Here is a 71,281-nt window from a genome sequence, read left to right as displayed (position 1 = left end):
AAAATCTTTTCTATTTAACCTCACAAGTATCATCTTGAAGTAAGAATTATGATGCATTTAAAAGAAATTCTGCCCTCAATGGGTGTTTTTAAGTAAGATGATGGGTGTGTTTTCCATGTCCACACTGTTGACTCTAACCATATTTTACACTGGTCTGTTCTGATCCACTTCATTTCTCTTTGTATTTTTATAACAGCATTGTCCAGAAGACATATAAAGGTGGTTTTGAGGCTACCTGCATTTGTCCGATTTACTATCTCGTACCCAACTAAACATGAGAGTGCTGGTGCAAGCTCATTATCATTGTGGATCTTTCTATTCACACTCTATCTTATCCATCTCTAGCCCTCTGCTCTACTACATATCCAGCAATCCTTGCAAGCGCTAGATCAAAGTTTCCTAATGCTTTACCCATAGCATTTTCTCCATTCTAGCTTTGTTCAGGCTACCCTTAGTCTTCATTCTAATTTTGGAAATAATGCCCAGGCCTCTTAAGTATCTGGCTTTATAACCCTTTGACTTGAAAATTATGGACTAGAAATTGCCTCCTGTGATTTGCTCTGCTACTTAGAAGCTGAGAGCATTATTGTGAAAGATCAAGGAGAAGTAATTTCGACTGTGTCACAGTTTGGGTCGTCTTGTGGTATGAGGTGGGTGGAAGACTTGTGGATTTGTATGGTCCTTGGCTGGCTACATGCCATGTTGTAGTTCCCTAAAGCCTAGATGAAATAACTGTTCTGCAGCAAAAAGCAAGCGTAGTCAGGCAAATTGCTATAGTCCTGTAGCTATCCACTGATGTCTCTGGATTGTGATTTGAACATGGACCCAGCTGTAATATTGCCACTTCTTACCAGATAGATTGGGCGATGCCTTCTGTAACTGAAAAGCTTTGTTCCAAAAGCAACAGTTAACTTTTGCTGATGTATCTGTTGATTAAACTATTGCAGTCATTTTATTTAGTCTTTATCCTGGCTATGACTTGAATCGCTCTACCCTCTTTCTTTAAAAGTAACCTCTGAAGCAAAGCTGGGGAAGAATTCTCTGGAATCTGCTAAAGAGCAGATTGGTGAGTCAGCCAAAAGGAATACTTACCCAAAAAATACTGCCCCATACCATTTGCACTTAAATGAGGTGATGCCAATATTAGCTTACTGTCCTAGTGGCAAAGAAGATTGGAAATAGCAGAATTGAGGCAAGGGGGCAACTTTTTTTTAAAGCCAGTAAATCAATACAGAAATATTGTATTTGTTCTTCCAACCTTGGAGCTGTTTCATTGATTAACTGATGGTAATGCAAACTATTCCCTCCCTGCAGACACATCTGGGCCCCTCTTATAGTATCGCCAGACATATCCACTCCAGTTCTCAGCTCCATAGTGTGCCATGGCAGGCAGGTGTTTTGTTGTGTTGTCAAGTGTGTTTCTATGTTGTTTTGCATGAATGAATAAATGTTTCCTTTGTTAGCTCTTCTGGGAGAAGAAACTAAGTGGACTGAATGCCTTTGACATTGCAGAAGAGCTGGTGAAAACAATGGACCTTCCAAAGGGTTTACAAGGTAATTAGATCAAGCTTTTAACTATAGGCCTAGCACTGTTGTATTAGCTATATTTTGAAGATAATGTGGGCTTAATCCACTTGCTGTCAGGTGTTTAGCACTCTGTGGGCAAGTCCCAACTTCAGAAAGAACTGGCTATGACTGGGGTCAGGCTTAAATTCAGTGTACTTAGCCCTGAGGGGCATTGAGGGACAGTAGGAGAAAGTGACATGTCACTCAACAGCATCTCTTGTACTCAAGTTAATTAAGGAACTCTTTTGATAGGTCCCGAAGGAAGTTTCAGCCAGCCATCCTTGTGGGAGGATAGCTGTAATGGAGTGACAGTCCTCAAGGCTTAGACTGGGATGCGTAGGACACCTGGGAAAAAGAAGAAAATGAGTGTACCATTTTAAAATATAAAGGAATTGCTATGCCATTGCGTCAGCAGGATCTGTTTAATGTGGGATGCGTAGAACAAATGTGCTGACTTTTATTAAAGTATCAGTGCACAGCTCTGCCACTTATAAAATAAAGAATGCAGCAGCCTGTATTATTTTTAGTTATTGCTGTTAAGTTGGTAGAAATTACAGAATTTTTCTCGCTTTAGGGGTTGGACCTGGTTGCACAGATGAAACTCTCCTGTCTGCTATAGCTAGTGCCTTGCACACTAGCACTATGCCCATCACTGGACAGCTCTCTGCAGCTGTGGAGAAGAACCCCGGAGTTTGGCTAAACACCTCGCAGCCGCTCTGCAAAGCATTTATGGTGACGGATGAAGATATTAGGTATTAACAAGAAATGTCACTGGTTCTTTGCTTTCGGAATGGTTTTTGGGCGTACAACAGTTAATGCCCTTTTTATCAAAGCTAAGCTTATACCTGATAGAAGAGTATGGCTCAATGGGTTTATTTGATAACTTGACACACTAGTTTAAAGCAATTAACTTGATTTCACAGGAAACGAAAGAAAAGAACATTAGCTCTGGCTATTGTGTTTGGACTAGGTTAATTTTACCTCTTCCATCTTTTGAGGAAAGAAATACTTGGTCACCCTGGTAGAGGATGACATTGCAGATTTCTGCTCTTCTCTAGGCACCTATTACTTTTAATCGCCAAAGAACAGGCCCAAGGGAGCTTCGAGCAGAGCCATCAGTTCTACTAAATTTCATGCTCCCAGATAATCATGCTGTGTGAAAGTGGTGTGTGCTATATTAAGTCATGACCAAAACATTGACTCTGAACTCCAGCTACACACTACTCAGAAAAAATGCTTCCCTGTTTGCATGGCAGTAGCAATCCTTACTGCAGTACTGTAGATTTATAGCAGATCTTCCAAGGCAGCAGCTGCCTCTGGTGGGGAAGGGTGTGCATGTGTGCAAATTACCCTTTTTGTATTTCTGCAGAACAATATTTTCATTGGAGTAAGATTTTTCTCAAAATTTTAAAAACCGGCAGTTGCTTACTTTCTCTTTCTTTTCTTGACCTTTTGTATAAATGTAACAGTGTCCCCGAAGAAGTCATCTTCAGTTATTGAAGGGACCTCTGATTCTAAAAGCTTTGACTGCTTGAGCTAAAGGACCAGGTCCATTAGCTCAAAAATAGTAGACACATAAACTGTTGTTGTTGTTTAGCTACTAGAGGGGGATAAAGAGCCCCATTAGCATGTTAATATGGGTTACACAAGCCCTGGTAAGATGAATTTGGATCTTTTCCCATTGGATCAGAGAGAAGTGTGATTCGCTCCAGAACTCCTTCAAATGCAGATCTTTCAGCTTTGGAAACTGAAAGCCTGTATTAAAGAAGGAAACAGTTCAAATTAATATAGAGCTAGGTGCAATCCCATTTGCCTGAAAATACCATCTCTCAGGGTTCTCACTCAAAGGCCTAGCTCCTTAGTATGAGACTGATAATAACTAGCAGGACTTTCCTAGCCCTTAAGATGACCCTTCTGTGCAGCAGTAGTAGAGTAGAAGGTGATGCAGGCCCCCTGGTGGTGAGAATTATCTGTGCTGGGGATTCCCATCCAATAGGGCAGAGGTGGGCAAACTATGGCCCGTGGGCCACATCCAGCCCGCGGGACCCTCCTGGCCTGGGAGGCTAGCCCCTGGCCCCTCCCCTGCTGTTCTCCCTCCCCCACAGCCTCAGCTCACTGCGCTGCTGGCGCAATGCTCTGGGCGGCGGGCTGCGAGCTCCTGGGGCAGCACAGCTGCAGAGCCCGGCCTGACCCGGTGCTCTGTGCTGCGTGGTGGCGACGGCATGGCTGGCTCCAGCCGGGCAGCGCAGCTGTAGCACCGCCAGCCACCGGTGCTCCAGAGAGCGCGGTAAGGGGGCAGGGAGCGGGGGGGGGGTTTGGATAGAGGGCAGGGGAGTTTGGGGTGCTGGTCGGGGCGGGGAACGGGGGTTGAATGGGGGCAGGGGTCCCTGGGGGGCAATCAGGAATGAGAGGAGGGGTTGGATGGGGTGGCAGGGGGCAGTCAAGGGCAGGGGATTCCGGGGGCAGTCGGGGGACAGGGAGAAGGAGTGGTTGGATGGGGCAGGAGTCCGGGAGGAGGGGGGGGGCGTGGCGGATAGGGGATGCGGACCGGGCCACAACCCCCTCCCCTAACCGGCCCTCCATACAATTTCCAAAACCCGATGCGGCCCTCGGGCCAAAAAATTTGCCCGCCCCTGCAGTAGGGAATGGCTCTGTTTTGAACCAGCTGAAGGAAAAAGGTGTGGGAAACTCCTTGCACATCAGCTCAGTCTCAAAGGCAGAAAAAAAAATTACATCCTCTCAGAGCAGAGGTCCCCAAAATGTGGGGCATGCCCTAGGGGGGCATGGAGGAATGTTTGGAGGGAGGCACAGCTGGGGGCCCAGGCCGGGGCCCAGTCCAGTCCCCATGGGGGCGAGGAGGGAGTGCCACCCAGCTCCGTTCCTGGCCCTGGCCCCCCCTGTGCCTGGGGGCAGGCGCAAACAGGGATAAAGGGGGGCATGAGGTAAGAAGTTTGGGGACTACTGTCCCAGAGGAATGTTTCTGGCTGAGTCTTCCACCCTCTCCATGGAAGATTGGTGTTGGAAGAGGGCCATGTCCAGTAGGAAGCTTCTCTTTACCTATAATGCTGCACCCCAGATTCCTGAGCTACAGCATTGAAATTCATTTGGACGGAGGCTACAGCCCTTTGCATTGTGGACTACCAGGCTTTCATGGCAAAAACTCAGGTGGAGCTGTGGAAGAACACCTCCACTCTGGGCAGTTTTCTTACTCAAGAAAAATGCCATGAGATAAAAAGCTAGTTCATAAGGGTGTAGAACTGACCTGACATCATGTTTGACTGACTTTGGGGAAGGGTCTTTGGAGTGGGCTGCTGCCTCAGAATATGGGATGACTGTATGCTTGCTCGGTTGTGGATAACCGGTTTCTATAGAAGGTCCTTTGAAAGTTTGAAAACCTGACCTACACAAGAGAATAACTTGTTTGGTGAGCAGATGGAGGCTTCTTTGCAGAGGGCAAAGAGGACAAGGACCACTTGATATTCTCTTGGGCCTGTCTCACACCCTAGGTCCTTTATAGCAGGGGGTTGGGACCCCTCAGGGGGTCATGAGGTTATTACGTGGGGGGTCGTGAACTGTCAGCCTTCACCCCCAAACCCCGCTTTGCCTCCAGCATTTATAATGGTGTTAAATTAAAAACACTTTTTTATATATTTATTAGGGGGGTCGCACTCAGAGGCTTGCTGTGTGAAAAGGGTCACCAGGACAAAAGTTTGAGAACCACTGCTTTATAGGAAAGAATGGAAAGACTCCTACCTCAAAAACCATCTTTCACAGAAGTTCAATGGAATAGCCCTCTTCCTCAGTATCAGAAGTTGAAGGGTCTTCAGTCCCCTTTTAGTGCGCTCTAAAAACTGAAAGATTTTTGCAAGGGTTCAGAGTGTTTAGCAAGCCTGCTATTGACAGTAGACTGCCAGGAATTCGCTGCCAGAGGCAGCGTGGGAGCTATTTTACCATCTAGGGTCATTAGTCACTTTAGGTGTACAGGTCCTGAACATTGTTGCTGGGGGCCACGAGATCAGGTTTTCAGAAAACTCCATTGCCCATTACAAAAATTGTCTCAGGCTGTTCAATATTTGGAAGAGGTGCTGTAGGAAAGCCAATTCCTCTTGGCAGAGGGTCATCGAGCCTATTCCAGTAGACAAAAGAGAGAGAAGGATATATTCTAGATGTTGATAGTCAAAAAGGTAGTCCTGGGCTCAGTCCTATCCTATATCTTGGGGACCTGAATCAATAACTGGTCAAAGAAAAGTTGTAGAAGGTTACTCAGGGAGCCATTATGCCTCTTCTAGAGGGAGTTGAGGGTGGTCCTCTAGCACTAAGGACCATCCGAGATTTGAGATATAAATAAAAAGCGATTTTGGTGCAATCAGGCTACCATGTTTTACATCCACCAGCAGGGAAGTGCTGGGTCGTGCCTCCTCTGTCAGTAAGTTCTTCATGTGAGAGAGTAGGTTGTATTCCACAAGATGTTCCTAGTTATGTACTTGATAAGGAAGGAGAACATAATTGCAGGCTAATTGATTCCTGGTATTTTCCTCCAGTGGAACACTGAAGCTGGATCTCTTTGCCACTTAGATAAAAAGCCTTCTCTGTATGGCACTAAGAGAAAATTACATCAGCAAGGGATGATTTCTCCAACCACTGAGGAAGGGAAACCTGTTCCCTTTGGCTGGACAATAGAACAACAATGTATTACTCTAGCATATCAGGGAGAGAGCACCTAGCTTGGGATAGAGAGAGGTCCCATCTTGTACATTTGCAGAGCTGCCAGCTGGTCTTTGGTGCACACTTTTTCCCAGCACTATGCTCTTGTGCATGCTTCTAGAGCTAACGTAGCCTTTAGTGATGCTTTTCTATGGTCCCTATTGAATTCTTCTCCTCAGCATCCTCCTCATTCATTGGGGTACTGCTCAGGAACTTCCTGTCATGGAACATCCACAGGGACAATAACTCAAATGAGAGGTTACTCATCTTGTACAGTAACTGGAGTTTTTGAGGTGTTTTGTCCCGATGGATGCTCTGCAATCTGCCATCCTTCCCCTCTGCTCCAGAGTCATTCTCTCTCGACTTCATGGTTGAGAAGGAACTGGAACAGCGACAGGTCTGACCTTCCCTATGTACCCTTCTGCTGGAGCACAAGGATGTGTAGGGTGTAACCATGGACTTACAAATACTGCTGACAGAATCTCCGATCCGGCGCGCACAGGCGCATGCACATCCTGATATGGAGCACCCATAGGAGAAAAACATCTCCAAATTCTCCAGTTACTGTACAAGGTAAGTTAACCTCTCCTTTCTATACTGTTGGCATTGGCTTTGCTATTTCTACTTGTTGCAACTTTGCAGTCCTTTTTTTCTTTTGGGGACATGTCTCAAGCTTCTTGCTCTCTAAGAGGTGAGACTGCTGCATAGAATGGTATCTGCAGAAAAGAGAAAATTACTTGCCTTGTAATTCTGCTTCATTGATGATATCGTATAGGATTCTCATTCATCTGCCTATCTCCTCAGAATGTGGAGGTTACTTTTCTTTTGAGGTGCCTTTTTCTGGAGTGCATTTTTATCTGATGTTTTCTTGCTCATTCCAATGAACTGACTGGAACATTCTGAAGGCAGCATTTGTACTCTGAAGGGCTGGAGCATGCTGACTAGTAGGGATGGCTTTGTACTATTCTGATGCCTTAGAGTCAAAAATCTTTAATAGGGAAGTTCTGCCAGGTTCAGGCCTAAGGGACTAAAAACTAGGAGTGAGAGATCCTACAAGATCTTTATAGAAGAAGAATTGTAAGATAAATAGTTAGCCTTTGTTTGGCAGCCATGGACAGTGACAGATGTGGTTTAAGTGAGTGAAATGTAATTCTTCTCCACAACTCAAGCTTCTGACCTGTACTTAAATACTGGCTGCAGTGACTGACTAGTATGTCTGACTGGCCTCTTGTTTCCTTGTAAGTTACACTGAAAAGCAGAAGAAATTGCTTTTTCCTCTCTATGCCCTGCTGTTATTAAATTCCTCTTCTGGCCATCCTCGGCTGTTCACTCCATGCACTTTGGTTTGTACTCATGTCCATTATATGTATGGCTACAAAAATAGTGGGACAAGCACCTTTTTTATTCAACAAGTTTGAGGATTAAATTGTCCTTGTCTAAGACACTTTTAAAATTGTCCCTAGGCTGGCTGATGTGCTTCTCTTGCCCAGTAGAGGAAAGTTAAACTCGTGCAAGCCTGTCGTGTGCTGAAAAGTCAAGGAAACATTAGATTCTGGGTCTGACTTCCATTTGCAAAAATACCTCAGATTCATTATGCTGAGCTCTGGCATTGTCCTGCTGCCTCTTCTCTGATGTTTGTGGATAATGAGTACATATCCTTTCTGAGGAATGGCTCTGGATCTGGATTCAGTTTTTTGTGTACAAGGGGATGTGTGTCAAGTTATGTTGTCTTAGGTCTGATGAGCCAAAGAGTTAAAATCCTTTGGGTGTTTACTTCATTGTTTGCTGTATTGTAAAATGAAGATGCCAAATACCTCAGTTGTTGGATTTTTGCAAAATAAGGCAGTTACAGAATGTAAATTGTGATAAGACTCTTTATACCTGGAATATAATCAATCCATTCCTCTTCTTTCAAAAGTCACTGTCAGTTATTACTGCTTCTTCCCCTATCTCACATTTCTCCTCAGAGGGCCTTAACATCCTTTTCTGTCTGGTAAACGTCTGTGCTTCTCTTCATCTCATACATGCAGGGAAGTAATTAACGTGGCCCATCCAGTTCACATTTTGTGCACCTGCGTCCTCCCTTGGCACAGGGTTGGGAATAGTTAACTGCTGGTGCACCACACAAATAGAAAGTTTATTGACCCATTGTTTGATATCTGCAATGAACTAAATTGGGTGACGTTCTCCAGCAAACATTTTAAGGTAGGTCTGATTTCTGCCTTTAATCTGTTTAGTGTCCTAATTGTATTCCAACCTCTAACTTGAGAAGTTCAGCTGCCAAGTGATTAATGCAGCAGACATGCACACTAAGTAGCATAAAGAATTAAAGAAATAATTGACGTGGCTCCTGGATAAATCTGTGCAGATTTACAAGAGAATATTTGTGTGTGTGTGTGTGCGCGCGCAAAATTAGCAAATGCCAGAATTAAGGTTACCTTTGAAACCTTAATTGAACCTCTTGTGCATATGGATTGTGCTGAGGCAGACACTTGGTATGCCAAATTTCAGCCCAAATGTTTGCCAACTGAAAACAGGGTCATATTATGGGAAGTGTTCGACAAATTTGGTGTTGCTACCAGCTCCACCTAAAATATATGTAAACATGATGTGATATTTTAAAATACTCTGTTTTTGTAGCATCCTACATCACCCTTCTGCAGCCTCACAGCTGAGGGATTTGCACTCCTTCCCTTGAATTTGGCAGCTGTGAAAAGTAATACAAGTATTCATTCTTTCCTGGTAGGAAGCAGGAGGAGCTTGTGCAGCAGGTGCGGAAGAGGCTGGAGGAAGCACTGATGGCTGACATGCTCGCCCATGTGGAGGAAATAGCAAGGGATGGGGAAGCTCCTTCAGAGAAGGAAGGGGGTGATGAAGAAGGGGAGGAGGAAGAGGAGGAACAAGACCATGACCAGGAGATGGAGAATGTATAGTCCAGGTAATGGTAACTCTGACTCTTACCTCCTTTCTCACCTTTCAGCTTGAACTGAATAGAACTGTAGTGAGGAAGAAAATGTATCCAAAGGGAATCTTAAAATTGGCACTAAATTCTTCTCCAGTATGCACACTAAAGGGGGGTAGGAGCTTCTTTTAACATACGTAGGTTTAGTTTGGATCTTTGAGCTGTTGTTTAGTTTTTAAACCTTATCTCACAGGCTCAATTCTACACGCATGGTGATGGTGACCTGGAAGTTGTGGCAGGGAGGGGTGGGATTGATGTTAATGTTAATGTTAATGTGAAAGTAATTTGGGGGGCTTAATTCTAAATTGACAGGAGTCTCTGTCAAAACACCATCACAACTGAGATTAATCCCCTTTGGATGTTCTTAGCAGAGAAGCTAGGTGGTCCCTCTAGGCCAGGAGTGAGATACTTTGGTGGAGACATATATGGAGTGAGCTTGCATTGTTACTGACTATTCTGTACCTATTCTTTGGATCAAATAGAGGATTTTGTTCTCCCAGATTGTCACTTGGTACTTATAACACGGCTGCTACTCTGAAACCAAGATATGTGGGTGCATTTTGAAGGAATACTATTTATTCCATAATCAGCTGTTTTAACTAATATTAATTTTTTAAAAATCAAGCAGTGGTTTTATCTTCAACTCTTAATGTGGTGTCAACCCAAGATACTTCATGGATCTTCATTTAGTGTATGATATGCACTGCAATACCCAAACACAATAAGCCATGTTATGGAAAGAAAGCTGACATTATTTGTGTTCTCTTGATGTATTGCTTTGTTACAAGCCTAGCCAGGAGCCATATGTTAAATTTATGCACTGAGACAAAAACAGCACTCAATGACTATTTAATGTTTGATCATTTTAAGTTATATCCCAGGAAAAGCAACCAGTAATCTGTCATTGAAATGAGATAGCCAGTATCCTTGCGGCTTTGTTACTTAGACTGTCGACTTGTGGGCTTCTTAGGCAAGAAATAAAAACTTAGAGGAAGACGAGCCTTAAAATGAACAAGAGAAAAAAAGAAAAAGCCCCCCTTGGAGGCAGTGACAGTTGCATTTGAGTGCCATGTAGGATCAGGAGTGACCCTTTGTTTTTCCATACTTGGGAGGCTAATCATTATGATGGGACTTGTGTGGCCTATGGAAGATGCTGTCTTATATTTGGGCTCCCTCCTCTTCCTTGTGTTGCCACTTGGATTAACTGTAGCCTTATTTGAGCACTCCATACCTTTCGGTCCTTTCTGGTGAAACACTCCAGCAACAGCAGCCAGCCAGATAAGATAACAGACTACCATGGTGAAAAGCTGGGGCCAAAGAGGCAGTCGTGTTGAAGATCTAGATGAGACCTCGCCCTGATCCTTAAAGAGACCACTTACTACAAAAATGTAAAAGTCCCTGATGATTTACCAAGTGTTTCTCTCTGCTTCTTTCTTCCAGGGAGTTCCATCTAAGAATTCCTAGTCTAAACCCTATCAGCAGGGTCAGCACAACTATTTACAAAGCCAAGAGTGTCTGCAGACTAAATTGCACCAACCATCCAACTGTACCTTTGAGCATGTTTGATGTCCACTTCAGGAAAAAGTTGAGAAGCTGATTGCTCATTAATTGCTGGGTATTTTTGAAGATGAACTTAACTAAACTACACTTCCCCCTTCTTTTCTAAAGGGCCAGGGGAATACAAAAGTGTGAAGGGGAATAAAGGAATGCAAAAGTGGGGGGAGAGCTAAAACTTGAAACCAAATTCCCTCTTATTCATGGGTCAATGATACAATGGGGTCAAATTTTTCCAGACTTTTCTATCTTAGTACTTTTTAACAGTGACCTAGAGAAACAATTTTTTTCTCTCACCTGACACACACGGAGGGCAAGAGAGATGCTCTTTCACTCCTTGGCCACTTTGCTGTAGGCTACCAGTTTGTACCAGACTGTATGTTGTAGATTGTCATTCCGTATGTAAATTCAGGTCACTGAATTTCATTTTCCTCTTAAGACCAGATAGGACTTGATGAGTAGTCCTAAGAGATGAAAAGTTGGTGCCTCTTCCACTTCAGGCTGCGATGAGCTTGGAAAGTTACACTCTATGAATCAGTTTTGTATCAGTGACAACCTGTTTCTATAATTAGTTCCAACACCACATTGAATGCTTTAGTTGCCAATACTTGGCATGGAAGCCTGTGTGTGTCCAAACATAGCTCATTAAGAGTTTCAGAGCTAAGTATATCAGTGTGTAGTATGAATATTCAACTTTTGGTGTAAGTCTGGTTGGAGACACCTTCGCAGCTAAAAATAGAAGGTACAGTATGACTCATTTCTGGCCAACAATGAGGAAAATTTCCTCCTCTTTTCTGGTGCCAAGCACTCCAATCTCTGTTTTAGTATGTGTGGAGTGAAGGGAGTCCATTTCCATAGATTTGTCTATACATCTGCACGTGAAAGCAGTAATGTTCTGACCTCTTTTAAAACAAGAAAGGCAAAAGTTTTTGACTTTTCTATAATTAATATCTAAAAATGAACCTAATGCTTTTTATTGAGCATTGACTCTTTCTTACTTGCATGTGCAGTGGAGTGACCAGCATTCTTTGTCCAACAGTGAAATGATGTGAAACCTGCCTTAATGTGTTCATAAGTTTTTTGGCTTCACCGTGGGTACCTTGAATTATTCCTCAGTCTCTTCTTGTGCAAGTAGTGAGGGAAACTAGTGATGGGTGAAAATTAATCATCCGGGAAGGGTGGAGTGAGGAGATAGCGAAGATCTGAGTTTATAGATTGAAGAAAATATCCATTTGATTGCAAATTCTTTTTGTCTTAGGGTATCCATGCATAATTTATGCCTGGAAGTGTCCGCTGAGAATATATAAAAGATGGATTCAAATATTGCACCTCTAACCAGTTGTATGAGTTGCTGGTATCCCAAAATTTGGGACAGAAGTAGCTCCCCAGAGCCTCTGTCGAATAGGAATGTTTAGCAATAACAGTGAAGACCCAGGGGCATTTCCTGGAAAGTAATGACCACCTTTGGGAGTAGTTCTACTCAAGCCACTGGGTTGGTTGAGAAATATCCCATGTCAAAGTGACTGATGCTATATTAACCCTTTCCTTTAAAAAATTCCACAGGATTGTTGCTCATTTGGAGTACTACAAGAAGGCTGGATTTGTATTTTACTGCTGCTGTACTAGGCATTGCTTTGGCAATGGTACAGCTGCCAGTTAGAATTGTTTTCATTTTTAAACAGTCTGTTATGGTTATTATTCTGTAAACCTGTCCTCCTGTAACTCATTGTGTTCAATTAAATGTTTCTTGCAGAAAGAAGAACTTTTCTAGTCTGTGTCAGCCCCTGATTTAAATATCTGTGCTATGCCATTGCAAGCTGTCCTTAAGCTTTGCATTGCATTTTGAGATCTTTTTTTTTTTTTTTTTTTGGAATCTGAAGGAGGGAAATGCCATGTAAAAGATGTAAAAAACTGATCCTTATTGCAGTGTACTCCCATGCCTTCACTGTGGATGAGAGACTAGCAAGGTGTCCTAAGAACTTCATTATGTGGACTGCATCCACACTATATATATGTACTACCTATATGGCCCTGAGGATGCCACATGGGCCGCAGCTCTGTGCTGATTGGGCAGCAAGCGGGCCGCAGGTTGAGAACCACTGCTGTAACCTATAGTAGATTCTTGTTCCTTTAGACCTCATTACTCTTGTTCTGCATTGCATGTAAGGAGGGCAGGTAGGAAGTTGCCGTGAAAATACTTAATTTTCTTGAAATTCTGGTACCATGTAGTGATTACCATATTCTTCTCTGTAGCATGAATATAAAGTTTTTCCTTACATGTATATGGTGTGAGGGTTGGGAGGAGATTCAAGAAAGCAATCTAAATATCCCAGATCATTTGAAAGTCAAGTGAAACCACTGGGAGGACCATTTCTTTTCTCTCCCCCATATGACCCATCTCCCATTGGTATTCTGTTCTTTCCCTTCAGTTTTTTATAAATGTATTTAATTTGGTGGTCATGAATCTTCTGTTTTAAAAGCACCAAAAGTGGCCAAAGATCCTCATCACTCTCCAACAAACGTAAATAATTTTACTTTTTTACCAACACAGGTAGGTAAATAAGACTATTTTAAAATGAACCTACTTTTTCTACTATATCCATGCAGCGATATCTGGATTAATTTTTCCTATCACAGTTCTCCACTGTGGAAATGATTGGTGTGTACCCACTGGGTCTCCATTTGCAGGACGGGGAAAGTTGCCGATGCTTCATTGGTGTTTGTTAATTGTTAATTGGCAGAATTGGTAAAGTAAATAACAGATGAATGAAATCATGGCAAAATTCATTAACCTTTGCTAGTGCTTGGCAGTACCTGTGTGGTACAACACCATTGGCAAGAACATGCTCTGATCTGGGAGCAAGTTCAACCTCTTTGGGGAAGAATCACAGATGAAGGTGTATGTCTCTTTAAATTAGAAAACTTAGTATAGCTTCCACGGGCACCAAGCATTCTTTTAAAAAAACAAGAAATCCCACAAATTCCAGGGCCAAGTAGCCTTAAGTATACGCTACACTCAGATTTTGTACTGGTAGAACAATTTTGTTTAGGTGTGTAGTGGGTTTTTTTTGTGGTTGTGTTTTGTTTTGTTTTAAACTAGAATAATTATACCAGTACAACCCTCATATCAGTATAGCTTATTCCACCTCCCGTACAGCTATACCAATAGAAGCACTTCTATACTGGTATTACTGCATCCTCTGTAGGGGAGTTGTGCCACTTTAACAATATCATTGTAGTTAAAGTGGTAAAGTCCTGTGTGCAGACAAGGGCTAAAACGTCTATTGTTACTATATTGCTTTCAAGTGACTTCGCTTGACTTCATAAAAATAGTCTTAATACCCTTAAAGCTATAACTTCAGAGTAGTTCATATTGTGCTGGGAAAACTAGTAAAGTGAACTGCTTGGGCGCTATACTACTTTCAGAACAAGAGTTCTCAAAGTGCAGGAAAGCCCAGTGGGGTGGGGACGAATTAACGTCTATGAATGTGGTTTACAAAAAAAAAAAAATCCAGATAATTGTATTAAAACATTTACAGCTGTGTATTTTTACATAGCAGCCATCTCTTTAAAGTTATGTTTGATAAGACTACTGACCTCCTAGACATACATGGTCCACTTATGCAGTATGAAGCCAGTGGTTGGCTGATGCTGAAATGGACTGCTATATTGCATCATGCGCTATCAGTTTATTTAGAAAAAACAAAACACAAAAAATGACAGCCTGCTAATCATGTAAGGCCCTGATTGGATGAAAGGGAAAAAGGATGAGAAGTGTTAGTGCTGGAATGTCTTAGACCTGTATCAAGTATCAGAGGGGGTAGCCGTGTTAGTCTGGATCTGTAAAAAGCAACAGAGTCCTGTGGCACCTTTAAGACTAACAGATGTATTGGAGCATAAGCTTTCGTGGGTCAATACCCACTTCGTCAGACGCATGTAATGGCAGGTATGTTAGCAACAAGAAGAAGGTCAGGGAAAGTGTGGGGGAGGCAACCTAGTGACATGATGTGGAAAAAGCTGAAGTACTCAATGCTTTTTTTGCCTCGGTCTTCACAGACAAGGGCAGCTCCCAGACTGCTGCACTGGGTAGCACAGTATGGGGAGGAGGTGAGCAGACCTCAGTGTTGAAAGAACACGTTAAGGACTATTTAGAAAAGCTGGACATGTATAAGTCCATGGGGCCGGATGCAATGCATCCGAGGGTACTGAGGAGTTGGCTGATGTGATTGCAGAGCCATTGGCCATTCTCATGGCAATCAGGGGAGGTCCCAGACGACTGGAAAAAGGCAAATATAGTGCCCATCTTTTTAAAAAAGGGAAGAAGGAGAATCTGGGGAACTACAGACTGGTCAGCCTTACCTCAGTCCCTGGAAAAATCATGGAGTAGGTCCTCAAGGAATCCATTTTGAAGCACTTGGAGGAGAAGAAGGTGATCTGGAACAGTCAACATGGATTCACCAAGGGCAAGTCATGCCTGACGAACCTGATTGCCTTCTATGATGAGATAACTGGCTCTGTGGATATGGGGAAAGCAGTGGACGTAATATAGCTTGACTTTAGCAAAGCTTTTGATACAGTCTCCCACAGTATTCTTGCCAGCAAGTTAAAGAAGTATGGATTGGATGAATGGACTATAAGGTGGATAGAAAGCTGGCTAGATCATCAGGCTCAACAAGTAGTGATCAACGGCTCGATGTCTAGTTGGCAGCTGGTATCCAGTGGAGTGCCCCAGGGGTTGGTTGTGGGGCTGGTTTTGTTCAACAGCTTCATTAATGATCTGGATGATGGGATGGATTGCACCCTCAGCAAATTCATGAATGACACTAAACTGGGAGTAGAGATAGATACACTGGAGGATAGGGATAGGGTCCAGAGTGACCTAGACAAATTGGAGGATTGGGTCAAAAGAAATCTGATGAGGTTCAACAAGGACAAGTGCAGAGTCCTGCACTTAGGACGGAAGAATTCCATGCACCGCTATAGGCTGGGGACCGACTGGCTAAGTGGCAGTTCGGCAGAAAAGGACCTGGGGATTAGAGTGGATGAGAAGCTGTATATGAGTCAGCAGTGTGCCCTTGTTGCCAAGAAGGCTAACAGCATATTGGGCTCCATTAGTAGGAGCATTGCCAGCAGATCAAGGGAAGTGATTATTTCCCTCTATTTGGCACTGATGAGGCCACATCTGGAGTATTGTGTCCAGTTTGGGGGCCCCCCCACTACAGAAAGGATGTGGACAAATTGGAGAGAGTCAAGTGGAGGGCAATGAAAAGGATTAGGAAGCTGGGGCACATGACTTAGGAGAAGCTGAGGGAACTGGGCTTATTTAGTCTGCAGAAAAGAAGAGTGAGGGGGGATTTGATACCAGCCTTCAACTACCGGAAAGGGGGTTCCAAAGAGGATGGAGCTTGGCTGTTCTCAGTGGTGGCAGATGACAGAACAAGGAACAATGGTCTCAATTCGCAGTGGGGGTGGTCTAGGTTGGATATTAGGAAATATTATTTCACTAGGAGGGTGGCAAAGCACTGGAATGGGTTACCTAAGGAGGTGGTGGACTCTCCATCCTTAGAGGTTTTTAAGGCCCGGCTTGACAAAGCCCTGGCTGGGATGATTTAGTTGGGATTGGTCCTGCTTTGAGCAGGGGGTTGGACTAGATGACCTGAGGTCTCTTCCACATTTGATCTTCTATGATTCAGATTCTCTTTCTGTTTGTGCATTTTCAGCAGAATTGTTTTTACTAAGTTCCAATCAGTGAAGTTCATGGGATTGCACAGGTATCACTGGAAGCTGGATTTGGCCTGCAGAACTCTTGTAGGCCATGATGCCTGAGAAGAAGTTAGCTTGACTCAGATCCCAGTTTTAACTTGCAGGTCTGAAAGCAATTGGGGGCAGTAGAGGAGTCTCCCTCTACCCCCACCCCCCCTTGTAAACTGAGCATACTTTGATATGGAAAATGGACATTAATGTCATGGTTGGACTCTTAAGTTCTTTAGAGGCACATTCAGAACTGTATGTGGAGTCTTTTGCTATACAGTTGTTTGTACACTCACATTCTACGTCCAAATACAGGGAGGTAGACTTGAGATTGTTTTGAGTTTAACAGCTTGAGTTATTTTTGCTTCCCAAAGTAAAGCTGTATTTTGGAAATGCAAGGATTTCCATTTGACCCAGGGCAAAATCTTGTGTAAGTTATCCCTCTCCAAAATAAACCAGCACTGCTGCACAGGCTTTATCAGCTGCTAGTTGAGATAACTTAGCTTCTGTACAGCCCTGAGAGAATGACCTACTGCCCCTTCTTCTGAAGCCAAAGAAACTGTGAATGGGGATATGAGTGAGGATAAATAAATTCTTCTCACTGTCTAAAAGTGCCTCTTGAGATAACCAATCTTGTACAAGCTGACTTTTGCAATTTGATGGGGAGTGGAGGGCAGGGGCAGCAAACTATGTCCAATCGTTAAGTTAAAAATTTCCCTGGGTTAAATGCTAATCACATAGCACTGTTATAGGAGCACATATGCACCACCCAAAGCTACCTCTGAATGTTTTCAAAAACTAAACAGAGCAACTATCTTGGTCAGTCTGTCTCTCCTGAAGTGCTGCTTTGTTACCCTTGTTGCCAGTGGTAGTACCAGATCTTACAGCTGAATAGCAGAGCTATTCTGGTTTAATGATGATTACCATAGAACTGCCAGCTGCTAGGCTTTTACTGTCTCTTTCCAGTCCTGTACCTCCTTGTCTGTATTATCCTCAGAATTTGTCCTTTCCTTAATATTAGTTCAGTAAACTTTAGTCATCCCTGTATCATTTCCTGTCTTGACTGTTTAAATTCATGCTTTCTATATCAAAAGGTCTTCATACATTTTCATAGTGTCTAATTAAAATGTGGTCCACACTGTATCATAGACACCTTCCCTGCAATTCACCAGTGAATAAAACCACTGTGGCAACTACAGCAATTGTTTCTGTGGAAAAGTAATAGTTGGAAAGTATTTACTGTATGTTTAGCTAGCTGAACATCAGTGGCTATTAGCCAGGATGGGCTAATATGCAACACCATGCTCCGAGTGTGCCTATCCTCTGTTTGCCAGAAGTTGAGGGTGGAGGACAGGGGATGGATCACTTGATGATTGCCTGTTCTGTTCATTCCTTCTGAAGCACCTGGCATTGGCCACTGTCAGAAGACAGGATACTGGGCTAGGTGGACCATTGGTCTGACCCAGTATGGCCATTCTTATGATCTTATGAAATTATACAGAGCTGCTGGAAACAGATGAGAGCCAGCACAATGCAACCAGACAGCTCTCTGGGCTACCAGTAGTCCATGAACTACTTGTTAGGAACCAGGAGGTCCAGAATGCTGCAGTGAGAGACACTTGCTTTTAGGGAAGCCAGGTCATATTGGCCCCATCTAGCTTCCTACCTCCTTCCATTCAAATTTGCTCCCCTGGTTTTACAACCACCCTACCTGCTCATTCAGCTCTTCTCTCTGACCTGTACACGTACTCCTTTGCCTGCCTGCTCCACTCCCATTCCCTGCTACTCTGCGGGAGGTACATGGAGCAGCGCATGAAAGAGTAACGGTAACCCATCAGAGTTTTTGAGTCGCTTCCTCTCTGTCGTGCCTTGCTTATCTTGTTCAGTTTAGTCTGTGATTTTTCCCTAAAGCAATGTGTGATGTGTATGGAGGACTCTGTTTCAAAAACAAAAATGGCAGGTGCAAGGAATGTTGGTGTACAATGAGGGGAGAAGAATAACCCCTACAGCTTTGTTCACCCAGTCATTTATTTAGTTGGGTTTTTATGTATTTCAATAAATGCTCCCATTCAAAGCTCCACATGCTCTTGATACTCTTGTAAAAATTAAAACCAATGAAAAGCACAGGCCTGTCAATTACCCAAAATCAAATGCCATCAATTGGCTGAATATTCCTAGCTCCATAATTTTGAGCAGAAGTTTCTGCATACAGTGGAACTGCCTAACAATGGACTGTTCCATTATGACTAAGGTTGCTAGGATTACATGCTTCAGTTCCCTGCTCTCTGAAAAGAATGGAGCACAGAGAGCTGGGGAAATGGTGTACTCTTTCATGAACGCCCTGATGAGAAACCATTCTGATGATCTTAAAATGGTGTGCTGTGTGCCGGACAAGGTATGGGAGCATTAAAGCATCCCTGGAACTGACGAGAGGATGCCTTTAGCCACTATGTTGTCACCTCTCTGGCCACTTGGAGTGTTTCAAAGGGTTGTGCAGGAACTCGTGTCCTCCATCAACCAAAAGGCTGGTTAGTACAATAAGGAACCTGTGAGGAAGAGGAATAAAAGGAAACTGAGCTTGTGGGAGCAGTTTAGAAGATCACAAACAAAGTGGTGGCAGCAGTTGCCGTTTTAGTCTAGTATTGGTAGGTACTGATATAGTACTAACTACTGACAGTTGGTAAAATTATGTTTGTAAAGTATGGCCTGAGGTTGTTAATAATTAGCACTTGTATAGCCAATGGCAGAGCCACACAATAAAACATTTTGAACTGCAGGCAGCAGGATGGGGAATGGGAAAGGAGAGCCATGAAATGATTTAACAAGTCATTCTTTCCCTGCCTCCCCCCGTGACAAAGATAGAGAACCTCTGAGCTCTCTATTCTTTGAGTGGTTGCAGATGTATATTCCACTCAGGTGTGCATGTCCAGCGCATGGAAACCAGAGAACTTTGCCTAGTAGTATCTCTAAATGTGGTGCTTGCACCCTCCAGGCACTTAACCCCTCCCCTGGCTGTTTAAGAGCAGCATTGCCCCAAACCCCCTCAATTCCTTCTCACCATCTGCATCTTGAGTTGGAGCACTCAGTGTGGTTTTTACCTCCTGCTTTGTTTCACAGTGCAGTCTGTGGGGGTTTTTCTTTGTATTGTTAGCTTAGAAGTACCTTTATGTTTAGTTTATTAATAATAGGATTTGCCCCATGTGGTGCCCTCACTGGGATTTAAACACTGCCCATTGTGTAGGGTAGCTATCCACAGTAGCAAACCCCTGCACTCAGTGTTTGTGCCTTGGGAAAGGGCATATTAAAGAAAGGTGCTCCATCTGCAAGTTGTTCAAGAGGAGAATGCAAGTGGCCAGAGACTTGCACTTGAAGCAGCAACATCTTCAGGAGCAGGTCACGAGGCCTGCTTCAGCACCTCAAAGAGCATGTGAGCCAACATGGGCTGTTCGGACAGATTCATGTTCCTCTCCCAGGTGTTCTCCTCAACAAACAGCCTGAATACTCAAGGCTGAAGACATGTGCCTCAGGAGATCCTGATAAAATTTAAAATCCTCAGGTACAGGGAAGGAAGAATCTGGAACTGCAGTCTTTTGGTGAGGCAGTGGAAGGAAGAAAGCAAATGGAATCTCCTACAGCAACTGTAACACCGGTTTGGGTGCAACCAGTTTAGCAAGAGCAACCCATGTCTGATTGCAGCATCAAGATTCAGGAGAGGAGGCTGCCAGCAGAATAGGTGACCTCACCCTGGACTGAACTAAGGATCAGGATCTTGCTTTCTGTGGAACATCACAGGGGTTCTCAGGAGGCCACTCTACGGAGGGGCGCGGTATTGGTGGAAGTGAGTGAAGGATCCATCACTGCTATGGGAGTGGTGCTGATCTCGGTGCCGATGGTGATCCCCAGGAGGTCACGACAGCTTTTTAAGAGCTATAGTGAGAAGGTGAGGGAGAAGAGGAAGATATCCCTTCTGGCCTTAGAATCTATGAATCAATTAAGTTGCTGCATATTCTCCAGTCCTCAGCTCCAGGGAGAGTGGGTCCAGAATCACTTGACCAATCACTTCAGCAGGAATTTCTCCCAAAATCACGAGTGGTCTCTGAAGACCAATGTGCTGAGGTCCGTCTTCACAGAATGGGGCATCTCAACTATAGGCCTGTTTGCAGCAAGAGACAACAAAAGGGTGCCATCAGTTTAGCTCTTGTGTGACTCTCAGACCAGGCTCCTTAACTGATGCCTTACATTTTAAATTGGGGATCTGCGCTGATGTATGCCTTTTTCCTGATCCCGCTCATTCCTCAGGTTATTCTCAAACTGAAGCAAGATCATGCCAAACTAATTCTCATTGCTCCACCCCAGCCAAGAGAATGTTGGTTCTCCGACCTCCTTACTCAGAGTATGTCACTAGCTTTCTCCCCCCCGCCCCCCCAATCTCTCGTCCTCTTTAGCCTGACCTATTGCCTCAGCACCACGGTCAAATTTGGCATCCAGCATTGAGCAAGTCTGCACCTCATGGTATGAGTGCTGCATGGCTAGATGAGGAGGAGGAATGCTATTTAGAAGCTGTTAGGAAAGTGCTATTTAATAGTAGAAAACCTTCCACTACTAGAGCTACCTATTTTGCCAAGTGGAAGTGTTTTCGATTTGGTCACTGACCCAAGGGATCCATCCAATGTTAGCCCGCATTCAGGACACTTTGGAGCATCTGTTACACCTTCAATCCTCTGGCCTGTCTCTCAGCTCCTTGAGGGTCTACTTATTGGCCATCTGAGCATTCCATCCTCTGATCCAAGAGAAGTTAATTTTTTCAAACTCCATGGTAGTGAGATTTCTAAGAGGAATCATCTTTTTCCACCGGTGAAAGAAGCAGTTTCTTTGTGGGACCTTAATACCGTGCTGGCTGTCCTTATGGGTCCTCCATATGAACCCCTGGCAACTTGTTCTGTCTTTCCTGTGCCGAAAGACAGCTCTTCTTGTTGCTATCACATATGCAAGACGAGTAAGCGAGCTGTAAAGTTTAATGGCAGAGCCCCCATATACTCAGTTTTTCAGAGACAAAGTGGCCCTTCCTCTATTGTGATGCCATATGCACTAGCTTAGCATTTATCAACGATATTTTGATATTGGACATTTGAAGGGCTGCTGTCCGATCTTCCATATATACTTTTACCAAACTATGCTATTATGGCTGTGTCTAGATCAGATGCAAACATTGGGAAGGCCATTATGTAGTCATTCTTTAAGTAGATTCCTAGCCCACCTCCTATTGATATGACTTGTAAATCACCTGAGTGGAATGATGTCTACAACCACTCAAAGAAGAAAAGCTAGTTACCTACCTGTATGTTAATTGTTGTTCTTTGAGTAGTGTTACTATGTGTGCTCTACTTCAGGTGCACCTCTTGAGCCCTTGATCAGAGTTTTTTCATTAGTAGTGTCCATTTGGCCCATGCCCCAAGACTATACAGGGCTGCATGGGCAAACTGTCCTCAGTTCCTTCTCAACTGTCTCAGCCTTAGCATGTGTGCCTTGAGCATATCTTGGCTATTGTTCTTTTTTGTTAGTTTAGTATTAGCAGATAAGAAGTGAGAGGATTTACCTTGTTCTCTCTCCATTTGGGGAGCCTTACCTCCCTGGCAGGGCATGCCTGGCTCTCCCAAGTCTCAAATGCTGCCTCTTGCTGGGAGGCTATCCTGATATGCCCTGGACACTATATGTCTGCTGCCTGGGAGAGTCTCACATTTCCCAGTAGCATAACTTCTGCCTGGCCCTCAAATCCAGAGGAAGAAAGAACCAGGAGATCAAGTTGAGGCTGACGCTGATAGAGCGTTCCCTTTGTCCTGCTTCAGAGTCAGGTCAGGAGACACCCTCCCATGCCTGGACATCTCTCTCCAGGCAAATCTAGAGCCCCTTTGATCTTGGCTAAGGTCTCCCCTAGGAAGGGGAAGACTTTAGAGACCTCAACAATGGTGGCTCCCAAAACCAGGAGATCTGTCTCCCATCATAAGGAACCTGCTTCCAAAAGACCTTGGTTCCCTGTTAAATCGATGGTTTCAGAAGCCTCAACCTCTCAGCTCGGTACTGTAGACATGAAAGACTCTTCCGGGACTAGTGGCGCTGGAAAGTCCCAGAGCTCTAAGAACAAACGTGGCTCTGACCAAGCTGTCAGTACTGTCTACATGCGGCAGGGAAAGTAGGGATAAGAACTCTTCCAGATGGTACCATTGAACTCAGCTCTGTCATTGGTACCTCTCCAGTTGGGGCCTCAGTACTGTGCAAACCAAATCTACAGTGCTGTCTGCTTTGATAACCAAGCATGCCACTACATAAGTACCAGTCCTCCATACGATTCCACAGTAATTTAGGTACTCGAAAGACTTAGCAGTGGCAGATGAACCGGAATCTCCACTGCTTGTGGGTACGGGATGCCTCTTGGTACTGAGACACTGGTCCCGGAGGTATCATCCCTCTTCAGTACCCCCTGATTCAATGCCATTTTCTGCTGGGGCCCCCCATTCGAGGATACTGAGGAGGAGGGAGACCTTCTTTCAGTCTTGTCCATCTTGTGCAGGATTCCCCTATCCATCTATAGAAGAAGTCACTCTTTGACAACCACAGAGAAGACTCTTGTGGTCATCACCATGGGTGGGACCAATCCTAGATGCCACACTCTCCCATATGGGCCCCTGCAATGGCTATACTGGGATCCCTGGGCTGTGTACAGACAACAATTTGGCTCAAAAAGATCTATTCACTGATCGGAAACAGCGCAGACAAACAAGTCTTAATTCCTCGTCACACAAAGGACTCCATAGACTGGTGAAAAGATCAACTCACCGTTGGTGCAGGCATTCCTTTTCTTTGTCCAAATCCAACAATCACTATGACAACAGATGCATTCCTGTTGGGATGGGGCGCTCACCTCAGTACTTGCTCAGGGCAGATGGTTGCCTCAGGAAACCAATTTCTATATCAACCTCTTGGAACTCGGCAGTCAGGAATGCCTGCCTTCATTTTTTGCCCCTGATGAGGGGCAAATCAATCAGGATCATGACAGACAATGTAGCCTGCATGTTCTATATCAACAAGCAAGTGGGAGCAAGATCCCCCTCCCTGTGCCAAAGCAATAAAGCTGTGGAGTTGGTGTATAACCCATCACATCCATATTTCCGCGGTCTACCTCCATAGCACCCAGAACACCTCAGACAATGCTCTGAGCAGGCCTACGAATGGGAATTGGCCTCCTAAATCCATGGTATATTCCAAATTTGGGTATTTCCAGAGGTGGATCTCTTTGCTATCTTCAGGAACAAGAAGTCATCTGCTCTGCTGAAGAGGAGGTATATGCCATCAGTCTCGAGGAGATGCCCTGCTACTATCTTTGGATGAAGGATCCATTCTATGAATTCCCCCTAATACTGAGGGTGATGAACAAGATAAGACAGGACAAGGCCAGGGTAATCCTTTATAGTCCTGACTTGACTGAGACAGGCTTAGTATCCTTGCCTGCTTCATCTGTCTATCTACCTAGCAATCAAACGTCCGATCATTCACACTCTCTTCTCCCAAGATGTAGGTCATTTACAGCAACCCAAGCTAGGGGTCCTCTGCATCAGGGCATGGTTCCTTGATGGTTCATGGGGTTAGAGCCTACCTGTTCTGTGGAAGTACAAGTGGTGTTCTTCAAGTGTTTGCTCATATCTATTCCAGGTAGGTGTGTGTGCGTGCGTGCCGCGTGCACGGATGTCGGAACTTTTTTCCCTAGCAGCTACCAGTCGGGCCAGCTGTGGAGCCCCCTGGAGTGGTGCCGATATGGTGCTCTATATATGACTCTGCCGGCCCGACCCCCCCTTCAGTTTCTTCTTACCGCCAGTGATGGCTGTTGGAACAGTGGTCTCTTGCTCACAAGTGCACCACTTCTCCCCAGCTACTCTACTGATCTCTGTGTATAGTTACCCTATTGTTAGTTATCTTTAGTGTTAAGTATAGTGTTAAGTATAGTTATCACTTCAGACTTTGCAGTTCCTGTGGTAAGCCCATGCCCACGGGCGACCCCCACGACTCCTGCCTTCAGTGTCTGGGAGAGGCTCATCAAGCGGATAAGTGCAGGATTTGCAAAGCATTTAAACCTCACACTAGAAAGGAAAGAGACATTAGACTTACTTAAACAACTCCTCATGGAGTCTGCCCTTCGTCCGTCTCAGGACCCAGCCCCGAGCGCCTCGGTGCGGAGCGCCCCACTGGCGGTGCAGACTACAGCACCGGAAAAGGACTCGGCACGCCCTTCTAGGGCCCAGCGATCTCCCGGGGCCCAAAAGCGCTCTCCTCGGCACGCTCTCTCTCCCCGGCCACCCATAAGAAGCAGGTCACGGAGAAGCCTCTACAAAAGCCTGAGGTGGCAGTCACACCCCCGGCAGGGCATGGTGCGGACCAGGGACATAAGGCCGACTCGCTTTCATCCCGCACGAGCCCCTGCCCCCCAAGGGAGCCCCACACCGCCGGACTCCCCGCAGTTCCAGGTGGAGGAGGTCATGCTGCCCTCCACACCTGACACCTTTGAGGCCACCAGAGGCTTCATTGAGATGACGGCGCCCAAGTCCCCAGTCTCGTGGCCTACACCAGCTGAAGCCCCGGCACCGTCAAGGGGCAATCCGGTGTTCTTCGGGCTGTCTGCCCCCAGACCAGCACCACTGTGCCACTCTGAGTCCCGGCACCGCACCCATGCTCTGCGCCGGTCTGACTCGCAGCAACGGTCCAACTCGTGACACTGGTCTTGCAGCCCTGATCCTCAGAGCTGTTCCCGCTCGAGGTGGTCATCGGCTGGCAAGTCATGGTCCCGCTCTCTGTCGCAGCACCGCTCACCGACTCGGCAATGTTCCCCAACACAGCACCATTCATGGTCACACTCCTGTGGCCGATCTCCACGGAGGCGAGGCCCAGCCTCTCGGCACCGGTCGACCTCCCGGTACAGATCCCCACAACAGCACCGCCGGTCACCATCCGGATCCCGCCAACCCGTACAGCACCCATCCTGCTCTTTGGGGGACACCGAAATTCCTCTGGCACAGAGCACCGCCCCTCCTTGGTCGTCCCGCTCCCAGTGACCCTCTCTCAGGTCAGGTGGGGCATCGGAGGTACCCCAATGAGGCCCAGTGGCAGGGATGGGACACCTCAGTGCCCCACTGGCAGCCCCAGTGGCAGTTCTGGACCCCCTGGACGTACCACAAAGCCCAGGGCGCTCCTCCAGGTATCCCTCCACCTTCACATTCTGGGTCACGTATTCCCGAGGCAACCATGTGCACGTCTACCTGTACCTAGACTGGCTCATACGAGGTCGATCTCGCCAGCAGGTAGAATCGCAAGTACAATTGGTCAGAGACACGTTCGACCGCTTGGGCATTATTCTGAACGTCAACAAGTCTGTTCTCGCCCCAACACAAACAATAGAGTTCATTGGAGCTGTCCTGGATGCAAACCGGGCGAGGGCGTTCCTCCCAGAGGCCTGTCGCCTAGCTCTCGTGCAGGTAATCACCAGCCTTTGCAACTTTCCCACCACCACGGTGAGACAGTGCCTCAAGCTGCTGGCTCACATGGCGTCCTGCACCTATGTGGTGCAACATGCCAGGCTGCGGCTCAGGCCCCTGCAGCGTGGCTCGCATCTATGTATCGCCCCGGCTGCGACTGTCTGGACATGGTGCTGACCATTCCGGGACATAGCTTCAATTCCCTTCGCTGGTGGCTGGACCCCCACTCGGTAAGCGCCCGGGTACCGTTCCATCCTCCCCAGCCCACTCTCACATTGGTGACGGATGCGTCAGCACTCGGCTGTGGAGCGCATCTCGGGAGCATGACGACTCAAGGCCTGTGGCATGTAGAGGAGATGGCCCTGCATATCAACATCAAGGAGCTCAGGGCAATCCACCTTGCATGCCAAACGTTCCTGTCATGCTTGCAGGGCTACTGTGTAGCGGTGCTGACGGACAATACCACGGCCATGTTTTATATAAACAAGCAAGGCGGAGCTTGGTTGTCTCCTCTCTGCCAGGAAGCCCTCCGACTATGGGAATTTTGTCTAGCCCACTACCTCCTTCTCCAAGCCTTATACCTTCCGGGCGTTCAGAACTTACTGGCAGACGGTTCCTCATGAATGGTCGATTCGGCCGGATGTCATCCACTCCATCTTCCACAGCTGGGGGTTTCCCCGAATCGACCTGTTCGCCACGCGGGCCAACAGGAAGTGCCCAACCTTTTGCTCTTTCCGGTGTCACAGTCATGGCTCGATTGCGGACACCTTCCTGATTTCATGGTCCGGTCAACTACTGTATGCCTTCCCGCCATTTCCTCTCATCCACAAGGTGCTTCTCAAGGTTCGCAGGGACAAGGCGGACGTCATCCTGTTGGCTCTAGCTTGGCCTCGCCTGTCTGGTACCCCACGCTCATGGACCTGTCGATCCGGTCCCTGATCCGCCTACCTCTCACTCCCGATCTCATCTCCCAGAATCATGGCCACCTTCTCCACCCGGACCTACAGTCACTTCACCTTACGGCCTGGAGGATCTGTGGTTAAACCAAGCAGAGCTCAACTGTTCAGACCCGGTCAGGCGAGTGCTCTTGGAGAGCCATAAACCTTCTACCAGGACTGCTTACAAAGCAAAGTGGAAGAGGTTTTCTATCTGGTGTGCCCAGCGACAGGTGCTCCCACTCCAGCCTTCTATCCCATGCATCCTGGACTACCTGGTGCACCTGAAAGATCAGCGCCTGGCATTCAGTTCTCTTAAAGTCCACCTCGTGGCTATTTCAGCCTTTCACCCGGGTGTTTCCAGGTGGTCAGTTTTTGCACACCCTATCGTGAGTTGTTTCCTAAAGGGGCTGGAAAAGATCCATCCTCTGATGTGTGAGCCCCCGTATACCATCTTTCATAAGGATAAGGGTGCAGCTCAGGCCTCATCCGGCCTTCCTACCGAAAGTCGTCTCCCGCTTTCACATCAGCCAGGATATTTTCCTACTGGTCTTCTATCCAAAGCCGCACGCCACCCTCCAGGAGCAGCGGTTGCATTCGCTGGACATTAGAAGGGCGCTCGCCTTCTACATAGACCGAACGAAGCCATTCTGCAAAACAACCCAACTATTTGTCGCCTTAGTGGAATGGATGAAAGGTTTGCCAGTCTCCTCCCAGCGGATATCCTCCTGGATCACGGCGTGTATTCGTGCTTGCTATGACTTAGCGAAGGTCCTCCCGCCTGTTGTCACGGCGCATTCCACGAGGGCTCAGGCCTCATCAGCAGCCTTCCTGGCACACCTAACCCTCCAGGACACCTGCAGGGCTGCCGCATGGAGTTTGGTGCACACCTTCATGTCGCACTATGCCATCATTTACCAATCACGTGATGATGCCGCCTTTGGGCGATTCTCCAGTCTGCAATACCTTGACTCCGATCCCACCTCCGAGGTAAGGCTTGGGAGTCACCTAACTGGAATTGATATGAGCAAGCACTCGAAGAAGAAAAAACAGTTACTCCCCTTTTTGTAACTGTTCTTCTAGATGTGTTGCTCATATCTATTCTATTCCCCCACATACACACACCTTCCCCTCTGTCGGAGTAGCCGGCAAGAAGGAACTGAAGGGCGGTTGAGCCGGCAGGGTCATATATATAGAGCACCATATCGACGCCACTCTGGGGGCCCCATAGCTGGCCCGACGGGTAGCTGCTAGGAAAAAATGTTCAGACGTCCATGCACACAGCGTGCGCACACACCTACCTGGAATAGATATGAGCAACACATCTCAAACAACAGTTACAAAAAGGTGAGTAACCGTTTTTTACTGAACAGTAGAAAGAAGTCAACCCGAATCACTTGCTTGCAGAAGTGGAAGAGAATTTTGTGGCAGGTTTTGTGGCAGCTTGTATCTAGCAGCTTGTATCTGAATCCTTCTCTCGGCTATCCTAGATTACCTGTTAGACTTAAAGAAGTCAGGGTTATCAGTTAGCTTGATCACAGTTCACTTGGCCACAATATACATTTTCATCCTTCAGTAGAAGCGTTTTTGATATTTGCTCATCTTATGTCTTTGAGATTTATTAAAGGTTTGAGGAATCTCCCAAGTAAGGGACCCCACCTCAACATGGGCTCTAAATTTCATGCTTAGATGTCTTACAAGACCTCCATGTGAACCAATGGCAACATGTTCTTTGCTTCGCTTATCGATGAAGACAGCCTTTTTAGTGGCTATCCCATCGACCTGTAGAGTGGGAGAAATTGGGGCCTCCTGAGAAATAGCTGGAACCCCCACCCCCCTTTACAATGTTTTTCAAATATAAGGTTTCTTTAAACTGCAGCCTAGATTCTTACATAAGATGATATCTGCCTTTCATCTTAAGCAGCCCATTCATAAGAATGGCCATAGTGGGTCAGACCAAAGGTCCATCTAGCCCAGTATCCTGTCTTCCTACAGTGGCCAGTGCCAGGTGCCCCAGAGGGAATGAACGGAACAGGTAATCACCAAGTGATCCATCCCCTGTCGCCCATTCTTGGCTTCTGGCGAACAGAGGCGAGGGACACCAACCCTGTCCATCCTGGCTAATAGCCATTGGTGGACCTATCCTCCATGAATTTATCTAGTTCTTTTTTGAACTCTGTTATAGTCTTGGCCTTCACAACATCCTCTGGCAAAGAGTTCCACAGGTTGAGTGTGTGTTGTGAGAAGAAATACTTCCTTTTGTTTGTTTTAAACCTGCTGCCTATTAATTTCATTTGGTGACCCCTATTTCTTGTGTTATGAGGAGTAAATAACACTTCCTTATCTACTTCCTCCACACCAGTCATGATTTTATAGAGCTCCTATCATATGCCCCCTTAGTCATCTCTTCCAAGCTGAAAAGTCCCAGGCTTTTTAATCTCTCCTCATAGGGCAGCCGTTGCATACCGCTAATCCTTTTTGTTGTCCTTTTCTGAACCTTTTCCAATTCCAATATATCTTTTTTGGGATATATTCAAGATATGGGCGTACCATGGATTTATATAGAGGCAATATGATATTTTCTGTCTTATTATCTATCCCTTTCTTGGTGATTCCCAGCATTCTGTTCGCTTTTTTGACTGCCGCTGCACATTGAGTGGATGTTTTCAGAGAACTATCCACAATGACTCCCAAGATCTCTTTCTTGAGTGGTAACAGCCAATTTAGACCCCATCATTTTATATGTATAGTTGGGATTGTTTTTCAATGTGCATTACTTTGCATTTATCAACACTGAATTTCATCTGCCATTTTGTTGCCAGTCACCCAGTTTTGTGAGATCCTCTTGTAGCTCTTTGCAGTCTGCCTGGGACTTAACTATCTTGAACAATTTTGTATCATCTGCAAATTTTGCCATCACAAACACACATACTACAGACAACAAACTTACCCCAAGGGTCCTCCTTTACCTGGAGAACTCCCTCACGAAACTCCTGTTAGCCGCTCCTGTTCGCTAGCTCCTCTGGTTGCTTAGGAGCAAGCTTTTTAAAGCTGTCCTCTATCGCCTCTGCATCAGAGCCTCAACTCTTGATGTTTGGTGCAAAGGAACTGAGGTGGGTCGGAGCAGCATTGCCCTAGGGACCAGAGGATGCAAATGTCATCCCTGTGGGTACTGATAGGTAAAGTTTTCCGTCTTTGGCCACACGCACACCTGAGTGGAATATGCACCTGCCTCCACATAAAGAATAGTCACCATACAGTCTTTTCTTAGGCTCCAATTTGCATGTGCAAATTAAACGTTTGTGTTCATTTGCTTTTGATTAACACCCAGAACCACAGGATTGCTCTGGATCACTATACAAGAAGAACTTTCATCAGCTGCTTAGAGTCCTTTCTTCCTTAGTGCTTATTTAGGCTGGGAAACTATTCTGCTATAGCTGCCAGTCAATTTCCCTGTGTAGACAAGCTCTTAATGCACCTGTACACCTCATTTTTGCTTCAGTGCTAATTCTTTATTACACTGTAGTATATTGTTATGCTGGGAGGCTTTAATGGTTGCCTGAAGTGGATCTTTGAGCTATAAAATCACAGACTTAGTTATAGCCAATGGGTGTGCTAAACACCGTTCTTTCAGGGTAAATGGAAGGAGCAATGAAATTCCTCTTGATGTAATGATAGCTAGAAACAATCGGAAATTCCTGCTGAAGGCACTGGGCTACATGACAAAGCCTGAGCAGAGCTAAGTTGTGTGATCTGGGTGTTTTCCTGGACTGTAGGCAAATGCAGGGGCTAGTGGTTTGTTTGGCAAACTGTGTGCCTGTGAGAGGCAGAAAGCCAGCAGACAGTGAGAGGAGCAGTCGTAAACATGGCCCTGTTGGAGTGAAGACAGAGCTCCAGAATTGATTGGAGGGGCAGACTAGGAAATAGGGAATTGCCAATTGTTTGTTTCTGTTGTCTTCAGGAAGACAGGACTGTGTGTATGTTCTTTGCAAATAAACAGGATTGTACCAAAGAAAATACCTGACTCATATCACCAGTTTCTCCTCCTACTGGAAACAGCTCTGCAAGGCCCTGAATACTGGCTAATCTCTCAGGCCAAAGGGGACATAACTGGTTTCAGGAGTGGAATAACAGTGTCAAAGGAGAGAAATTATGAGCTGGTAATCCTGTTGAACCAAAATGGAACAAATGGTGGAGATGCTTGCAGAAATCAAAGATGACCAAAAGAGCTTCAAATAAGGACTTCACAGAAGGAATCTAAGCAACAGTTGAAGGCTTCCCAGAAAGGACTTAGACCACCAGTGGTCAGAGATAAAATCTTTGTTGGGGCAGCAGCCAGAAAGTGTTCAGACAGATTTGGAAGTCATACTACAAAATTTCCAGTGCATTCAGGCAAGATGGACTGATGAGGTGACCAACAAACTGACTATCATGGATCAAAAGATGCCCCATGTAATAGGGGAGACCAAGAAATATCTGCTCAACTTTGTGCTTGTAAATAGAGACAGCTGCAACAAGGACTTTAGGGAGCTAAAAAAATCACCCGGAGAAGGAGCTCAAAGGGTTGCATACTAAGTCTGGATTAGGAATTGGGCCAGACTGAGAATTTGGGTCAAACAGGATATTTACAACCGTTTTATACCCTTTTTCTAACCCAGAGAGGTTAGATTGTTCAAGCTCAGGTAATACAAAAGCCATTGGGGGCGGGGACGACAAGGATATGGTACAAGCTCTTGATATGCAGCTAAAATCTAGCTATCAATCTGAGCTGACCAAGGCATAGCTAAGGGCTAGAAGAAGAGGGAAAGAACAGACCCCACCTCAACTGGAATAGGACATGAAGAGCTGTGCCTGGTATATCCAGATACCAATGAGGACTAAGATTTCGAAGGTAAATTAACAATGGACCAAATTACAGATTTGCAGCTTGGCTTAGATTTGCAGCTCAAGAGCATTGAAAGGAGGCCAAGAATGCTTTCTGTGGCTGAGGAATTTGCCACAGAACTTCAAGCTTTCCTTGCAGGAGCCCACCAGAAAAGGAAGCAACTGCTAGTGAGGAAGATGGAAACTGATCACCATGAGCCCTGTAAGTATAGGTCTGGGTCTAATATGCCTGATGGAAAAGAGGATTCTAATCTGGTTTATGACCGTTTTGAATGGTTGGGGGAAAAAATTAAATTTGGTTTGTAAAGCAAGGTAGGTTGGCAATAATGCAAAAATTTGAGAAGCAGTTCAGTTCATTGCTGGTACTGTGAAAAAATTGGCCATAGAAGGATTATTATAAATTTAAGGCAAGCCAGAACAGAGCATAACAAGTATCAATTGAAAGTCTCTCACCCACTTTGGGAAACAGGAGGAACATCAACTTGGTGGGGGAGGGTAAACTTGGAGGTACAAGGATCAAAAGATTTTGTTAGGATCAGGACAATTAAACAACAATGGCAATTTGGCTATTGAATGCGTTACAGGATCTGTGATGTGCACAGGAACAGATGACACTGGCACAAACAGAAGTTAGTAGACCAGACATGCTGCTGGAGGGAGGGATAGCTCAGTGGTTTGAGCATTGGCCTGCTAAACCCAGGGTTGTGAGTTCAATCCTTGAGGGGGCCACTTAGGGATCTGGGGCAAAATCAGTACTTGGTCCTGCTAGTGAAGGCAGGAGGCTGGACTCAATGACCTTTCAAGGTCCCTTCCAGTTCTAGGAGATAGGATATCTCCATAAATTTAAATAAAAATTTATTGCTAGGGTAATAGGGGACCCAAAACTGAACCACCTAACTGATGTCAAATAGAGGCAGTTACTGGAGAAAGTGCACCTATCCAAATATGGGGAAAATTGGACCTCTGAAATTTGAGCAGGTCTGGATTGCAGCGATAGCAGATGTTAATCATTGGTATGGGTTTCATTATGGCTAATAACTGCATAATGTCAGGAAAGGTGTCTTAAGAAATTTCCACACATTGGATTTTAAGATGTGGCCTAGGTGAAACAAATGATTTGTAGGTAATTGATTTGCAGTGAACAAGAGTCCTACTTCCAGGGGTAATAGCCTTCGTAACAGCTACATGCTGTGGTAGTTTTCCAGCAAGGAAAAGATGGGGAGTTGTTGAGACCTGCTTTGAGACTCATGGTCTCAGGAGGAATTTTAACTGCAAAGGTTTTTGTAGATCAGAGGGAGGAACAGATTCCTGTTCATTTGCTGAATGTTTCTGATAAACAGTAAATACAAAAAAAGGGAACCACATCTGCAAAATGTGAACCAGTAAAATTAGTAAATGCCTGGTATAGAAGAAGACTAAAAAGGAGAAAGGGGTGAAGGTGAGCCCCAGAGTTTTCTATTGGAGTTCTGGGTAATCCACTTTGGCACACAATCAAGGAAGAGGGAACTTTCACTGACAAAACTGAAATTGAGGTTGTGTACAACAAGTCAGTTCCTGAGACGCCCACAAATAAGCATGGTTTTGTAGGGTTGTCAATATTGTAAAACCATTGCATAGGTTGGGTGAGGAAGGGAAAACCATCTGTGGTCAACAGCAGAGTGACTTCGCATTTTCAGAGTTGAAAGAGGGCTCTCGTCTGCTCCTGTTTTAGCCTACCTGTTTCAGATTGTTTGTTTGTTTCAAATCTTTCATATTGGACACAGGTGCTAGTGCCTACAGATTGGGAGTGGTGTTACTACTTATGTTATCAGAGAGGCAGAATCTTAGCTTGGCTCTTCCCAGAAACTGAGGGTGTAGCTGCGGAAGCTGAGGCTGGAAGAGCTTTGACAGTAATGAATTCCCCATTAGAACAGAACGAGCAAAGTCTGCTCCAACTCCACAGAAACGATGGATACTTGGCAGGAGTCCATTGAATATGGCCTTTCCTGGTTGGCTGAAAGGAGATTGGGTAGTGAGTGGAAAGGTCCATGGAAATCTGTACTTAAGAGTAGTGATCAATGGTTCACTGTCAAACTTGGAAGGATGTATCTAGTGGTGTTCCACAGGGGTCTGTCCTGGGTCTGGCACTGTTCAGTATTTTCATTAATATCTTGGATACTGGAGTGGAGCATATGCTTATAACAATTGTGAATGACACCAGGATCAGAATTCCAAACAACACTGACAAATTGGAGAATAGGTCTGAAATCAACAAGACGAAATGTAGTAAAGACAAGTATGAAGATCTTCACTTAGGAAGAAAAAATATCAAATGCACAACTACAAAATGGGAAATAACTGGCTAGGCAGTAATACTGCTCAAAAGGATCTGGGGGTTATAATGGATCACAAATTGAATGTGAGTCAACAATGTGATGCACTTGCAAAAAACGCTAATATTCTGGTGTGTATTAATAGGAGTGTTGTTGATGTCAGACTTGGGGGGGGGGGGGGGAGAGAATCTGATAAGTCTTCAAATATCTTATGGGAGGTTATAGAGAGAATGGTGATCAGTTGTTCGTGGTTGTCCACCGAAGGTAGGGCCAGAGGTAGTCTGCAGCAAGGGAGATTTAGGTTAGATATGAGGAAAAACTTTCTAACTATACGGATAGTTAAACACTGGAATAGGCTTTGAAGGGAGGTTGTGGAATCCCCATCTCTGGAGGTTGAACAAACACCTGGCACGGATGGTCTAGGTTTACTTAGTCCTGCCGCAGTGCGGGGGCTGGACTAGATGACCTCTTGAGGTCCCTTCCAGCCCTACATTTCTGTGAGTCTATGATTAAACACTATCCACTCTGTTCTGTGTGAAACATCAAAGGGATAAGAAATACCGACTCAGGGCAATAGCAGCAAAATGTGTTACCCTTTGGTGTAATATTTCATGGCCATTCCCCTTCAGGTCAGTTAATACTTGTACAACATACACTCAATAATAGCTTTACACCCAGATGCTGCAGAGACTTGCACGCATGCATAGCTTTACACGCTACAAGTAGTCCCATTGAAGTCAACGACACCAGTACTCATATACATAAAGTTACACGTATACGCAAATGTTTGCAGGATCAGGGCCTTATTTTGTTTAAGTATCCTTCATAAGAATTGTAACCCAAACAAGCTTTACAGAGGTAAATACCACTGAGAGGATCAAACATCTTCTCTTTTCTCTACCATCTCCCTTTTCGAAGGATGATGATTAGTATTTATAAAATGAAGAGATCTAAACAAGAACAGGAAAATATAGTTCTTAACAAGCAATCTGTACAAGAGAGAGACTGCTTCGTTGACTGCTAAGAAAAATATCTCGCTCTCAATAATGGTGGTAATGGAAAATGTATTAAAATCCTCCAAAATCTGATAAGTAACTAATGGGATTGGGGTGGGGATTAGAAATTCTGAATGCAACTGCATGTATCAACAAAGGTATCAGTTATGCAATTAAAGTTCAGTGCACTTAAGTTCATTGAAGCATGATTTTGCTATTTTAGTATATAACATTTCATTCATTTAAAAATAAAGACCATAGAGAGAGAAGCATTCATTAACATACAATACAGTGACTGGCTACATACGCTTATGTACAGGATCAGCTTAATATTTCCTTAATACCACCTGTGGGGGAAATCTGCCCTGTCATTACAGGAGGAGTGGACTACATTTTTATCTATTATCTAACAGCATCGTAGGCGTCTGTGGCACTCTGCACACAAATAAAAGATGCTGTCCTTCCCTAGAGGAGTTTACAATCTAGGTTAAGTGACATGACAAAGGGAGGGGGGAAAGCAGGAAACAGGAGATGCCCACAAAGTCTAATGTTATGAGGTTTCTTGTTTTCACGTTTTATTTCCATGTTTTGTTGGATTTTTTAAATTTTCTTTTTATTAAGTTGGTAAACTGGGATCTAGTGGATCTGTTCCATCCTTGATATAATAATCCTGCAGTGCACACTGAATCATGTATTTTATTAATTTAATATACTTATTTTTTGTCTGTATTGCTGGTGTTCACAAGAAATGCTCAGACTGTTACGCAGTGTGATATTTGATTATTCTGAGGTTATGGAAGGTTAGTTTTTGAAAACAATAAAAAAGGCAGGGGGTAAATATATGCTCTTTCCTACTTAACGCTGGAGGTTTCTAATGCATTGTTTCTAGGATCCCACCAGGTATATTACTTGGCAATTGTAGTTTATGAAGGTCTATATTTATACTCTGCTGTATTAGCTTGGGAGCTACTCTTTAGGAAAGAAGAGAGCAGAAGGAGTGGGTAAACTTAAATTATAGGGGGTTTGGAAACAACCTTCATATTAAGGTTGCCTGACATTTTCCTTACATTATAAAAACTACTGCTGGGCTGGTAGTCTGGAGAGCTGCATCACATGAAAATCCTAGAAATATGGGGCTGGAAGGAACCTTGAGAGGTCATCTAGTTCAGCCCTCTGCGCTGAGGTAGAACCAAGTAAGCCTAGACCATCCCTGACAGGTGTTTGTCTAACTTGTTCTCAAAAATTTCCAACAGACATTCCACAACCTCCTTAGAAGCATATTCCAGTGCTTAACTATCCTTGTAATTTGGAAGTTTTTCCTAATGTCTAACCTAAATCTCTCTTGCTGCAGATTAAGCCCATTACTTCTTGTTCTACATTCAGTGGACATGGAGAACAATTGATTACTGTCCTCTTTATAACAGCTCTTAAACTACTTGAAGACTGTTATCAGGTTCCCCTGCAGTCTTCTTTTTTTGAGGCTAAACATGCCCAGTTTATTTTAACCTTTTCCTCTGAGGTCAGGTTTTCTAAACCTTTGATCATGTTTGTTGTTGTCCTCTAGATTCTCATGGAGCACTCCAGTGCGGCCTCAGCAGTGCCAAGTTAGGACAGTGCCAAGGCCAATTACCACCTGTATCTTACATCTGTTAATATATCCCAGAATATTAACTTTTGCAACTGCATCATACTGTTGCCTCTCATTCAATTTATGGTCCACTGTAACCACCCGATCCAGTTTTTCCCCATTTTGTAGTTGTGTGTGTGATATTTTTTTCTTCCTAAGTGTAGTACTTTGCGCTTGTCTTTACTGAATTTAATCTTGTTAATTTCAAACCAATTCTCTAATTTGTAAAGGTTGTTTTGACCTCTAATCCTGTCCTCTAGCATGCTAGCAACCCCTCCTAGTTTGGTGTCATTCACAAATGTTGTAAGCATACTCTTCATTCCATTAGACAAGCTATTAATGAAAATATTGACCAGTGACAGACCCGTGTCGAACTCTACTCTAGATATATCCTCCCATTTGACAGCAAACTTGAGCCACTACTCTTTAAGGATGGTCTTTCAACCTTTTAGGCACCCACCTTATAGTACTGTCAGCTAGACCACATTGCCTTAGTTTGCTTATAAGAATATCATGTGAAACTATATCAAAAGCTTTACTAAAATAAAGATCTATTATGATTCTAGCTTCCACTCATCTGCTAGTCACCCTGCCGAAGAAGGAAATAAGGTGGTTTGTCATGATTTGTCCTTGCCAAATCCATGTTGACTATTCCTTATAACCCTATTATCATCTAAGGGCTTTCAAACTGCTTGTTTATAATTTGTTCCAGTATCTTTCCTGCTATTGAAGTTAGGCTGAGTGGTCTATAATTCCCCTGAGCCTCTGTCCCCGTTTTTAAAGATAGGTATTACATCTGCCCTTTACTGGTTCTCTGGGACCTTGCCTATCTTCCATGAATTCTTACCGATAATGGCTAACGGTTCCAAAATTGCTTCAGCTAGTTCCTTAAGTACCCTACAGTTAACTTCATCAGGCACTGCCAACTTGAATAGAGCTAGGGTGATCAGACAGCAAGTGTGAAAATTCGGGATGGGGATGGGGGGTAATAGGTGCCTATAGAAGAAAAAACCCAAATATTGGGACTGTCCTTATAAATAGGGACATCTAGTCACCTTAAATACATCCAACTTATCTACATAGTCTCTCACCTGTTCTTTCCCTAGGGTGGTTTGTGTCCCTTCCCCTTTGTTAATACTATATGGAATATGTGGTCCCAGTTTCCTTTTTTAGTGAAGACTGAAGGAAAACAGCCCTGAAACATCTCACCTTACTTGATGTCCCATGAGCTCTCCTCGGCCAGCAAGGAGAGGAGCTGCGGGAGTTTCCTTTGTCTGTCTGTTGGTGCAAACCTATTGACAAAGCCACCTCTTACTGCCTTTTCTGTCCCTTGCTAGGGGGAACTCAGTAGGTCATTGCCTGGGCCTAAGGGCAGCCTCACGAGCGTGAAGACCAAGTCTTGTCGGGGGGTGCTGTCAGGAGTAACGGGGGCCCGGTCTGGCTAGCCCGGGTCACTCCAGAGCACTGGGCCGGGCGGGATCAGCGCTCGGCCCGGTCCCTACAGGACTCCGCTGCCCCGGCCCCAGCCGCGCTCCCTGCGCCTCCTTCCTCGCAACGTGCTTCCCGCTGCCCCGCCTGCCTGCCTCCCTTCCCGGCCGCTCCCGCTCCCGCTCCGGCCCCGTGGGCGGCCCCGCCGGCGGCAGGCGGAGCTGGTTGGCTGGCGAGCGTGGCGGTCCCTCCCCGGGCCACATGGGCTGGGAGTCCGGGCCGCCGCGCATGCGCCCGGCTCGCCCCTGACCCATTGTTGGGCTGGGGCTGACGTCCTGGGCCTCTGGGAGGAGCAGGGAGGGGGGGCGGCAGTGGGGGGAGGCGGGGGGCGCTGCTCGCGGCAGCCCCTTCTAGCCCTGCGGCTGCCGCTGGATGCAGGCGGCCGGCCGGCGAGCAGACAAAGGAGGCGGAGGGAGGCGCGGCGGCGGCGGCGGCGAGGGAGAAGCAGGAGCAGGGAGGGGAGAAGCAGCAGGAGCAGGAGGGAGACTCAAAGTGCAGGCGGAGCTGTCAGCCCCGGGAGAAGGGGACCGGCCAGCAGCGGGTCCCGGCTCCCCTTGGTTCGCCTCGGCTCTCCAGCATGCCCAGCTCCATCTACCAGCCTGACGGGGGGGAGGCAGCCTGCTGCCCCCCTCACTGCCTGGGGCTGCTGAGCCGCCCACCGCCGCCACCGGCCGCTGGGGCTGGGCAGCAGGGGCACGACGAACAGCCGCTGCCGGAGTCCGAGCCGGAGAGAGGAGGGCAGCAGCCCCCGCCCGATCAGGAAGAAGCGGCAGCAGCGCTGAGGTTTGCCCTGGACCAGCTCTCCATCTTGGGGTTGGAGGAGGAGGCAGAAGAAAGGGTGATTGAAGAAGGAGGAGTGGAGGAGGAGGTGCTGGAGATTGGGGATGGAGGGTTGGATGAAATGGACCATGGCTCAGGGCTGGACAGGGGAGTTGGGATGCTGGGGGGGCTGCCAATGTTGGATCCAGATGTGAGCCCCTCCACCTCCAGCACCACTTCCCCTCCAGATGTGTTCAGCAACTTTCACCCCCACCTGGGCCACCACCACTCCATCTTGGCTGAACAGATGAGCATCATTGGAAGCAGAAAGAAGAGCGTGAACATGACTGAGTGTGTCCCTGTCCCCAGCTCTGAACATGTAGCAGAGATTGTGGGGAGACAAGGTAAACTTCAGCGGCCTTTTTTCTTTTTGTTTTACCCATTGTCTGTGTGTCTTCCCTTGTACCCCTTCAATTCCTCCACTCTATTATAGGCAGCTTTTCAGTTTTGATACCTTCAGGTAACACACTATCTAAAATGGAGAAAGGAGGAGATGCAAGTCCATGAGTCTGGTTAATAAGCCAAAATATCTATATATATGTCACTTAAAATATTCCCTCTATATGTACTGAGAGATTTTAATAGATCCTATGTATGTAATTCGTGTCTGAATAACTTGACTTGGGAACCAGAGGACATTGGTAGATTTGGAGAGAAATGGAGATTCCTGTAGCTTAAATACTCCTGGGCCACTGCTCTGTACCAGTATCTAGTTAGAAAGGTGTTTGCCTGTCTTTTGGAGAGCCATGGCATGCATAGAAATGTGTGTTCTATGTTTTTTTGTTCCCCCCACCCCCCAGACAGCAATCAGAAAGTATGAGATGCACTGGCCCATCCCAGTTTTTATTTGGGTCAGTTTTAGTCTTTGTTTCTTTGTGCTGAGGAGTGTGGAGTGGAAACTTGTTAGAAATAAAACCCCTTCAAACTCTTTATGTAGAGACACTTTTAATTCTATTGATTTTATGAACAAGCCCTCTCTCTATGTGCCATTTTAAAATGACTCCACATTTGTAAATATTTTACTAGAGTTTGCTGTTGTCTAAACTATATAGGCCTGCTACACACTGTGTATATTACATATATACACACCCACAAAGTTCTCATGTTTACTGGACTTCTCAAGTCTGTGGAAATAGACTGTAAAGTATAAATGACTATGAAATAGATGAAAATACTTCCATTTATTTGAATGATTTCCCCCCACACACACTTAATGTAATATTTACTATCAGCCTTAATTGATCTCAGTTGGATTCTTAATTTCATCTACTAATTTAAAATATGTTAAACACTTGAGATATGAAGTAGCTGTGGAGGGGCGTAGGGATCCCTGACTGCAAAAAAAATCTGTCACAAAAGGACACAAGGGCACGCCTCAATGCTTGTGGTACTTAGCCGGGTGTGTGCCGGGCACGTTTTGTTTCTTTAAAATAAAAATATATTTTAGTCTTTAAAGTTACTTCTTAAAGAAAACCCCAAAATAAATAAAATGGGCATTTTTAGTATCAAAAATAATTGTCGAGATCTTAGTCTTGCCTGTTTGCAAACTGACCTCCAGTGTATTTGGTCTGAGGTGCAGCCTTTCCTCCCTCATCTTTCTGCCTTGACCTCTGACTATTGCCTCTCTTTGTAGGTGTGTGGCTCATGGTGATCATTTCATTTTAATGGATAGGATTTGTGGGGCCCTTGTGCATTTTTCATGGGTGGAAGTGGGGTAGTGTGGCAGCCCCATTGTTCTCTTTGTTAGCTAGAGCCATGCTGTGATTAGCATGATGACATCATACTCTCTGCTTCCCATTGGCCTGCTCCCAGAGCTCCAACCCACTTCCAGGCATACACAATCCCAATTTATACCAACTGCTCATGCTCAGCCTCAACTTTCTGTGGTTCCCTTTCTATTACTGGAGGCTGTGCTGAGAGCTTGTGAAGCAGTGAAAGGTGGGTGTGATCGCTGTACGGATGATACCTGGGTAACTGACTCCTGGGTCAGAGTATAGCAGGATCTCACTGCTTCTTGGCCAATGCCACAGGAAGTATCAACTTAATCTCTGATCCATCCTCTCTTGGGGGATAGATTCAATTATCTAATAGGTCTTTTCTATCTCTTAACTGTTAGGATCCCAAACCAGAGTCCAGTGCCCTTTCAGTAACTCAGATTTACTGTCTGGGTGACTGAACTATAGAAAAGCCACAATTCCAAGTCTCATCAACCCTTATTAAGTTAAACGTGTGTCTCCTTAAGTTGCGTGCTCCTAGTCCTCCCGGAAATACTTGGTGCAGAGGGAAGCCTGGATGCTTGTCAAACTCTGGGAACTGGTGTGGTTTATGCAAATACGCTGCAAGGTCATTAATAATCAATGTGATTTAGGAGTGGCATGCTGTGAGGGAGAGAGCGCCCTGGAATAGCACATGCAAAGGCTGAAATGGGATAGAAACTTGGGTTCATAACACTAACGGAATGTAGTTGCTTCCACTACCCCCACCCCACAGGGTAAATATTGAAATACCTTTTAATTTTATATTTTTCTGTTTTTTCCTCTTTCCGTGTTCCCTGTCTCCCCCATCTCCCGGCTCTTCCAGGCAATTGGAGCCTGATTCAGTTCTGCTCTGCGGCCCCTTTTCTGTCATAAAGAAGTAGTAGGGCTGGCAGATTCAGCTGTGGAGGGATTCCTAGGGTGCCATCAGGTTGGTGCTGCCCTGGCTGTGTGCCACCCCATGGAGGGGCATGTCGGGACGTTTCCAGGGAAGAGGGGATGTAGCTATTCTCAACCACCAGAAAAGCCCTTGAGACAACCGGTGCAAATTAGGACTGTTTTGAGGCTGCTCCAACTTGCATCAGAGGTCAAACTGGATCTGACCCAGCCCCAGAATAGGGAAGGCACAAAGGTGACTTCACTTCCTCTTGGTCCTGCATCAAGCTCAGCTTGAGTGCAGAAATGAAATCAAGCCCTTCCCATTCACAGGTTGTCTGCTTGAAATTCTTGGCTTTGTGCAGATCTGTCTTGTACCTTTCCCCAGACATGGGATCTAACTTTCCACTGTGCCCTCTTCCCTTTTTGGGAAGTACAAGTAGTGCTCTTGTGGTTTTGAGGCCCCCTGCGCAAGTATCTCTGAGCCTTTTTTAGCCCCACCAGAGGGATGAGAGCTGTGGTTTTAAATGACTGGGGCTTCTGTGCATAACTGCAGTGTCCTAAGAATCTTTTATGTCTGCATGAAACTGGTGTGAAATACAAGCTCCAGAATGAATTGGGTACCAAGATCCCTTGATCACTATGGACACATGAATATTAATCCTTACAATATGCTTCTATGTTAAAGTCAAGTCTACTTTAGTAGGATGGACCTTTCACCCCAGTGAAGTAGAATTCCCAATTAAGAGAAAGTAGCAGAGATCCGTTGCCAGTGTTCTTTAGTACAGGCCTTCTCAACCCTTTTCTTTCCGAGGCTCCCACAACATGCTAGAAAAACTCCACGGCCCACCTGTGCCACAACAACTGTTTTTCTGCATATAAAAGCCAGGGCCAGTGTTAGGGGGTAGCAAGCAGGGCAATTGCCTGGGTCCCATGCCACAGGGGGCCCTGCGAAGCTAGGTTGCTCAGGCTTTGGCTTCAGCCCTGGGTGAGGGGCTCAGGGCCCTGGGTTTCAGCCCCAAACAGTGGGACTTTGGTTTTCTGCCCTGGGCCCCAGCAAGTCTAATGCTGGCCCTGCTTGGTGGCCCCCCCAGGGGGCCTCAGACCCCTGGTTGAGAACCACTGCTTTAGTGCCTAGACTGGGCTAAATTACTAGAGGTAACTGATATCTTAGCTGAGGGTGGAAAACCCTCTCTTTGCCTCAGTTTCCCTGTCTGTAAAATGAGGAATTATTTTGCCCATAGTCACACAGTGAGCCAGTGGCAGAACTGGAACTAGAATTGATGTCTCCTAACTCCCCAGTCTGGTGAGCTGACCACCGCAGAACATGGCCTTAGTGCAGTTTAGGCATCCCCATTTTACAGATGAGGAAACTAAGACCAAGAAGTTAACTGACTTTTCCTGGGCCTGAAAGATTGTTTCTGAGCCAGGATAAGAATTGAAGTGTTACTGTCTCCTAGATCTGTGCTTGGACTACTAAGCCCCACCTCTATGGCTATAATATATTCCTTCTGTGTTACGATTCCGTGTTGTAAAGGTTCTGCCACCTTGGCTCCTAAATCAGTTGTAATAAGGAAAATGAGCATGAGATGTAGTGTGGGAAATGCTTTGTTCCAGGGATGTTTACAAGGATGAATGCACCATGGGCCCCTGCAGGCGGAGAGAGCAATGGGAAGGGTCATGGGTGAAATCAGTTTGACCTAAGCAACCATTGGACATTTTATCCACATCACACACTCGCTGTGCAGTCCAGAAAGACTCAGTGTGTGTATTCAGGGGAAAGCCCTGGACTTGGAGTGTTGCAGATCAGGATTGAGGAGCATTGGCGGAGCAGAGGTTGGGGGGAGATCCCAGAGACTGAATAGCGGTGGGGGGTGGAAGGGGTTGCACATCTGGATTGAGGTGCATCGGCAGAGCAGAGGTTGGGGGGAGATCCCAGGGACTGAATAGCAGTGGAGGGTGGTGGTGGTGGTGGGGGTTTGCACATCTGGATTGAGGTGCATCGGCAGAGCTTTTCACACCAGTTTTTTGGAGCATGGACCGTGCCTTCCAATGTGCCTGAAGCCTACCTGGCCCTTTGTGGGAGTAACTGGAAGGCAGATACCAGCCCTTGGCTGTACTGTGTTTAGTTGCCTGGCTTCCATAAGCACCAAACTGAACTATCACAATAGACTGAGTGTGAAAGACTTCAAGAGCCCCGTCTGTTGGGCAGCAGTTTCCCCATCAGAAATACATTGTTCACTGTGACTCCCCACCCTTCTTCCAAGTCTATTAACCTTATTGTTCCCTGGGACTTTCGGGGACCCGCCGCGGCTGGCCTGTGCTGTGTCGGTCAAACAACTGGCGCTCATCAGCTGAGCTTACAGAAACGAGGTGTTCAGCAAAACGAGACCGAGCAACCCCCCATCCCAGGGCGAGAGGCAGCTGGAGCGGTTTTGGGGAAGGTGCCCAGCGGCTGTGCGTCTTCCCGCAAGCTGCCTGAGAGTGGGGAGCATAGGGCCCTTCCCCTCTCCTCCGCATCCTTACTGCTTCGGGTGGCACACGGCGGTACCAAAAAGCAGCTCAGCCCAGAGGGATTATGTTGTCATGCCTTTGCATGCAAACCCGTTCATGAAACTGGCTGTGGGCGGGGCCGGCTCTAAGGAGCGCTGTAGGCATTAATTGCAGTAATATGGTCTTCTTTTGAACCAGCAAAAACCATAGCAGTACTAATGAAATCAGTGCTGGGCGGGGGCGGGGTTACTGGAGCAGAGGAATTGATGGAGGTTACTGGGCCACACTTCTGACATCCCCTCTCTTCAGCTAGGCACCAAGTTACCATTGATTGGAGCAGGGAAAGGACTCCTGGGTTCTATTAGCTCTGACTTGGAGTTGAGGTGTGATCTTGGGCGAGTCACTTCCTCTCTCTGGGACTCAGTTTCCCCATTGGTGATATGGGGACAGTTCTTTTCTCGGCAAGGGATTTAGAAGAGTTGATGTTTGTACAGATCCTTGGAGGAAAGGTGTTAGAGAAGGGTGAAATATGGCCGCTGTTTGACCTCACTCCAGGAGTCCCAGTAGTTCCAACACTGAGAACCATGAGTCCCAACTTCACATGGGTGATGATGTATTGCTCTCACCTAGGCCCGCTAATGATCTTCCTTCTGTTTTACTCCTCTCTCTCCTTTCTGAGCCCTAACCCAGCTCTTCTCTCTGCCTTCACGCCCAGCATGTCAGATAAAAGGAGCATTTTATTATATCCCTTTATGTCAGTCTGAAATTTCCTTCCCAAATGTGTCTTCCCCTTGGTCTGAGCTCAGGGCCAGAAACACCTTGTGCTATTACAGAGATCTCCGATCACTGCATTATCTGGGTGCTAATCTTGGCTGACACTAAGGGTATTCTACACTGCAACTCCTCCCCTTCCCCCCTCCCTCCTCACAGTAGCAAGTCTCAGAAGCCAGGTCAACTGACTCGGGTTTGTGCTGGGCTAAAAATAGCAGTCTAGATGTTCCTGCACGAGCTCCGAAACCCAGCAAGGATGGTGGGTCTCGGCGCCCCAGCGGAAATGTTTACACTGCTGTTTTTAGCTCCATAGAGAGACCCTGAGTCAGCTGACCCAAGCTTTGCGGGTATGTCTATACAGCAAAGCAAAACCTGCGGCTGGCCCATGCCAGCAGACTCGTGCTTGCAGGGCTCGGGCTGCGGGGCTGTTTCATTGCTGTGTTGACTTCCTGGGTTGAGCTGGAACCAAGCACTGGGACCCTGCCACTTCACGGGGCCCTATAGCCTGGGCTCCAGCCCAAGGCCAGATGTCTACACAGCAGTGAAACAGCCCTGCAGCCCGAGCCAGCTGGCATGGGCCAGCCACGGGTGTCTAGTAGCTGTGTGGACATACCACAGGCTTTTTTTGCAGGGTAGATGTATCCTGACTTTCTCCGCTGTGGCCTGAAGCAAGTGGCTCGGTCTCCCTGTCTCAGTTTCCCCACCGTCTGGAGAAAGCACAGAGGTTCAGCACATGCCTGCCTTTTCCAGTGGTGGTGTAAGGATGAATTCATTACCATTTGCAAGGCGCTTTGGAGCTGAAGAGTGCAACAGAAGTGCTAAATGTGATTGTTCTCCTCTTCATCTAGCCCCAGCCCTGGCGCCTCTTGTGCCAGCGTTGTTCTGTTACACAAGGGATTGCAAGCGCTGTACTGCTGACGGTGGCATGAGACCTTGGATCAGGGAAAGGAGGTGGGGATGTGCGTAGCAACTAAGCTTGAGCAGCCTCTTTCACCAAAGAAAGAGTCCCGGGGGGCTAGTTGAGATGTGCTGGCCAGGGGCTTGCTAGAACAGAGGTGGGCAAACTATGGCCCGTGGGCCACATCTGGCCCGTGGGACCGTCCTGCTTCGGCCCTTGAGCTCCCAGCCGGGAGGCTAGCCCCTGGCCCCTCCCCTGCTGTTCCACCTCCCCTGCAGCCTCAGCTCGCCATGCCGCCAGCGCTCTGAGCAGCGGGGCTGCGAGAGCCGCCGGCCTGCCCCGATGCTCTAGACTGTGCGCGGCGTGGCTGGCTCTGGCCGGGCGGCGCAGCTGCCAGTCCTGGTGCTCTGAGCGGCATGGTAAGGGGGCAGGGAGTGGGGGGGCTGGATTAGGGGGTCCCGGTGGGCACTCAGGGGACAGGGAGCAGGGGGCGGTTGGATAGGCGTGGGAGTCCCAGGGGGCCGGGCGGGGGTGTGGATAGGGGTCTGGGCAGGCAGGAGACAGGGAGCAGGGCGGTTGGATAGGTGTGGGAGTCCCAGGGGGCCTGTCGCGGGCGGGAGTGTGGATAGGGGCAGGGGACAGGGAGCAGGGGGGGTTGGATGGGGGTGGGGTCCCGGGGGGGCGGTTAGGAGCGGGGTTCCCGGGAGGGGCCGGTCAGGGGACAAGAAGAAGGGGGGGTTGGATGGGTTAGGAGTTTTGAGGGGGGCAGTCAGGGGGCGGGAAGTGGGAGGGGGCGGGGGCCAGGCTGTTTGGGGAGGCACAGCCTTCCCTACCCGGCCCTCCATACAGTTTCGGAACCCCCATGTGGCCCTCAGGCCAAAAAGTTTGCCCACCCCTGTTTTAGAGGTTCCCAAGGGGCTGTCCCAGCAGCTAGTGCTGTAAACGTCTCTTGTAGGTAAGCCCTGCCCATCCTCAGACTTGCCTTGGTGCTGCTGGGGATGCAGCACTGCCGGCTGGCCTGTGTTTGGTCTCGGGGTGTGCTAGAGGGTAACTGTAGCCATGCTGCGTACCAGCCCCTGCCTGATGGATGCTAAAGTGGAGTCAGCCGGCTTCGTACAGAGTCTTGTGGGACAGGAGCTGCTGATGTGTGCTGAAGTGAAAGGAGGGGGAAGCTGGTGGAGAGGGGCTTGGCCAGACCAAAGGCAGGAACAGAGAGACCCAGCTTTAAATGAATTCAGCAGCAGTATCCCAAACCAAGGCAGAAAGGACCTATTTCCCCTCCCTACTGTCCAGCTCGCTTCCTGGTCCTGTACTCTGTCCTTGGGGAGGCTGGGTAGGGAGCAGCCAGGAGCATGGGGGTGACATGCTTGTTTTGTCCCACAGCTCAGCGCTGGCTTGCATTTGGGGAGTGAAGACAGAGCTCAGGCAGCCTGAATCCAAACAGTTCTTGCCTGTGGAGCAGCACATGTCCTGGACAGTGGGGGGTGATAAGCCATGCAGTGTGAATAAGACAGTTACTTTCCTCAAGTCAAGCTTGAGCCAAGAGCAGTAAACCCAGTGTGTGCATGCAGACTCGATGCTTACGGTGCAAAGGGGACTCTGATTTGGAGCAGTCCTGCAGCCGTGGCCACGCTGCACTAGCTAGGAATGTCGGGGAGATATTTTCTACCCCGGTGGCACTTCGAAGTGAGAGACTCTTAATCCCGCTCTGGTTTCTCACCAACATCACCCCAGGTCAGTTTAGAGAGGCGATGGGCTCCAGCAGCTGCTGCTCCACCCCTGGCGTTCGTGAAGTGCTCCCCGCTGAGAAGGATCCCCAAGCATGTCATGCATCCTGCATCTCATGATGCTTTGCATAGACCTGGTGACTTGGCCAGATTCCAGCTTGGGTACCTGCATTCTGCCTCTGCCCTGTTTCCGCTGTTCTTCACTTCCTGTCCTAAATGGATGGTAACTTCTTAACAGCGCACAGCAACGCTGCGCCATTTCCACCCCAGAGGTGGGCGCAGTTCATAAGCGGCTTCTGCGATTCCTGTGTGTGGTTCTGTACATTAGTGTCTCCCTCTAAAGTGCGTCGTGATCCCTCAGGGATGAAAGGCACAGTGACAGCGTAAGATGATTATCGCGATATATGTGCCTGCTATTGAACCGTAGCCGTTCTGCCCCCGCAGCACAGCGGGAGGGGCCGTGGAGAGAGCCGCACGCCCATTTAAAATGAGACGGAGGAATTTGGCCAGACAGCAGAGTATAAATGTCAGCAAGTGACTGGGGCTTGGAAGGGAGGATTTCAAGAGGAGCATCCCATTTAAACCAGTCTATTGAGTCGCCTTTGCTGGGTGGAGATGTGGGTCGGGACCAAGCTTGGCCGCTTGGTTTGAATACAGCTATAGCCACCTTCGCCCCTCGCCCCCTGCCCTGCACTGAGCACTAGAGCACGTGCTTAGAGTGAAGCACCTGTTGACATGCTGGCCCGATCGAGCCTAAGTCAGGACTGAACATTTTCTTTTAGGACCCTGAAGTGAAACGTAACCTATTGCAGCTGGAGATGAGGGAACCTCTCGGCGTGTTTGTCAAACCGAGCGGGAGCGAATGGATGAGTTACAAACTGGAATGTCGCTGCGAGTGGTTCCCCCGGGGGCCGGGCGAGATTCGCTTTTGTCTGTAGTAGAAACGTGGATCTAACTTTGTTGTTCGACGTGTAGCAAAGTTTGTGCCTTTCTCCTCCCCTCCCCACACTGAATGATCGACCCCGCCGAGCAGCGCAGCCTTGTTCTGTGTTAATACTGTACAGCAATGCGGCTCCGCTTACCCAGCTCTCTGAGGCAGGGAGTGGCTTGTGCTCTGTTTGTACAGCGCCTGGGCCGTGACCAGGGCTCTTAGGTGACCTGCAAATACTAAGTGTAGCCACACCGCCACCTTTGGGAATGTTCCTGGCCCCTCTACAGCTCTGATGGGCAGCTCGCCTTCTCCCTGTTTGGCACAGCAGGCCTGCCATTCAGCCATTTCGTCACCCTTTGGATCAGGGCGGTCGATACCGCTCCCTCCCCAGTGGTTTCTCCAGACAGTACGGCTCCCCTCTGTCCTAGCTCTCCGGGGCTGTCCGGCCCGTCTGCATCCCTTCCTCCCCTGCCCCAGTGCTCCGCTTTACAACCCTTGCCCTCTTCGCACCTCTGCTGCCCTGTTCCATCCTTAGTGAACAAAGACCCCTCCCAGATACTGGCGCTCTCCCTGACATCCCAGCTGCCCAGGGCCGTGCAAGCTGCTACATAGTAACTGTCCCTGCATAGGATACGGCCTCCTTTGTGTGCGGGGTCGGGATTCCTGAGTGTGCTAACAGATCTGTGGCTGCTCTCTACGGAACCGTGGCCTGCACGGTTTCCCATTGCCCAGTGCTCTGTGCGTATACTGCAGTGTAGTCTCAATCCCCAGCGTGGCTTGGTTTCTGGCTGTTACTTAACTACACGTCTGTACAGGTTTCTGTTGTCTATTTTTTTTTTTTAGGTTGGATCTGCCCTTGCAACTTGTAAATTACAAGCCGCTCAGTCTCTATGTCCCTGCCAGCCATTCACCTCCTTAGCAGCTGACCCTCTGCCCTGGGCGAACTCCCTCTGAAACTCTTCTCTGGCCATTTACTAAGGGCCTGATTCAGCAAAGCACTGAAGCACGTTCTTAAGCTCCATTGGAATGTGAGGCCCGGGCTGCACACAGATTTTATACGGCTATAACGGTGTCCGTTCGGAGTGGGGTTTATTTTCCCAGTGTCGTTGTACTGGGAATGCCCTGTGTGGCTCCAGTTCTGCTGGTATAAAGGTGCCTAGTACTGAGGTGGCTTAGTCTCTTTCCCATACAGGAATAAGCTAGGCGGGTAAGCTTTGATACCAGTAGAACTGCAGCCACAGGGACTGGACCCATCTCGTTAAGCACGACAGAAGCTACTCGCTAGTAGCAACATACTCGTTCCCTTTCGCGGTGTTGCTCCTAAGCAGCTGTTGCTGTTATGGGGCGTTTCAGCTGACCAAAGGCAACCTGCTTTTTCTGAGACGTAAAAGAGCTCCAGTACTCGCTAACTATCTATAATTGCAACAATGCAATGTATGTTTGTTATTATTGCTACAGTATTGCATTAGTGTACATACTGTACATTTTAACAGGTGCTCTGTTCTGCATTTGTATCCCACTAACATACTGTAGCAATAAAGTGGTATTCATTGAGTTAACATTATAAAAGTATCAAGTTTTATTTTTATGTTTTGAGAAAAATCAGACATCGACCATGATAACAAACACAGCCTCTTTGTTCTTACTTGTGAACATTTTTTGTATTCGCACTTAACTGTAATACTTCGTATGCCCTGTAAGTCACCCTGGATAAGGGCGTCTGCTAAGCAAATACATACTACTGTAATAACCTAAATTAAAGTATTATTCCACATCCAAATGCATTCTGTTTATACAGTATCCACTTGTAAATTAATTATGAATGGATAAACTCATGTCAGGTGAAAGAACTCTGTTAATTTGCTCTGCTTCTTCTCAGTCACAATTTTGATTTGAAGATGGAATTCAGTGTCCCCAAGAGACCTGTAGACCCTGTCATGTAGTCCCCCTAGCTGCGAAAAGTGCCAAAGTTTGTTCAAAACCTTCAACAGCTCAGAGTTGGTTGGAGGTGGAACGTCCTCAAAATCATCCTCACTCTCTTGATTATGATCTGTTTCATCAACACACGCTCGTTTCTCTGGCCTCAGTAATTCCTCATCGGGCAGCTCTCCGAACGTGAGCAAATCCTCAGCCGCAGCAGCGACTAAGTCCGCTTTTTCCATGTTGACTGGAAGTGGGACATCGTTCAGGGGGGTCGGCAAACTCTTCGACATCCTCGTCTCGCCCACCTTCCACGGCACAACAAATTTGCCTTTCCTGAAACAGTTGGACATTGTTGTCGGCTTTACATCTTGCCAGGCCTCAGCGATGGGATGAACCAATGAGTTGAAGAAGGGAACGTGAAGGACCAACAAATACTGCTCCATTCCCACTGTAACCTACTACAGAGAATTCTTTCCTGGGTGCTGGTTGGTGAGTCTTGCCCACATGCTTAGGGTTTAACTGATGGCCATATTTGGGGTCGGGAAGGAATTTTCCACCAGGGCAGATTGGCAGAAGCTCTGGAGGTTTTTTGCCTTCTTTGCAGCGTGGGGCATGGGTCACTTGCTGGAGGATTCTCTGCACCTTGAGGTCTTTAAACCACGATTTGAGGACTTCAGTAACTCAGACATAGGTTAGGGATTTGTTACAGGAGCGGGTGGATGAGAGTCTGTGGCCTGCATTGTGCAGGAGGTCAGACTAGATGATCATAATGGTCCCTTCTGACCTTAAAGTCTATGAGTAACCAGGATCCGGATTATCCCGATTCGGTCTGCTGTTCGCGGCCTTGGTTTCCAGGGTGTGCACAGGGTGCGTGATGAGAACGTAGCAGCACTGACCTTGCGTGTTCTAGGGGTATCGCCCTCCTCTCCCATTGCAGAGGGGTTCCAATTCCCTGCTGATCCACAGACTCTGTGTGACTTGGGCAAGTCATTTCGTCCCTCCCCACCTCAGCGTGGGATCTGTAAAAGGGGGATGATGCTGGTAACCTTGGACTGTGCTACACAGATGGTCATAATGGTCCCTTCTGGCCTTAAAATGAATCTGTGGGTGCTCGGCACGTCAGCAGGCCTGGCCCCAACCCTGTAACCCCTACGGCACTAAAGAGTAGTCTTTCCCCAGCTCATATTGAATTGCCCTGGGGATTAGACGCCTCCCCCATGCAGTAACGGTGTCATCCAGTGGCCACTAGAATTATTCAGAGAAGGGTATTTCTTAAGGCGTTAACTAGAGATAGATCTGGGTGGTGCTTGATTTGTGAAGTGGCTTTGGGATTTACCCTGGTGACGATGGAAGTTCAGGTACATTGTACCTGTTCCAAGAGCGTGGGTTTTCCTACCAATCTCGGTATGAAACCTCTCTTGCTGAGGGCTTCTGCCTTAGCCAGAGGAGCAGAGTTTGGTTTTATTTTGGAGCAGTTGTATGAACTCTCCCCTCTGTTCTGCACCCAGCAATAGCATCTGTTTCAATGACCTCACAATAGAAGCACCCCATTGGTGCAATGCGCATGCTGGAGGCTGGCGTAACAGGAAGTGAGGAATGGCACTGTTCCTGGGCCAGAATAATAGGCAGCCCTTTGATGCCAGGCTACAAAACATTACTGGGAGCATGGCCAGCGCATGTGCAAATACAGCAGCCCTCTTGCACCAGCGGCTGCCATTTTGGACTTTGGACCTCACTGAACCTTTCAGAAGCTCCTGATTTTTTTTAATGCTCCCAAGAAACATGAGAGGTTTTTAAGGGAAACGTTTCAAATCCCAGGTCTGAGGATCGTCTCCAGAGGAGCGTGCACTGGACTCTGAGCCCCACTGCACATCCACCAGGCTTCCTTCCTTTACGGTATCCGCTTTAACCCTGCATTGATTGTGAGCCCGATTCTTCCTTGCTGTCACTTCCACCTGTGCAAAGCAAATGTAAAGCACTGCCAGAGCCCAATGGCGGTATTTTACACACCCTTTGCACGAGGTACCCGGTGGTGAAGAACCAGCCCTATATCTCATAGGGGAGGAATGCAGTGAGCGTGGTATATATAAAATACTCACTGTTAAAATAACATAGCCGGCCTTACTGACAGGTGCGCTATCCTGTTCACATCCGGCTTTGCTTATGGAAAGCAGGCAGCATAAAGGGTGAAAAGTAAATCCTAGAATCATAGAAGATCAGGGTTGGAAGGGACCTCAGGAGGTCACCTGTCCAATCCCCTGCTCAAAGCAGGACCAACCTCAACTAAATCAAATGTTGCTGATCAAAGACCTCGGGCCTGATTTGGAACCCTCGTGGCTTCAGTCGGCTTTGGCAGGAGCTGTGGGGTGTTCGGCACCTCTGCAAACCAGGTTCTTAGGTGCCTTAGGGGTGTGAACAGAGCAGGGGGTGATTACCGCCTCCTTCCCTTGTGCCGTTCAGCTGATAGCTCTTGCCAGGAGATCCCAGAATCCTGATCTCTGCTGGATGAAGGAAGTGATTTACCCTGGGGTAGCTTCAGTGGTGTAACAGCCGGGATGCATCTCCCCTTTAACGTTGCGGATCAGCTCCATACTAAAGGGTGCAGTGAGACCATTAATAGTTTGGGATTTGAAAAGTTCTTACTGAAATTCCTGGCCCAAAGCTCTGTGTGGGTGAACTCTGCACTCTCCTGTTTCTAGGGGATCAAGTCCCAGAACTTTTCTCTTTTTTGCTACTGCATTTCATTTCCTGGCAATCTGAGTTGCATCCTTTCCCTGATGGAGGCAGAGCCAAGGGAAATGCGTGGAGAGAGAACCCTGGCAAGATCACTAGCGTAATGAGACTTGAAGGTGGGTAGGAAACTTCCTTCAATGTAACGTGTGGCCAGCATCACGTCAGCCTAGAAGTGTAGATGCATTTTTATCAATGCGATGGATGCATTGAAGCAGAGCTACTGTACAGATGCACCAGCCATCTTGACGTGGTAGGCTGATTTCCATGTCACTACGTAGCTGTCTCACAACAGCGCTGAGGACTGACTCCGAGGAGCAAAGCAAACAGCGTGTGTATGTAGTTCTTTCCTGTGGCCGGCGAGAAAGGCAGAAGGCTCCCTTTCATTGCAGGCTTTGTGCCGGTTCCCCCAACCTCTCATTGCGTGGGATTGAGCCGCTTACTATACTCTGACCATGGTGCGGCGCTTGGATTCTTATGGTGTCTCCCAGAGGCTGGCAGACGGAGTCCAGTAGGCTGCGAGAGGGGATGAACTCAGGTGTGTCCTCCAATCTGAGCCCAGAAACGCAGCCCTGTGGCCATTCTGGCTGACCACACCTGGCATGCCGGGTGTGTGAGAGAGAGCCCCTCGAAACGGCGCTAACAGGGCCCCCGGGCAATTAATCTTCACTCCTTTGATCAGGGAATATCATCGGCTAGTCGGCTCCCCTGACAAATTAGAGGATTGGGCCAAAAGAAACCTGATGAGGTTCAACAAGGACAAGTGCAGAATCCTGCACTTAGGACAGAAGAATCCCATTCACTGTTACAGACTAGGGACCGAGTGGCTAGGCAGCAGTTCTGCAGAACAGGACCTAGGGGTCACAGTGGACGAGAAGCTGGATATGAGTCAACAGTGTGTCCTTGTTGCCAAGAAGGCTAACGGCATTCTGGGCTGTATAAGTAGGGGCATTGCCAGCAGATCGTGGGACGTGATCGTTCCCCTCTATTCGGCATTGGTGAGGCCTCATCTGGAGTATGTGTCCAGTTTTGGGCCCCACACTACAAGAAGGATGTGGAAAAATTGGAAAGAGTCCAGCGGAGGGCAACAAAAATGATTAGGGGGCTGGAGCACATGACTTATGAGGAGAGGCTGAGGGAACTGGGATTGTTTAGTCTGCAGAAGAGAAGAATGAGGGGGGATTTGATAGCTGCTTTCAACTACCTGAAAGGGGGTTCCAAAGAGGATGGATCTAGACTGTTCTCTGTGGTACCTGATGACAGAACAAGGAGTTGCAGTGGGGGTAGTTTAGGTTGGATATTAGGAAAAACTTTTTCACTAGGAGGGTGGTGAAGCACTGGAATGGGTTATCTAGGGAGGTGGTGGAATCTCCTTCCTTAGAGGTTTTTAAGGCCCGGCTTGACAAAGCCCTGGCTGCGATGATTTAGTTGGGAATTGGTCCTGCTTTGAGCAGGGGGTTGGACTAGATGACCTCCTGAGGTCCCTTCCAACCCTGATATTCTATGATTCTATGATTCTAAGCGTCAGCCCCCTGCTGTGTGCAGCAGCTGACATACCAAGCCCTCCGAATGGCGATGGAGGGGGATGTGAGGAGGAAACAGCCTGGCATAGCCATAACTCGCAGGCAGTCAGCTGCATCTAATCCTGAACTTGTGCTGAAACCAGCGTTAACTCTGCTGTAATGTGGGGATCTGCTATAGGTCACGCTGAGCAGACTTAGCCACAGGCCAGGGCTGGAACGTACCCTAGGCACGCAAGTGACTTTGGGGCTCGGGCCCCCAAATCTACATGTTGCCAACCCCAGAGCTAAATTCTTTGCAGTGAGCAGGTTTGCTTCTCTGCTTTATTTGCTGTCTTTTATAGCACCTAGAACAAGAGATCTGTAGTGGAGCCAACACCCCTTTTTGTCTGCTCCACTCCAAGACTTAGGGAGACCCCGGGTTGGTGACTCTGGGCAGTGCCAGCTGGAACTTAGAGAGACCGAGAGAACCACAGGGTCTGTCTGTCTCCAGCAGACGCAATACAGAATCCCCTTTACATTCGGTCCAGCACAATTCAGTCTTTCTCTGAACACTACAAGTCGCTGGGGGCTTTAATCCAGTCAAGATCTTAGGCCACAATTCTTGCAGAGGGTTCATCTGCCTGTATCATTACTGCCACGTGGAATCCCATTGCAGTCACTGGGTCTCCGTGTGGGAGTAACTGTATTGTAGCTCTTCTCCTGATGGAGGAGGCCCAAGAGAGTGGCATACATCTCTTTCCTTACTCACCCCGGCTATAGGAAATATCCCCACTGCGGCTAGTACCACAGAGTCTTGACTGAGGTCTTGTCCACACTGAAAAACTAGCTCCAGTGTAAATGCTCTTGATTTAGTTCTCCTGATGCAAACCCCTAACGTAGGCACATTGCACCAGCACCAAGTCGGGGTCGCTCTCTCTGCTGAAGCACCATCGGTGTAACACCAGCATAAGCCCTGCTGTGCCAGCTCGGCCCTGCGTATGTCAGAAAGGTTGCATCAATGTAACTGCATCAGTGCGGTCACACCAGTCTGAGGATCCTTCATGCACGGACCTGGAAGGAAGCTTCCTGCTCTGTTTTATACACCGTTGTGCCAGAGGAGCGTACGCTCATCACTGTAGTATCCGAGCGCCTTCCAGTTGTGCATTAAGCGCCCTGACCCTACACGTCACATGTTGTTTCTCTCCTTCTCTTCCCAGGAGGAGAAGCTTGTGCAGGATCGTGTCTTGTTCTGGTAGAATTTTAGGGCCCTTTTTATTTATTTATTTATTTATTTTAATATACATGTTGCTGTCTATTTATGTTAGAGAAGCCAGGTGAAAGAAATGCACCCGGCACTGGGAGTGGAAGGTTTGTGACGTTCCTTAGTTCCTGGGGGAAGTTCATTCCACAATCTTGGACCAGCCCCCGAGAAAGTTCTGTCCCCCACACAGATGAGCTGATGTTAGTGTGTCCCATTGGGCCAGAGAAATGCAGTTGTCAGCTACAACGAGCAAAGCTGTTGACCACAGTTGTCATCCCGGAGTTTTGTCATGATGTAGGCTTTGGGAAAGCATAGCAGCCACCCAATATGACCTTCTTGATCGGCTCTAGGTTCTAGGTTCTATGCATGATCTCCAGAGCCGGGGAGTCTTCTTGGGGCTTTTTAAAACTACTTCCCCACTCCTTTCTCATCCTCCATAGACTGTCTGGTCCCCAAGCTCCTTCGCAAGCTCAGAACAGCTGGTTGGGTCCCGGGCTTTTGTGACACCTTGATGCTCCTGTTTCAAATGTAACTCATTTCTCTTGTTGGCTTCTACAGAGCTGAATGTATTTAACCACTGTGAGAGAGCTCCTGTTTGATAGGGCCGAGCCCCAGTCATTCACACAAATGACCAGGAGACCCCTTTGTGAATGACTGGCTGAATTTTGTAAGTGATGAATTAACGTGATCAAAAAGCAAGGATTTGGCATCTAAAAATGCACTCTGCTTGCTCATTTTGACAATTTTCAGTTTTAATTTTCTGACGCACTTAATGCCCTTGTCAGTGTGCTGTGGTATACTTCCTAAAAGCAGCCATGACCTGACTATAGCCTCTTTGCAGGGATGTGGTGAAAGGAGACCCATTTTACATGCAGATTACTATGGTTCTACAAAGCCTAAACCTTGGGCCTGGTCCAGTGGTTAGGGCTCCAGCCCTGGGACTTGGGAGAGCCCTGTTCAAGCCCCTGCTCCACCACAGACTGTCTATATGATCTTGGGCATGTCAATGTCTCTCTGTGCCTCAGTTTCCCACCTGTACAATGGGTATAATAGCACCGCCCTGACGCACATGGGTTCTGTGATGACAAATGCCTTGCAGATTGTGAGAAGTGCTGTCACTACAGTTATGTGGGGGACATATGCCTTAGATAGGTTGATAACCTGCCTGACAAGGGTCCTTCTAACATATCTCATGGTGTTATCAATACTTACTGGTGACTCTCTTGGACTGTCTTTTTGTTCTGTGTTTGTACAGTGCCTGGCATGATGGGCTCTTGGTCCATGACGGGCTGCTAGGTGCTGCCGCAGTACAGTTGATTGATAATGTTTAGGGTTAAACCAAAGCTTGGGCAGGCACAGAGGATGTGGACTCCTCTGCCTTCATGATTGGGAACGAAGGGCAGGAGACAAGCCTGGTCTCTAGATTTAGAATGTGTCACTTGTGTGGATTTTGTTACAAAAAGTGATCCGAGTGCAAGTGACGCCAACACAAATCGGGCATAGTGGGACTGTAGCTACCGGAAATGTATCCCCAGAGAGGGTTCTGATCGGCATTAAGGGAGTTACTGGTTGTATTCCAGTAGCCTCTGGAGGCCCCAGCTGAGATCAAGGCCCCATTGGGCTAGGCGCCCTGCACACACGCAGTGAGAGACGCTCCTTGCCATGAAGAGCTCACGGTCTAAATAGACAAGACAGACAACAGGTGGGAGGGGAAACAGAGGCACAGAGCGGGGAAGTGACTTATCCAAGGTTGCTTAGCAGGTTGGTGGCAGAGTTGGGAGTAACACCCAGGTCTTCTGAGTCCTAGGCTGACGCTCCATCCACTAGACTAGTGGCTCTCAGACGATTGTACCCCTTTCAGGAGTCTGATTTGTCTTGCGGACCCCCAAGTTTCACCTCACTTCAACACGACTTGCTCACAAAATCAGCTCTAAAAATACACAAGTGCCCCAGCGACTATTCCTGAACAATTGTTTCCTTTCTCCTTTTTACCCTATAATTATAAAATAAATCAATTGGAATATAAATGTTGTACTTACATGTCAGTGTGTAGTATAGAGAGCAGGATAAGTAGGTCACTGTATGATTTTTATTTTGTACTGACGTCACTAGTGCTTTTTACGTAGCCTGTTGTAAAACTAGGCAAATCTCTAGATGAGTTGATGGACCCCCTGGAAGAGCTCTGCGTACCCCCAGGGGTACCCGTACCCCTGGTTGAGAACCACTGGGCTAGATCACTCTGCCTGACCCAGAGATCTTTGAGCCAGAGCTGCATATATAGGCCCTTAGCGCAGCCCCTAATTAACATAGCCCCGCCTGTGGAACTCCTAGTGGACACGTTCCCTGTCCTCCATTTTGAATTCTTCCTCCAGGCAGAAACACATGAATTTTTTTAGACCAAAAGCAAAGGAAGAAGGGAAGAAATTCTCCCAGTGTGTGTGTCTGGACAGGGGGTCTCAATGGGGCCACGACGAGAGGCTAACAGTACACATGCTAATAAGGGGAACTGAAGAAATAAAAGATGGGCATGGCAGAGAGAGGGCAGATGGGGGGGGGGGTGAGAGGGGGTCCCCTTCCGTTCAGCCTGCCTGGTCTCTGTTTAGATAAACACCCCCCACATCCCCATCCTTTGGTCATTGGAGTGCTCATGGGTCAGGGTCATTTCAGCTCTCCATGTCACAGGCTGCTCTCGCTTAGAGTTTGCTGCCTCCTGAGCTCCGGGAAGACATTCTCCAGCTCCAAATAAAGGAAGCATTGGGATTTAAAAAAACCCAAAAGGGTCACTTCTCTGCCCCTTCTCGAACCCGCTGCTGAGGTAAAAGTAACTTCTGTGCCTGCTTCCTCGGCCACTTCCTTCCAATCCATCTCTGAGGGGGAAGGCCACCACCTAGGGCTGCTGTAACTATTAACTTGGGCGAGCGTGTCTGTCTCTATCCCCTTGACCTTGCCCCCACCTCTCCGCCCAGGGTGCACCCCTTTTTCCTCTGTTCACCTGTTGCATGTTGTCTCACTCCTTGATAAGGAGCTCTCTGGGCCAGGGACCATCTGTGTCGTGTTTGCACGATGGGGCCCTGATCCCTGGTTGGGGTCCCGAGGTCCTGCTCCAGCGGACATGGCGACGGGGGGTCAGCAAGCCTGCGTGTTTCACGCTAGCCCATACCATTCACCAGAAGTCAGGTGTAACTTCCTGGCTGTGAAGCGTGAGGCCTCCCCTCTCGGAAGGTTTCCCGGTTGTAAGTGTGAATTCAGTGAAACTACTGCATCGTCTCGGGTCTGTTGGCTTACACGGGCAGCAGGGTGCGCTTGGTTCCCAGCTTCAACCTGGGACTTAACATGTGTCGCTTTTCTGTCTCCTTTGCATTCCAGGCTGTAAGATCAAAGCCCTGCGGGCTAAAACCAACACCTACATCAAGACGCCAGTCAGAGGGGAGGAGCCCATCTTCATCGTGACCGGGAGGAAAGAGGATGTGGAAATGGCCAAGAGGGAGATCCTCTCAGCTGCTGAACACTTCTCCATGATCCGAGCAACTCGCAACAAGGTCAACGGCCTGACGGGAACCGTGCAGGGTCCCCCCAACCTGCCAGGGCAGACCACCATCCAAGTGAGAGTCCCCTACCGTGTGGTGGGCCTGGTGGTGGGGCCCAAGGGGGCCACCATCAAGAGAATCCAGCAGCAGACGCACACGTACATTGTCACTCCCAGCCGAGACAAAGAGCCTGTCTTTGAGGTGACGGGGATGCCCGAGAACGTGGACCGGGCCCGGGAGGAGATCGAAGCCCACATCACCATGAGGACAGGCTCCTTCATCGACGTCAGCGCAGACAACGACTTCCACTCCAATGGCACCGACGTCTGCCTCGACCTGCTGGGCAGCACGGCCAGCCTGTGGGCCAAAGCCCCCAACCCTGCCTGCAGGCCTTCGGCCGGCCTTCGCAACGACAGCCTGAGCTCCCTGGGCAGTACCTCCACCGAATCCTACTACAGTGGCCGGATAGCCGACGCCAGCCCCACCAGCCCGTACAGCACCAGCAACGGCTTCAACTTCAGCGAGTCCCAGGCGCCACCGCTCAGCTCCGAAGACTCTGACTTCGGCTTCGATTTCCTGGCCCTGGACCTCACCACGCCCACCACCATCTGGTCTCCCTTCGAGCGCTCCAACCCCCTGCAGGCCTTCAGCAGCTGCTCCTCCATCAACGGCTCACAGAGACGTAACAGCAGCATCAGCAGGACGGCCACGCCACGACACTCCCCGACCCTCCCAGAGAGCAGCGTCGCCCTGGACCACCCCCTAGCCCGCCGCATCCAGAGCGACCCGGTCAGCACCTTGTCCTGGCTGCCCACCCAGGGCTCGCTCTCCTCCTTCTCCAACAGCACAGGCTATTCCTCCTCCTCCTCCCTGCCGGGCAGCATCTCCGGCACCTCCGGCTCCCCCACGGATTCCAGCAGCTCTGACGGGCACCGGAAGAGCTCCCGGGAGTGCATGGTGTGTTTCGAAAGTGAGGTCATCGCTGCCCTCGTGCCCTGCGGCCACAACCTCTTCTGCATGGAGTGCGCCATCCGCATCTGCGGCAAAGCCGAGCCGGAGTGCCCTGCCTGTCACACCCCGGCCACTCAAGCCATCCACATCTTCTCCTAGCTGTCCATCCGGAGTCCGATCGGATGGGCCGCCACCCCCCACCCCCACCCCTCTCCCTACAACACAGCTTTTTAAGAACTTTTAACTGTTTAAATCAACCTTTTTATTTAAGGGATTGGATTGGGACTGCGGGTGGGGAGGGTGAAAGACCATGTTTCTTGCTGGGTAGAAAGCTGGAGAGGAAGATCCGGGGGGGGGGGGGGGGAGAGAAGGGACATGGAAAATGACAGGAAAGAGGGGTGTGAAATTGCAGAAGGGAGAGAAAAAATCAAATGTTTACAGAATAGCTTTAACTCTGAACCCAGGTGTAGAGGCTGGGGAGGAGAACGAGCAGCTGTTCTTCAAAAGTTCTTTCCAAATAACAGTATTCAGTTTGCAAAGTGAAATAAACAGAAAGAAAAGGTCCGGTTGCACTTTTTATTTTAGGACACACAAGGGTTGTCTTTATTTTTTTAAAAGCATTTTATTATTATTATTATAATTTTTTGGTTTTTTTGTATGTAGTTATTTTTTTTGGACGGTTCTTGACGGTTCTATAAATATATCTATATTTTTTTTGGTAACAGTTTTATCTTCTATTTTGCCAATGTGAAAGCTGCCCACAATGCATTGAAAAGGACAGGTGTCTTGGCTGGGATGGGGGCGGGGGAGGACTAGGGAAGAGAAGAGGTGTGGGACAGTTGGGGGCACAGTTAAGCACGTCATGTCGCAAAAAAAGATTATTTTGATCGCCTTTTTATTTTGTTTTGTTTAGTTTTATTTTTTTATTTTTTACCTCTTATGTATATGTAGGGAATTTATAGGAAAATATGTACTTTATTGAATAAATTTTAAGAACTAAAATATATTTTATTTTAAAAGAAAATAACGGACCTTTAACCTTACATGGCTAAAGTACTGATTATATATTTGCTGAGCTGACTTGACGGTTATGAAAATTGTATCAAGAGTTTTATTTTTTGACTTCTTAATAAAGACTTTTTACTATATATGAATGTACACTGTCTCTCCGGTGTGCTGCTGTCTGCGAGGTCACAGTATTAACTATTACATCACTTTGACTCTACAGAGAAACACTGACATGGTGCAGCCGAACAGCGACCACTTGTACTGCCTGCCTGCCCGTGGAGTTTGTTCAAAGAACGGCAGGCTCCGTTTCAAGCTCTGGCTTTCCAAAACTATTCAGACAGTATGTGCGTGTTGACTCTCTTTTCTTTGCCAAATCCCAATTTTGACAAACTACACGCCAGTTACGTAACATTGCTTCTGCGGTTAGAACTGGTTATTCTCTACTCCCTGCCTTAAAATGCTAGGTCATGTTAAACAGCTGCTGTGCCTCACCCCAGAGGTGGCAGCATTGCAGCAGTGGGGTATAATTTGCATGGATGTGCGTGACATGCTTCCCGGGTGTACCCATGGTCCCTACCACCAGCCCTTAGCATGTGGGAACTTGTCTGTGCCTGCCAGGGGTCAGCTCTCCGACTCCCCCAGCCAAGGGCCCTTCCAGCCTACGAAGGCTCTGCTGTCCTGCTGGTTAGCGATAGGCTTGGGCCAAACCCCCAAGCGTCCCCTGGGGTACCCAGCCCCTGATCCTCTGGACACTCGCAGCATTTACAGATTCGCTGGCCCCAAAGTGACGGTGCACCTCAGCTTTCCAGTTTCACCACTCCGCTTACCTCTCAGCACTTGGGTTTGTGAACAAGGGTCGTTTTAATTAAGGAAGAACAGAGATTCAAGTAATAGCGAGTAGGTGGAAGAATTGGAAACAATTGGTTACATCTAAAACAAAATCATAATATGCCTTCTAGAGCCTAGACGTAACCTCCCTGAGACAGGGCAGCCAGACATCTGGTTAGCTCTCATTCAAAGCCTGTCTCCCAGCGTTTAACAGCCAGGCTAGCTGTCACCCTCTGTTCATACGACAAGCATGCAGGCAGCTTGTCCCCAGGTGAAGGAAACCGTGTGTCTCCTTATCAGGTGAATTCTTTGATCTTAGTCATAAACCAACCTCCCCCTTGCTGGGTGTTCCGTCAGCTAGGGTTTGTGATCTCGTCGCCTTTGCAGTCTTGATTAGCTGATGGCTCCATATTCAAATAGACTCACATTGGAAGACACACAATACACAATGGTTAGTCAGGGAGTTAAGTGTCTTGTACACCTGACCTGAACAGAACCTGCTGGTGACCTGTCTTCATTTACATCAGAACATCGTTTTCAGCATAGATACAAAACTCCTAAAACAACATCTGTACATCTCGCCAGGATTGGGAGCACCAGTACGTTACTGTCTGTTGATGGAGACCTCATATGCCACCCTTTGTCGCACTGTTATGTAGACATCAGACCTAGGGGATCCCAGTAAACCCCTACGCACCCATTATGCCCTCTGCCCATTGGCATCAAGGGGTGTCTGGGTCACAGGATGTTGGGGGTGGAGTGGCTTGGTCCTGCTGTATAAAGGACCAAGGCCAGGTTATCGCTGCATTTCTCCATAGAAGGAGAATGGTGCTTTTTGCAGTGCTGTGAACCCCAAGTTCTCTTGCGGTAGCGCCGGTCTTGCTGCACGGGTCTCCGAGCACTTTGTGGAAAGACGGCAAAGCCAGCCACTGCTGCGTGTTCAACCACGTCCTGAAACTCCCTCTCTGGAGAAGGGAATGGTGTCCACGACTCACCGTTAACTCTGTCCCGGGTAGTTCCTAAAAGGGGCGATAAACTCAGACTTCCCTTCTGGCCACCAGCTAGAACGGCGCATGGGCCCATAGCTTGTCATTTCAAGGAGAGCACCTCTTGATTGTGCAGCACCAGCCAGCACGTACTGGGCCTGGAGGGAGGTTTGACTGGATCTTCCTGGCCTGGAGTCAATTGGCTTATAGCGACAAGTCTTCCAGTCTTGCCCATTGGGCCCAAAAAAGCTCTAAAGGTTCTGAGCAGGGGAGTCGTCCCCCCACTGCAGTTCCCAAGGGCCTTGTCCATCTCTCTTCCTATTCCTGCCCCGGTTCACCTACAACACTAGCCAGGGCTGGCCTGGTGCTCTCAGCAAAGGCTGCTGGAGATGGCCCAGCTGTGGGAGACAGCTGCCTCTGGGGGCAGAGAGAGTCTGATATTGCTGAGTAGCAGTTACCTTGCAGCTGGTACCTATGGCACAGTTAAGGCCCCCATGTCACAGCCTGCCCAGCAGAGAAGAGTGCTAGGGGCAGAAGGATGTTGGTCACCTTCAGAATCTGCACGAAGAAAGACCAGGCTTCGGCTGGCCAGCCGTTCATCATGGTTGGCACCAGTCGGCCTGTTGCACTTGTGTGCAGCTTGTTAGTAGAGCTGCCTGGAAAAGGGAATTTCCAGCCTGTGGGAAATGTTGAGGGTCTGGTAAAATATTGATGCAATTCAAGAGGAAAAGCAAAAACCTCCAATTTTTTCACAAGCCAGAAATTCCAAAAAATTCTATTTCAAAAAGGACCAAAACTGGAATTTTCCAGCTGGCTGGCTGCCCGCCTCCAAGGCGCTTGTCAATTTCACTCTTTGGGCGGGCTGCAAGTGAAGCTGACAAGCGCCTGGGAGGCTGGCAGGGGTCATGTCGATTCTGGCGACACGGAACATTTCCCCACAGAATCGTTCTGTGTGAAAAAGGCATTTCCCGTCAGCAGGTCACCCCCGTGGAAATGCCACAACCGGCTCTGCGGGTTGAGCTATTTCTGCAGCCTTCTGTGAAGGCCCTAAAAGGTGGTTCAGTGCAGGAGCTGTTAGCGTACAGGAAAGCGACGGCCCCACAGCAAAACTGCCTGCCCCAGGCCAGGACGGGGAGCAGGTGCTTTGGGCTCTTCTAAGGGAACAGTCCAGAATTTCAGTCTAGATTATCCTGGGGCAATTGGTTCAGATTCCACCAGGTGCCCATCTTCACCCTGAAAGTGGGTGCACAATTGTTAGCCTCCTGCCCACTAAGCCATGCTGAAGAGCAGCTGCCCTGGGCTCTCCCAGCTATGAGGAACTTTTTCTTGCCTGATGCCATATCCTACATGTGGGGCGGGAGAAGGAACAGATTTAAAATTTTATTAGAAAATGTTTACAAATAGATGATACAGAGTGTTGAAACTTCAGTTATTAGTCATCAGGGGTAACACACAGAGTATAGGGGGATGTTAGTATTTTGACGTTGGATAGCACATAACACATACAGTCGGCAATATCCCCAATGGGGGGGTACAAGGTGGATGAATCAAGGTACAGTCAACAAGCAGTGAGGGTGCATCACTCATACAGGAGTTACAGGCAATCATAGGTATAAATAAGTGGGCCGGGTAATGAGGATAGGATGACCCTCAGAAGGTGGAGTTCAGTTCGGTTCGGTGGGTTCAGGGGATAGGGTCCAACAGAGGAAGTCTTCAGGTCTCTTCCTCATTGTGGGTGCGCGGAGTCACGCCAGCTCACTCTCGGTATTGGCGGTGGCCGGTGATGTGCTCTGTATAAATGTCTCGGGACCATCGGATAGTGTCCGAGACCATTAGATGTCGCATGAGCCACGCGTAGCGACGGCCTACCCCGCAGGTCCTCGGTACGCGCTCGTACAGGGGTCCCAAGCGCCCAGGGCCCCGACGATCAGAGAGTCGGTCTACAATGAGCTGTGATTCTTCGATTTCAAAGCCAGAAGGGACTTTTCTGATCATCTAGTCTGACCTCCTGCAAAACACAGTCCAGAGAGCATCAGCCTCTGAGTCCTGCCTCCAGCCCTATAACACTAGTTCAGCCACTTGTATCTTCTCTAAACTATTTATTTAAACACCCCCAGACCCTGCTTCTAACTGCAAATGGTGTGTGTGTGTGTGTGAGAGAGAGAGAGAGAGTGGGTGTAGTTCCCTCCCATGCAGACGTGAAATGCTTCTAGCAACTTTCTGTGAAAGGGCTCAGTGATTTATTTGCACAAAATCCATCCACAAGCGCCATGATGCAGATGGATAAAACAGCTCCGAGCCGCCCTGCGCCTTACTTAAATTGACCGTGGGAGTTGGTGGCGGTGCTGGGATCAGAACCCAGAAATCTGAGCTCCGTCCTGTGGCCCATGTGTCTGGTATGAAGAATACACAGTGTCCTGATGCAGGTGGCACCCCAACATGGATGTACTTTGAACTGCACGCTAAGGGGCACGCCCCACGCTCCCTAACAATCCAAAATGCTGGGTGCCCTGGACACATTTAAAAACTCAAGAACATCCGTCACAAATCACTGAACCAGCCCCAGCAGCATTCCTTCTTCCTACTACATAGCATTTAATTCTGGCATGTCCCCTACACCTTTTACAACCCTCTCCCCCGACCTGCTCATTCCCACCCTCCATAGCTTCAGCCCTCGGCCAGCGCCCCCTCCAAGAGATGCATAGACAATGGTGGGGTCTAAATTAGCTGTTACCACTCAAGAGAGAGATCTTGGAGTCATTGTGGAGAGTTCTCTGAAAACATCCACTCCATGTGCAACGGCTGTCAAAAAAGCTCACAGAATGCTGGGAATCATTAAGAAAGGGATAGATAATAGGACAGAAAATATCATGTTGCCTCTATATAAATCCATGGTACGCCCATACCTTGAATACTGCGTGCAGATGTGGTCACCTCATCTCAAAAGATGTATTGGAATTGGAAAAGGTTCAGAAAAGGGCAACAAAAATGATTAGGGGTATGGAACGGCTTCCATATGAGGAGAGATTAATAAGACTGGGACTTTTCAGCTTCGAAAAGAGACGACTAAGGGGAGATATGATTGAGGTCTATAAAATCATGACTGGTGTAGAGAAAGTAGATAAGGAAGTGTTGTTTACTACTTCTCATAACACAAGAACTAGGGGTCACCAAATGAAATTAATAGGCAGCAGGTTTAAATCAAATAAAAGGAGGCATTTCTTCACACAACCTACAGTCAACCTGTGGAACTCCTTGCCAGAGGATGTTGTGAAGGCCAAGACCATACATGGTTCAAAAAAGAAATAGATAAATTCATGGAGGATAGATCTATCAATGGCTATTAGCCAGGATGGACAGGAATGGTGTCCCTAGCCTCTGTTTGCCAGAAGCTGGGAATGAACGACAGGGGATGGATCACTTGGTGATTACCTGTTCTGTTCATTCTCTCTGGGGCACCTGGCACTGGCCACTATCGGTAGACAGGATACTGGGCTAGATGGACCCTTGGTCTGACCCAGTAGGGCCATTCTTATGTTCTTATGCATGCCCCCTGCATCAGGCAGAATAGAAAGGACCATAGTTGTGGGTACATCCCTACTCCGTATCCTAGCACCAGACCAATGGGGCTGTTGCCATCATCTCTATCTTTAATGCAGCAAAACAATGGTTCTTCTTTGAGTCCTTGCTCATGTCCATTCCACATTAGATGTGTGTGCGCTCGCCACATGCACCAGTGCTGGAAGTTTTTCCCTCAGCAGTATCTGTAGGGGAGCAGCTCTGGCACCCTCTGGAGTGGTGCCCATATGGCGCACTATAAGGGGCGCTGCCGGCTCCCCCCACCCTCGGTTCCTTCTTGCCGCCAGTGACGGTGCACGGACCGTTCGCTGCTCTTGCTAGCGTTGCTTTGGCTTCGTTGGTACGATCTAGAGTTCTTGTAAAGTTCGTGTACGTGAATAGGCAAGGAGGAGCACGCTCACCGGCTCTCTGCCAAGAGACTTTCCGTCTCTGGGACTTCTGCATTGACCATGGCATCCATCTGGAAGCTGGTCACCTTCCCGGCATCAGGAACGCCCTAGCGGATCACCTCAGCCGGGATTTCTCCTCTCACCACGAGTGGTCGCTCCACCCGGAGGTGGGGAACTCCCCACGTAGATCTGTTTGCCACCAGGCAAAACAGAAAGTGCTTGGTTTTGCTCCCGGCAGGGCCTGAGCAAGGGCTCCCTCTCCCATGCCTTCGTCCCCAGGCCGAGGGGCTGATGTACGCGTTCCCTCAGATCCTTTTGTCAGCCAGGTCCTAGTAAAGATCAAGAAGGACAAGGCACAGGTTAGCGTGATCACCCCTGCGTGACCTCGCCAGCACTGGTTCTGCACGCTCATGAACATGGCGGTGGCCTCTCCCTGGCCCCTTCCCTACCGTCTGGACCTGCTATCACAGGATCACGGTCGGCTCCTACACCCCAGCCTCAAGTCTCTACACTTCTTGGCATGGATGCTCCGTGGTTGAACCCAGAGGAGTGTACCTGCTCGGAGGAGGTCCAGCAGGTCCTCCTGGGAAGTAGGAAGCCATCCACGAGACTAACTTACCTGGCCAACTGGATGAAGTTTTCCCACTGGGCATCAGAGCGCAGCATTTCTCCCCCGCGTTCTTCAGTGCAGTCCATCTTCTACTACTTACTGCAGCTCAGGACCCAGGGTCTGGCGCATTCTTCCATCAAAGTGCACCTTGCGGCCATCTCCGCGTTCCACCAGCTGATCCAAGGTCAGACGGTCTTTTCTCACAACATGACTGTCAGGTTCCTGAGGGGCCTTGAGAGGCTTTACCCGCAGGGATGGGCCCCTGTCCTGCAAGGGTTCTCTCCAGGCTCACCAGCCCGCCTTTCGAGCCGCTGGGCTCCTGCTCCTTGTCCTACTTGTCCTGGAAGGTCGCCTTCCTGGTGGCGGTGATGTCGGCGAGACGAGCCTCAGAGATTAAGGCTTTGACCTCGGAACCGCCTTACACAGTGTTTTATAAGGACAAGGTCCAGCTGCGGCCCCACTCGGCCTTCCTGCCAAAGGTGGTATCTTCCTTCCACATGAGCCAGGACGTGTTCCTGCCTCTGTTCTGTCCCAAGCCGTACAGACTGCCGAGGAGAGGCATCTGCACGCGCTGGACGTCCGGAGGGCCTTGGCTTTTTACTTGGAGCGTACCAAGCCTTTCCGTACATTGACCCAGCTCTTCATCGCTATGGTGGATAGGAGGAAGGGCCTTCCGGTTTCTTTGCCAAGGATTTCCAACTGGATCACCTCTTGCATAAAGACCTGTTATGAGCTAGCGAAGGTCCTGCCACCGCCAATCGACAGGGCCCATTCGACTACAGCACAGGCATCTTCGGTGGCCTTCCCGGCGCCCATCCCAATCCAGGACATCCGTCGAGCCGCGACATGGTCCTCGGTCCACACGTTCATGTCTCATTATGCTCAGCAGGCCAGAGACAACGCTGGGTTTGGCAGAGCTGTATTACAATCTGCACAGCCGAGAACTCCTACCCGCCTCCACGGGAACTGCTGGGAGCAGGGCTGGCTTTAGGCCAATTCAACCAATTCTCCTGAATCGGGCCCCGCGCCCAAGCCCCAGTATGGCGTACCAGCAAGAGCCGGTGCGCCATACCGGGGTGGCCCGGCTTCCCCAGGGGGCAATTTAAAGGGCCCAGGCCCTTTAAATTGCCACCAGAGCCCCACTGCTGGAGCCCTGGGGTAGGGCTGCGGGGCTCTGGGGGCTATTTAAAAAGTCCGGGGCTCCCGCTGCCTCTACCGCCCCGGCCCTTTAAATAACCGCCGGAGCCCCGCAGCTTCCCCAGGGCTCCCGTGGCTATTTAAAGGGCCGGGGCAGTAGAAGCAGGGGAGCCCCGGGCCCTTTAAATAGCCCCCAGAGCCCTGGGATAGCGGGGGGCTTGGGGGCTATTTAAAGGGCTGGGGCTCCAGCTGCCTCTGCTGCACCCCCTGCCCAGCCCCGCACCCCCTGCCCTGCCCGCAGCCAGCCCCTGCTGCACCCCCGCTCTATCTCCAGCCCTGCACCTCCTGCCCGCACCAGCCCTGCACCCCCTGTCCTGCCCGCACCAGCCCCGCCCCCCCGCCCTGCCTGCAGCCAACCCCGCACCCCCTGCCCTGTCTCCAGCCAACCCCTGCCGCACCCCCCTGCGGCCCTGCCCGAAGCCAGCCAGCCCCACGCACACCCCTGCCCGCACCAGCCCCGCACCCCCTGCCCTATCTCCAGCCAACCCCTGCCGCACCCCCCTGCCTGAAGCCAGCCAGTCCCGCACTCCTCTGTCTCCAGCCCTGCCAACCCCTGCCCCTACCCCCTGAAGCCAACCAACCCACCCCACACACCCCTGTCTCCAGCCAGCCCCGCACCCCTTGCCCTGCCTGCAGCCAGACCCTACCTCCAGTCAGCCCCTGCCTTGCCTCCAGCCAGCCCCATGTCCAGTGGTGCCCTGCAGTTCCCAGGGCAGTAACCCTGCACACCTGCTTCAATGAGGGGGGCAGGGAACAGCTGGGACCCACACATGTGCATCCCCCCCAGGGAGTGGCGGGGACCCGCACATGTGAAACGGAGCTCATTAATAACCGATCAACAGCATATATGATGCAATGTACATAATATATAATTTTATTATTTATATAGTTATGGAAAGTAAATAATACATGGAAGAAACGAAAGGGCTTTTTTTACAGGGTTTTTTTTTTTTGGTTAGTCATCCCTGCCGGGGTCCCGCCGAAAATGTTCGAATTGGGCCCAGCACTTCCTAAAGCCGGCCCTGGCTGGGAGTCACCGAATGTTAAACGGACATGAGCAAGCACTCGAAGAAAAGACGGTTACCTGTTCCGTAGCTGGTGTTCTTCGAGATGGGTTGCTCATTTCCATTCCACGACCCGCCTGCCTTCCCCACTGTCGGAGTTTCCGGCAAGAAGGAACTGGGGGGGAGGGGGAGCCGGCAGCACCCCATATACCGCGCCATACGGGCGCCACTCCAGAAGGCGCCAGTGCCGCTCCCCTATGGATACTGCTGAGGGAAAAACTTCCAGCACTGGTGCATGTGGTGAGCGCACACATCTAATGTGGAATGGACACGAGCAACACATCTCAAAGAACACCAGTTACAGAAAGGTAACTGTCTTTTGGGGGAGGTTGCAATTCTACTCACTTCCCTCCCCTTGCTGCCCCCTCCTCCCCTTGCCTGATGTGCTGTGAACAGGGCTGGAAATATGGCTCCTATCCTACTCAGCAGCTTTCCTCTCTGGCCTTGGCGTCAGCGCTGCAGATTTCACGGCTGACAATAACTTCTTGCTACAACTGACTCCAGTTAGCCCTGCAGAGCCACTACCGCTGAAGGCTGGGATTTATTTGTGAACGGTGCCTAAGGGAATTAGACATCAGAGGGTATGTCTACACTATGAGAGTAGTTCGATTTTACTTAAATCGAATATGTGGAATCGATATTACAAAGTCGAACGTGTGTGTCCACACTAAGGACAGTAATTCGACTTTGTGAGTCCACACTAACGGGGCAAGCGTCGACATTGGAAGCGGTGCACTGTGGGCAGCTATCCCACAGTTCCCGCAGTCCCCGCTGCCCATTGGAATTCTGGGTCGAGCCCCCAATACCTTCTGGGGAAAAAAATGTGTCGAGGGTGGTTTTGGGTAACTGTCGTCATCGAACCGTCACTCCCACCCTCCCTCCCTGAAAGCGCCGGCGGGAAATCAGTTCGCGCACTTTTCTGGTCAGTGACAGCGCGGACGCCACAGCACTGCGAGCATGGAGCCCGCTGCGATCATCGCTGCAATTATGGCCGTTGTCAACGCCTCGCAGCTTATCATCCACCTTTCCCAGAGGCAGATGCTGAGAAATCGGGCGAGGAGGCTACGGCAGCGCGGTGAGGACCTGAAGTCTGAGAGTGGCACAGACCTGTCACAAAGCACGGGACCCCGCGCCGAGGACATCATGGTGGCAATGGGT

General features: G+C 48.3%; 2 protein-coding genes across 2 annotated transcripts in view; both read left to right on the top strand.

Annotated features, from left to right (window-relative positions):
* Nucleotides 1-12,539, top strand: part of MBD3 (methyl-CpG binding domain protein 3) — a 26,028-nt gene extending 13,489 nt beyond the window's left edge. The window contains exons 4-7 of the mRNA XM_065422034.1: nt 1,464-1,554; nt 2,141-2,318; nt 9,017-9,208; nt 10,673-12,539. Of these exons, the coding sequence (XP_065278106.1) occupies nt 1,464-1,554; nt 2,141-2,318; nt 9,017-9,203 (456 nt within the window). The 3' untranslated portion in view covers nt 9,204-9,208; nt 10,673-12,539. The remainder of the gene's footprint in view (nt 1-1,463; nt 1,555-2,140; nt 2,319-9,016; nt 9,209-10,672) is intronic.
* A 26,337-nt stretch (nt 12,540-38,876) lies between these two features.
* Nucleotides 38,877-60,621, top strand: MEX3D (mex-3 RNA binding family member D). The gene is made up of 2 exons (XM_065422211.1): nt 38,877-39,462; nt 59,351-60,621. The coding sequence occupies exons 1-2, from the start codon at nt 38,877-38,879 to the stop codon at nt 60,619-60,621; spliced, it is 1,857 nt and encodes a 618-aa protein (XP_065278283.1).
* The last annotated feature ends 10,660 nt before the right edge of the window (nt 60,622-71,281 follow it).

The sequence above is a fragment of the Emys orbicularis genome, chromosome 24 (assembly GCF_028017835.1).
Source record: "Emys orbicularis isolate rEmyOrb1 chromosome 24, rEmyOrb1.hap1, whole genome shotgun sequence".
NCBI classification, from domain to species: Eukaryota; Metazoa; Chordata; order Testudines; family Emydidae; genus Emys; species Emys orbicularis.
The sequence above is the reverse complement of the archived record's forward strand: the minus strand, read 5'-3'. Positions and strand labels throughout refer to the sequence as shown.

Excerpts from the sequence above, each read along its gene's own strand:
- MEX3D (XM_065422211.1), top strand. The coding sequence starts at position 38,877 with ATGCCCAGCTCCATCTACCAGCCTGACGGGGGGGAGGCAGCCTGCTGC. Across the intron at positions 39,463-59,350 it reads AGAGATTGTGGGGAGACAAG|GCTGTAAGATCAAAGCCCTG; the intron begins GTAAACTTCAGC and ends TTTGCATTCCAG.